The 60,948-nt window shown below is 44.1% G+C and overlaps 3 protein-coding genes and 1 long non-coding RNA gene across 9 annotated transcripts; all 4 read left to right on the top strand.

Annotated features, from left to right (window-relative positions):
• The first annotated feature begins 1,097 nt into the window (after positions 1 to 1,097).
• On the top strand, positions 1,098 to 4,319 carry LOC114841798 (uncharacterized). 2 transcript variants are annotated; one of them, XM_029126943.3, is made up of 5 exons: positions 1,098 to 2,249; positions 2,543 to 2,875; positions 2,942 to 3,010; positions 3,895 to 4,007; positions 4,179 to 4,319. In XM_029126943.3, exons 1-5 carry the CDS (start codon positions 2,189 to 2,191, stop codon positions 4,290 to 4,292), a joined length of 690 nt encoding a protein of 229 aa, XP_028982776.1. In that variant the 5' UTR covers positions 1,098 to 2,188; the 3' UTR covers positions 4,293 to 4,319. The 2 variants fall into 2 exon arrangements, with proteins under 2 accessions (XP_028982776.1, XP_028982775.1); XM_029126942.3 differs by having other exon boundaries at positions 1,099 to 2,249; positions 3,877 to 4,007.
• A 6,190-nt stretch (positions 4,320 to 10,509) lies between these two features.
• Positions 10,510 to 14,104, top strand: LOC114842236 (uncharacterized). The gene is made up of 4 exons (XR_003783285.3): positions 10,510 to 11,300; positions 11,733 to 11,821; positions 11,909 to 12,030; positions 12,133 to 14,104. It is a non-coding gene; the product is annotated as an uncharacterized LOC114842236 (long non-coding RNA).
• Positions 14,105 to 14,868: 764 nt separating this feature from the next.
• On the top strand, positions 14,869 to 20,596 carry LOC114870706 (delta-1-pyrroline-5-carboxylate synthase-like). The gene is made up of 17 exons (XM_029175700.3): positions 14,869 to 15,028; positions 15,506 to 15,629; positions 15,732 to 15,883; positions 16,043 to 16,192; positions 16,300 to 16,404; positions 16,493 to 16,651; positions 16,900 to 16,990; positions 17,162 to 17,286; positions 17,377 to 17,521; positions 17,600 to 17,673; positions 17,757 to 17,856; positions 17,988 to 18,208; positions 18,331 to 18,468; positions 18,573 to 18,768; positions 18,918 to 19,039; positions 19,133 to 19,415; positions 19,987 to 20,596. Exons 2-17 carry the CDS (start codon positions 15,533 to 15,535, stop codon positions 20,166 to 20,168), a joined length of 2,340 nt encoding a protein of 779 aa, XP_029031533.1. The 5' UTR covers positions 14,869 to 15,028; positions 15,506 to 15,532; the 3' UTR covers positions 20,169 to 20,596.
• A 232-nt stretch (positions 20,597 to 20,828) lies between these two features.
• Positions 20,829 to 56,412, top strand: LOC114870707 (arginyl-tRNA--protein transferase 1). 5 transcript variants are annotated; one of them, XM_029175706.3, is made up of 12 exons: positions 20,829 to 21,017; positions 23,970 to 24,033; positions 24,137 to 24,199; positions 24,329 to 24,432; positions 24,569 to 24,799; positions 26,085 to 26,290; positions 29,838 to 29,966; positions 34,457 to 34,489; positions 38,010 to 38,191; positions 41,102 to 41,201; positions 51,639 to 51,759; positions 55,666 to 56,412. In XM_029175706.3, the coding sequence occupies exons 1-12, from the start codon at positions 20,909 to 20,911 to the stop codon at positions 55,842 to 55,844; spliced, it is 1,521 nt and encodes a 506-aa protein (XP_029031539.1). In that variant the 5' UTR covers positions 20,829 to 20,908; the 3' UTR covers positions 55,845 to 56,412. The 5 variants fall into 5 exon arrangements, with proteins under 5 accessions (XP_029031539.1, XP_029031537.1, XP_055358435.1 ...); XM_029175704.3 differs by lacking the exon at positions 29,838 to 29,966 and adding an exon at positions 28,472 to 28,600; XM_055502460.1 differs by having other exon boundaries at positions 20,862 to 20,944.
• Positions 56,413 to 60,948: the final 4,536 nt, after the last annotated feature.

The raw sequence follows: 60,948 nt of genomic DNA, 5'->3' as shown, positions 1-60,948 counted from the left end.
TTTTAAGGGACTCAACCTAATAAGTGTATTCTGCCAGGTCAATGCGTGCTGCTGTGAAGGCATTATTCACCTGATACTTTAGCCTTGGCTTTGCTTTAGGTGAAATGGTGAAAGAAATGCAGGAACCGTGATGAGTTGGTGCGTACGCGGAGTGTCTTATTAGCGCCTTGTATTGACAGCTCATGGGCAGCAGTGGGCAGCAGCATAGTCCTTTCTGATCCATCATCCAGTACAGCATAAGTATCTAGAGTCCTGCAGTTATAGTGAAAATGACTGGGACAACCTTTAATAAGACACAGCCACTGTCCGTTGGTCGATCAAGGTACAGGACACCAGTAGGACTCTCGCCCTCTCCCTGTGGGACACTGGCCAGTAGGTGCACCTTTGGAGTCTTGTTGTTCACTTCATGAAGGACTTTGAGGTGGCAGCCTTCAAGTTACACTGAGCTGCTTGGTGGGAGCGCCGCGCCAGCACCTCTTATGGCTTTGTTGAGCTTGGTGATGCCTGGGCACTGCTACAGGTGATGAGCTCGATTGTCACAGAATACACAGTACGGCTGCTGCTTTGCTTTGGTCAGGGACCTACTCTGGAATTTAGGTGCAATCTCTGCTCTGTGAAGGACTGTGGTGGAATGCCTGCTAGGTCTTGCTTCAGGCCTCTCCCTCACCCCTCAATCCACTAGCAGGCAGAAGGCCACTGAAAACTTGACACCAGGACTCCTACTTCAACCAGTTGGCTGGATCCTCTAAAGTGTACGTCTTAAAGGGATGATTGTACATGCACCTGCAAAACTCAACTCGCTGTTCTGGATTGAGTTTAGTCTATAGTCGAGCCACATGGGAACCACACTGCAGTTCAGCTTCTCCATCTTGTCCTAAAGTCTTTAACATTCCCACTAGTGACTGGACCTGAAGGGCAAACTTATCAAATGCAGCTACTGTATGTCTCCTCTCCGGATGTCAGGTGAGTCCATCACTGTGGCAATTCACTTGAGGGCAAGCTGATGTGGCTGGCCAAGCTTCTCATTCATGGTGTCTGTGAACACAGTGGAGGAACAGAGGAATGCATTCGCTATCAGTCTGGCTTCCTCTAGGTGCAGGTGGTCTAATAGAACTTGGTATCCGAATGACTCAGTTCTGTCTGCGGTCTCTAAGGCAATTCTGAGGTGAGCAAACTCACAACGTGTTTGGTTCGGAATGCTTGGAGGCCAATCCTCCTAGGTAGGAGGTAGTGGCAGGCTCCCAGCACGTATCATGTCCTCACGAAGAGCCTGCAGGTCTGCCAATCCTTCTACCACCTGCTGTTGAGACTGTTGAAGCAGAAATCTCTCACGCTGGATGTCCTTTAACTCAGCTCTCAGTGTTGTGACATTATCTATATGGTGTTGCGAGCTGTGACCTGTGGTGCCATAGTCTTGCGTCCACTCGTCGCCTCTATAGGAGCGATGATGAGGAGAAGTGTGCGAATTTCTCCATATCTTCGTCGCATGCACGCACGCACACCCTCGGTACCTTGAGACTGTTAACTGGTCGGCGTCAGCTGGCGAAATCCTCTCTCTGCTTCCGCGCCTGTCCCGCGACTCGAGATCCCTTCACGGAACGTGGGAATTCCCGCTGTCAACCGCGCCGTCTCACAGAGCCGTTTAGACACAGGCGCTACCTATCCTACTGTCCCCCACCACCCCCCATCAAGAAACAGGTAAGCCAGACCCAGGGGCCACGGTAGTACTACCAAAGAAAATTACTACTTTTTCTTCTTCACCCACTCCTTTTCCCCTTCAGAGTATGACAAACTTTGCCCCTGTTGTACCTGCTGCACCCTTACTTTCACTTTCACTTTTACTAACTTTTTCAGGACTTCACATTTTTACACTTTGGTACAATAATTTTAACACTTTGGTACGACTCTCAAAGCACATTTCCCACAATCCTGCTACCCTTCACACCGTACACACCTCTTCCTGCTTCTTCTTACAAGCAATAGCCCCGTGACCAAATTTCTGCCATGTTCGTGAACATGCCGTGTGCTTGCTGTGTAGCTTATGACGCACTTGATTCGGTCAGCCAATCCCAAGTGCCCAAGGGACGGCAATCCCAAGGAGGAAGAGTAACGCAGGCCAATGAGTGGGTGAGAGGACGGAGGAGAGAGTCTACATTCTCCAAACGTGTTGCTGTCTAGTTCATGTCGCATGATGAAGACTGTATTAATGTTGTTAGTGGTGATCTGGGTACCGGCTACAGTGATGCCAGGTAAGCGACCAGACATAACCACCGACAATGTGAAAGGCAGATTTGAACATACTTGAAGTCAGATTTCAACATACTTGAAATCTGCATGTTTGTTAAAAAAAGGTGGTTAAAAGTCTTTTTTAACAAGTGTAACCAGTTAGCACACACTCATTCAGTGAATTTCAAAAATGAAAAAAAGACTGTACTAATGTACAGTTCATGTGTCCCCCACCACTGCTGGGAATTGCTCAAAGCTAATTGATGAGGTGGTGCTGTACATTTCAATGTGCACTAAAAATGTTTTTTTTTTGCAGGAATGTGTCATTTCACCCCCCAAGTTACAGCACAAGTGGGACAAAATGTCACTTTGCAGTGCTGTTTTGATGCTTCATTGAATTTAAGAACTCGGACAGTTGACTGGAAAAAAGATGACAAGCAGGTGGTCCACGTCTACCGCGATAGAAAGGACTGTCCTGATCTACAGGAAACGCAGTTCAGACACAGGACAGCTCTAAGGCATGAAGACCTGAGCAGAGGAGTCATGACACTGCAGATCTTGGCTCAGCTCAGTGACACTGGCAACTTCTCCTGTAATGTGCCAAAAGGCCGGGGTTCAGAAATGCTCTCCCAGCGAGTCATGCTCATTGGTAACGGCATGGATTTCCTAGAATCACTTTAACATTTAAAAGGTGCTTAACTGTTTTTTTTAACAGTGATGAACACAAGAGAAGTCCATGCCAACACAACAAGGTCTCCGAAGGAAGACGAGATGACCACATCTGGTAAACTGTTTAAATGTTCTCTCATCATGACAAACAAGTTCATAGTGTGGATTAATCATTGGCCTGGTCATTGTCTGTGTTCTAGAGCTGCTCCACGTTTATTTGTCAGTTATCCTGTGGAAGGGGAATTACCTACTGATAACTTAGTATGCTGATTCATAGCTTCGGCTTCAGAAAGCTTCTCCCTTCTTTACTACACCAGCTGTTAGGGCCGCGATTATTTTGTTTTCACCAGATGATTAAAAACAGAAAGCTGACAGTGGTGTAACTTGTTCTAAATCTGAAAGAGTGAAAGCAGCCTTGGATTATATTATATATTGTAAAATGATTTACTGCTACAAAGAAGAGGTAGTAACGCGGGAGTTACTGTAGCTGTATTGTGACGTGAGTTAAATAGTTTGTTTATGTCTGAACTGTTTAGGCGGAACTAACGTTCCATGGTAATGTACATTTAAAGGGAACACTCAGATTCCTCCATATTTTCTATGCAGAGAAATTATCATTTAAAGCACTAGTTGTAGTCTGTGAGCCCAAGGCAAAAAGGCCTCTGACCTGATTCAGAAGATTTTTGCAGAAGAATAAATGATGATTTCTCTGCATAGAAAAATATGGAGGAATCTGAGTGTCCCTTCATTCTTAAATACTACCCAAGACCGTTTAGGTCAACCCCCATTAAAATCGGTGAGGTTTTCCTTCAATTATCTAATTAAGCGACTGCTGATTTCGCATCACACTGATACACAAGTATCGTTTAATTTACGTTATGTTTGTTGTTTATTGTAACACTCGTCGTGTATATGTTTCCTTTGCTTAGTTCTCACAGCATGACATGATAAGACACTATTTTCCTTTTTCCTTTTTCTCAGACTTTCTTGTTTCTTCAGAAGGGAAGAACACCGGTGTCATTGCCTTTGCCTGGGTTTGTCTTGGCCTCTTTGGAGCTGGTCTTTTTGGGGCTGGTCTTGGAGTCCTGGTTGAATGGAGAAAGATCCGTACAGTAGGTTATTTTATTTGAGTGGTTACATCTAACTTTTAATACAGCTTTTAATACTTTTAACTTCTTCATATATATTTTAGTGTAGCAATATGTAATGGTGTGTTTTGAACCGCAGTATTACTTACATGTTTATTTCTGAAACTACTTCACAAACTCTGTTCATGTTTCCAGAGATCTTTCGGAGAAAGCTCCGAGACTCCAGCGTTGGAGGATGCAAACATCTGTCAAATGGAGACTCTGATGAACCCAAATGACCTGGGACACACTGAGCAACAAGTGACTTGATGGTCTCTTTCCATCCCCTCCTCTGAAACTTATTCTGTATGTTTCTTCTCCTCTCTGCTTTACACTGCTCCAACACGTTTGGTCTTAGCGTTTGGTTGCTGGTTTAGGTACATTTACGATTATTAAGACTAAATGTCTTGATACTGAAGCACTAATCAAAAATATAAATAAGTAAGCATTTAATTGTCCCACAGTGGAGAAACAGCCATGGACACTTTGGCACATGTTCACAAAGTGAAATAATCATCATCCATGTTTCCACATTTACACTTTTCACCAATGTCACTCATTTATTTGTGACATGCTTGTACTGTGTACACCTGCATCTACAGTTGTAATGTACACGCTGTTGTGGAAAAAAAATACCACGAGAGCTTCTGACGACTCAATGAAGAGAATAATTCAAAAAGTTGTCTTTGTGAATTTATTTCTGCATATGCATATAGAAAAATTGAAAAAGAAAGGAAAAGAATAGGTAAAAGAAAGTCACCCGGGTGGAGAGAACAAGTTGATGCTCACACAAAGTGCACACCAAGGTTCTCTGACAACTTCTCCTCCTGTCCCGAGTTTTAAAGCCTACAGATAACGCAAAACCTCCACACATGAGCTCAAACTTCAGGACAATTTGCCAAGTCTACATGAGCAAAGATGAGAAAAGAGGGAGGCCTCACTCAGGGAGCATTCTGTAGTCAAACACTACTGTACGTCACAGAGTCATCAGTGAGACAGTCAGACACTGTCTCACAGTGTCTGACTGATCTCTGATCAAATCAGAACTATGCTTCCTGCTCAAATGATAACTGAGGACCCCTCTTGCTCAGATGCTTGCAGCAATATACTTGAACAATGCATAGAATATTTAAGGTTGTGTATGATCAACACTTAAGAATATAAACATGAATCAGAAACAATCAGATGATTATTAAGACATTAATAATGCAAATGATCAGCATTAAGGGGTGATATAAAATGTCCATCACAATTCCCCCCTTTTGGTCATTCATTGACCAACCATTAACAATGAAAATTTTATATGGTAGACTTCTAACATAATACATCATGTATATGAATTCACTGGGTTTCTTCTTTTGTTGAGTCTCCTTCCAACCTAGACATATCATCCTCCTCACGGTCTGAGAGGAGAGACAAGTCTGTTTCTTCATACTCGTTAGGTGTCTCGTTGTGGATTTGCATTGCTGTAATAACATTGCTCAAATAATTTGTGAGCTTGTGTAGAACCATTCTATTTTGCAGAACTGGTCTAGAAGCTGGTCTAGCCTGTGAGCAAGCAATGTCAATTTTACCTGCAATCACAGGTTTTGGTTCTATTCAGTTGGCACAAGTCTGAGTCTTTTCAGGGTTGTGATCAGCTGACAACAGAGACACTTGGGATTTGTTATCACCGCCAGGTTTCCCTCCCAATGTCGCCTGAGTCCCTGTCACTCCTGTGATGTGATGATGCGAAGAGTCTACACGTCGTCCAACGTGGGCAACTCATGGCTGCTCGTGTATGTGTTTTCTCAGGATCGTGTATATGGTTTAAAGTGTGATTCAACGGTGCAGCTTCAGGCGGCGCTTGGCTCACACCTCAGCTGGACGTTCAACGCTGCCTCTTGTTTACAAGAGTGTTACTGTTGGTCTCCACTCTGGTGGAAAATGTGGAAAGAAATGTTTAGGGAGACCTGGTTTGCCATCCGGGCCTAGCCAAATATCATCTTCCTTTGTGGCACCTGCTCGTGCCCAAACGGCGTGTTCCTGAGGAGTTGCAAAAGTTTGCATGTCCGGCAAGGAAGAAAGTGATGGAGCAGGCGACACAGGAAATGAATCAGACAGGCACGTGTGATCGGCGGCAGGCGACCTGCAGCTTTGGCAGCAGCATCTGCCCTGGCATTTCCTCCATTCAGCCGGCTGTCCCTTATTCCAAATTTTCTTTACCGGAAAAAGCGGCGTACGAACAGATCAGTTCTCAAAGAAGACAATGACACCTGCTGTGAGAAGAGAGTTAAAAACAGGAGTGATGCCTTCAATTGCCTCTGATTTTAGTGGATACTGTGGTTTGCATGGGCAATAGTCAGATTTTGGTGTGATGAACACTGGTTCAAAATCTGCTATTAACCCAACATCATACTTGTGTGCGGCCCATAGAGCAGAAGGCACTCGGGATGTTGCTGGAGTGCATCTGTGGAAAGAAGAGTTGCAAGCGCAGTGAAGACGTCATCTACCAAATGCACAGTGCGCTGTTCAGGACAAACTGACTGAAAGTGTTTGCAATAAATGTGATGCTTCGAATTGTACAACACTTTTGTAGTTTTTTAGTGAGTACACAGTTTTGTGAGTACACAGTTTTGTACTCACACGTTATCATAAATGTGGATAAGTCTCCCTATGTGTCTTTCTCGTGTTTACAGAGTGGCACATATGGGACTGTTCTTGTTTTAGAGTCAAATAATTCCTGTTCAGAGGAAAGAATAACACGCAGAACAGCTTTATATTTGTTCCAGTACAATGTGCTGAAAGCCAGCTTCTCGTATGGAACACGAAACCATGGTTTCTCATACTCAGGATTTGGGCCATAGGACTCATAAGAGATACAATGCAAATCTGCTGCTTGCATAAATGTAGTTTCAGCTGATGGATGCTATTCATTACAGACTCTGAAAAATCTTGGACCTGCAGCTGCCACTGATATGCATACAAGGCAGTCCTGGGAGAGTACTGAACTCATGTGAATGTGGGTAGTTTGTCTACAGTGGTTAATTGTAGACCTGTGGGAGTGGAGATCAAACAAATAGTCAACTTTCCCCTAAGGTCCCTCCTCATTATGTTTAATAGACAGACCTCTGACCAGGCAAAAGAATGCTTAAAGCCTTCAGGGGACTCACATGGCAAAGGGACAGTTAGTTTCTCTACTATTTGAAGGCCATGTTACTCCTACTCTACAGATTGAACGTTCTCTAACTGAACGTTCATTCCTAATACTCAGCTTTAGTAAGGTGCAATTTCCTTTCTCTGGGACTAATGAAGGTGTTCTTACTCTTATTATGTTAATTCTACGCTTTCATACATGTGTTCAAATCATATGTATTTTATAGCCTCCATGGTTTCATTCAATCTCTTATCACAATCATTTATTATTGCTACAGTAGACTTTCAGCGTGCTGCTGATTCTTTTGTATCTTTGTTATGGCCTTTGATGAACTTTTTTTAAGTTTGTGCATAGAGTGACTCCAAGTCCTTTATGGCATGTTCTGCTTCATTTCTTTTCTCTAACAACTGGTTCATAGCAGATTCTAGCGCATACAGAAAATAAATATTCTGACTAAACTAAAAAATTACTTGTTGCGGTAAAACTGATGTCATTGCTTCTCTTGTCCAGGAGGAGGCGGTGTTGTACCAACAAACAGCGAAGGTTTTCCTGAAAAGGAGAAGATATTAACACAGAAAAGAAACAGTTGTATAATGATCAAACATCAGCTGTAGTGCGTTTCGTCCCAGCTGTTAGTGGATCAGTGTAAATGGTGTAAAAAGACTGGGTCCCGCTGTATTACTCAGGCTGCACTACAGCGTCTATTCACAGGCGCGATCCCACTACTGAGCGGCACGGGGGCTTTGACCTGCTCCGTTACCGACCTGGGCCGATGCACCCCTCCTTAGGCGACCTGGTGGTCCCGGGCTCCCCCAGAAGCACCATATCGATACCGAACTTAGTGCGGACACCCGATCGACATAGTCCGCTGCAGCTCAGAGCTCCTGAGCTCAAACGATCCGCCAGCCTCAGCCTCCCGGTAGCTTGGATTACAGGCACGCGCCACCGCACCCGGCGAAGGAGCGGGTAATTCATGGCGAGTTTGGTTTTACGGGCGTGACGCCATCAAAGGGCGGTTGGCTCGGGATTTTCTTTTATCAATTTATGACTTTTATTCAGTAGATTCTGTAAAACGACATGAAAATCGTTGTGGGAATGCTGCTTTTTTGAAATTTGTCCTCTTAATGTTTGACAGTGGAATGTGAAAAATAAGTTTTATGACTATAATTCCTCATCTTTTATTTATTGTCATAATTGTAAACATCTGCACAAGCCTAAGTTAATGAAGCTATGCTTTCTCTGTGTATAAGTGTCTGTAAGTCTTCAGTCCTTTTCAGAATAGAAGAAGTCAGATTTCTCAAACGATCCGCCAGCCTCAGCCTCCCGGTAGCTTGGATTACAGGCACGCGCCACCGCACCCGGCGAAGGAGCGCGTCATTAATGGCAGGTTTGGGTTATACTGGCGTGACGTCATCAAAAGGCGGTTGCATCGGGATTTTCTTTTTATTCAGAATATTGTCTAAAAGACGTGAACACTGTCGTAAATACAGTGGGATGAGAATTGCATTTTTTCTGGTGTTTTAAAAATGTTACCGGTGTTTAGTCTTAAGTATGTAAAAACACATGTTTGATTTCAATAAATGAACTAAAACGACTAATGTGATGAGGGAGACAGTTGATATTTAGAGGGTAAAATGACAAAATTACACAACAAGAGCGTTCTGCTCGTTTTGTGGTTGAAGTGATGTCATTGCTCCTCTTGTCCAGGAGGAGGCAGTGTTGTACCAACAAACAGCGAAGGATTTAATAGAAACGAGCCGATACGAACCCAGAAAAGAAGTAGTTCTTTAATGATCAAACATCAACTGTAGCGTGTGACGTCACAGCTGTTCAGCTGATCAGTGTAAATGGTGTAAAAAGACTGGGTCCCGCTGTTTTACTTAGGCTGCACTACAGCGTCTATTCACAGGCGCGATCCCACTACTGAGCGGCACGGGGGCTTTGACCTGCTCCGTTACCGACCTGGGCCGATGCACCCCTCCTTAGGCGACCTGGTGGTCCCGGGCTCCCCCAGAAGCACCATATCGATACCGAACTTAGGGCGGACACCCGATCGACATAGTCCACTGCAGCTCAGAACTCCTGAGCTCAAACGATCCGCCAGCCTCAGCCTCCCGGTAGCTTGGATTACAGGCACGCGCCACCGCACCCGGCGAAGGAGCGGGTAATTCATGGCGGGTTTGGGTTTTACGGGCGTGACGTCATCAAAGGGCGGTTCGCTCAGGATTTTCTTTTATCAATTTATGACTTTTATTCAGTAGATTCTGTAAAACGACATCAACATCGTTGTGGGAATGCTGCTTTTTTGAAATTTGTCCTTTATATGTTTGACAGTGTAATGTAAAAAACAAGTTTTCTGACTATAATTCCTCATCTTTTAATTATTGTCATAGTTGTAAACATCTCCACAAGCCTAAATTGATGGAGCTGTGCTTTCTCTGTGTATAAATGTCTGTAAGTCTTCAATCCTTTTCAGAATAGAAGAAGTCAGATTTCAATTTAAAAAATGAATTTACATGACTGATGTGATAACAGACACAGCTATGAGTTAAAATATTGGTATTTGTAGGGTAAAATGACAAAATGATTACAGTTACACAAACACCTTGTATAGTTGCAGCATCTTAAATAAAGAAGATTAATTTCATCTCAGACATTCTGCAGAAATTCAAACATTCATCAATGGGAATTTGATCGACACTGAATAACACTGACCTGGTCAGTTTTAACTATCTAGTGTAGTGATTCTTGTTGTGCTCCAAAACATTATTATAGAAATAATGATTTAATCTTAACAGGACATGTGGCTGTAAAATACTTTGTTGGCTGCTGCTGGCTTTGTAGGAAGACAATTCATTGTCATTCATGCTCTCGGGTTTTTTTCAGGTGCTTTATAACTTTCTTCACCAACAACCATGGTGAGGATTTTTTTAAGCTTGGTGATTGACAGTCTTAGAGGTTTACAGTGATACGACAGAGGAGAAAGTGTTGTGCCTGTCCTGACAGACTGAGAGTCTCCCTGACTTAATATATAGACTATGAACCTGCTGAATCAGCATAATATGCCTATTGTTATTCACAACCCCAAACCAGTAATTATTGATAAATAAATCAAACACACTGGATAATAACATTATCCTCTGTATTTGACTGTAGTGGAACTGATGTCATTGCTCCTCTTGTCCAGGAGGAGGCGGTGTAGCACCAACAAACAGAGAAGGTTTTCGTAGAAATGAGTTGATATGAACCCAAAAAAGAAGCGGTTGTATAATGATCAGCCATTAGCTGGAGGGTGCGTTTCGTCACAACTGTTCAGCGGATCAGTGTAAATAGTGTAAAAAGACTGGGTCCCGCTGTATTACTCAGGCTGCACTACAGCGTCTATTCACAGGCGCGAGCCCACTACTGAGCGGCACGGGGGCTTTGACCTGCTCCGTTACCGACCTGGGCCGGTGCACCCCTCCTTAGGCGACCTGGTGGTCCCGGGCTCCCCCAGAAGCACCATATCGATACCGAACTTAGTGCGGACACCCGATCGACATAGTCCGCTGCAGCTCAGAGCTCCTGAGCGCAAACGATCCGCCAGCCTCAGCCTCCCAGTAGCTTGGATTACAGGCACGCGCCACCGCACCCGGCGAAGGAGCGGGTCATTCATGGCGGGTTTGGGTTTTACGGGAGTGACGTCATCAAAGGGCGGTTGGATCACGATTTTCTTTTAGCAATCTATGGCGTTTATTCAGTAGATTCTGTGAACGACGTGAACACCGTTGTGGGAATGTTGCTTAACAATACTCAACTCTGACATGAACTCAAATTTAAAAAATTGCAATTTGTCAGCTTTTCATTTGAGGCTGTAAGGTACATGTTGTCTGCCTGCCTGTCTGTCTGTCTGTCTACCAAACAGTGTGTGATATGACACAATCAGTTCTAAGGTCTGATCTCAGAACTGTATCTATACTTCACCTTGATTATACAGCACAATTTTTGATCAAAGCTCCACCTTTTGGTTTTACCCTGGAATTGCGTCATTTGTGCTTAAAATGGGGATGGCCACATTAGCATGTTTAACATGCCGACAGCACAAGAAGGGGGGCTGCTGGTAACCGGCTGGAAAGGCACTGGTATGAGGAGTGTCAGCGCCTGTAAGTCGCCTGTAATCAGCAAAAATGAACCGCTGCATCTGTAGATTAATAGTTGAATAGTTGAAGATAGTTTTGTAGTTCAAATAAAGTATGCTGAAGTAGTTAAGGCTAAAAGTAGACAAAGCTGAAGAATATTTGAAAAGTTGTTTCCATTAATTGCAATGGGGAAAAAAGTTGAATAAAGGTTAATAATTTGAAAATATAAAAGATATGAATGTGAAACATAATAGTGCACTTCTCTGGAAAAGGTGCATTTTTGATATTTGAATGGTTTTTGTAGCTGAAAGTAAGCGGGACTAGACGCAGAGAAAAACAATACAGTAAATACAGTAATTATTATAAGATAATTTAGGTTAAGTTAGGTTATGATGAGATGAGATGATGAGTTTTACTTTCTCACACTAAATTCTAATGCTTGCCACTGCTGACTAGAGACAACTAAGATCCTGCATTCCAAGCAGCCCACACCCAAGCTGGAGATGACACCCACCGGACAAACCATCGCTGCACATTCACTTTCAGTAAGAATGACATGTTATAGCTTGTTTATAGTCTGTTCTTCACTTCATGTTTTAATGAAGCTAATGTTTCAATTTTGGTGGTGACAGGTGCAGCTGTGGAGGCTGGAGAACTTCATCCAGAGTTTCCTTGACAACAGAGACGAGATCAGACGGGGACCATAGGACCACATGGAGAAATGTTGTCACCTGCGTTTTTGGCGGCTCAATAAGTAAGTCAACACCTGAGTACTAGTAGTGACATAAAGTGGTGATAAGCTTAAGGTAGCAATGTGGAGACATATGTTAACAATATATAATGATGCTTCTTCTAGCACCCTGCACTTACAACCTCCAGTCCAGACAAAGAGGAGCCTCCGGATTCCAACCACATAGAGGAAGTGACTTTATCACCGCTTCTTTTGTGCTGCTGGGTTTGGAAGCTCTTCAACTCATTGTTGGCCTCACTTTGAGCAGAAGACGGTCAAGACAAGACATCAAGTACCAGTTTCATAGATAATCTAGAAACATCTCTCAGAAGCTTCAATGAACCAATTTAATGTTAACCATATATTTTTATATTTTATTTCATGTTTATGTTCCACTGTAAGATTGTGACCAAGTTGGTAAAATGCTAAAATTCTTCTCCTTAGGATTTAACACCTGTATAAACTGGTAATTACACGCTGAGATCAGTGTTGTAAAACTAATCAGGATGTTTATTTGTTCATTTCAACATCTTCTTACTTCACTTTACTCCATACATCAATTTACCAAATATACGTGTAATAATTGACTATTTGCCTTAAAATTCTGTAGAAATTGCAACAACGATTGTGTCTTTTACAAGGAAACAGGTTCACTGAGACAGGATGTGATAAGTGGTCACAGAGGACAAATGTCCAAATACAGATTAAAGCAGAGATGTTCACAACAACAGCTTTAAGATTAACAGTGACATATTTTATTCGCTGGTCCTGGTAATGCGGAAAAGACTGAGGGAGAACTACTAGTAGTAGAATCACTGACTTTAGTGAATGAAATATTACAGTGTCATATATGTCGTATCAACAGTAGAAGCTCATTGGACATATCTGAGTCTGATGTTTACTTTTGAGATTTACGCTGAAGTATAGCACAGTGTCTTTAACATTATGAACACACACTACTGCACTGCCAGTTTAAGCTGCATGTTGTTAGCCCACACTGGGTCACAACATCTATCTTCAGATCCTGGGTTCAACTTTCGGAAAGGAGCCACGCTGATCTGGGATCAGTGGTACGTCAACACAAGTCAGAATTTTTTCTGGACACCAGGATATTAGAAAATACACAACAGGCTTAGACAGAAAATATATATAGGATTACAGGAATAATCAGTTTCATCTGAACCTGAGACGGAATCAGTTTTTCAGTTTAGCTGTTATCCAGTTGGAAAACACAGCAGCAAGTCCAGAGTATAAGATTGCTCTGGAACAATGCTGACATTTCTGACAAAGGCTTTCACAGGTGAGATGATCTGATGTCTTTAGAACCCAGTGTCAGATTTTAACAATGTGTATGTTACAATCTACACTACACTGCCACCAACCTGGTATTCACTGACAGCGTCATCAAAGAAAAGATAAAGGATTCTCACCAACATGGTGTGAAATTATGACGTCGTCCTGAAAAGAGAACCACAACACACACAATCACGATGAGCAGCTCCTCTGTAACACAGGCACATGATGCATGACAGAAATGTCACGACCAGTTGTGCACTACCAACAATGCTCATACCTACGTAAGTCTCTGTGACTTACGTAGGTATGAGTGTGTGTGGTCTCGCTGCCCCTTGTGACAGACTGAGCAGCCCATTTGCTGGATGCCCAAGTTGCTGCTGTGTCTCAGCCAGAAAATTCTGCTGGTCCACTCTGTGGAAAAACCATGAAAATTTAACCAAAACGTAAAGGCCAATGAAGTGGTTTTGGATGTAAGCAGTGAGACCGTGTTTGGCTAATTTATCATATTTTCTCATACAACTCTTTATTTAAATCTCCAATCTCCTTTCCTTTTTTAATGCTCAAGATTTCTAAATCTACAACAGGAATCTCCATCCTCTATAGTGGAGTTTTTGGCCAAAATACAGTTGGACAATGCCTGAGAATATGAGCAAAAAACGAAATATATTCAATCTGTGAAACCAATAAACCATCTGAAAATTGTTTTGAAAAAAAATTGTTTTTTTTGAAGATGTTTACCCAGCTTTAAATTTAGTGGAGAAATCTACCTGTTAAATATGTGCATATATGTGCAATAATAGAAAAATAATATAATTATTTCATCATAATGATAATTATTCCATCATAATGATAATTATTCCATCATAATGATAATTATTCCATCATATTGATAATTATTATTTTTCAATTATTGATGATTATTATTTCATCTTAAGAACGTACTTAAGTTGTTATATGGTTGTTATACAACTGACATACTGTTCAAGTGTCCTGCTTTGAACTGGGGGATAAATAAAGTTTCTTTGATTTGATTCTGTAAAATTAAAATTTTCATCAATAAGGATTGAACGACACTGATGTGGTCAATTATAAATAACTAGTATGTATATTGCATTACTGCAGTGATAAAATATCTCGTAGTGCTTCACAATGTAGATATTTTTCGTCTGCTGAAGCATTGGAATCATTTAGTTTTTATTTAACTGCATTTATGTGTTTAACGCAAAATGTTTTATGTGTTTTTACAAAACACAGCCATGTGACAAACCTAAAATGAAATCTTATTCATAGCACGTCACATTTTCATGATTAACTTTATGGCCATTCCAGGCTTCCGTATATATATAATTTGCCGTTTTTTGTGCTTCTGTTTTTTTTTTTGTTAAGGCAGTAAATAAAAGTTACGTTTGCGTTTAAAAATGAAACCAAAGCTCAGAGTAAATGTTACATCTGGAATGTCAGTTTTGCGTGTTCTCCATCCCTATTGTTTTACTTCCGCGTAGATACGCGTGTGCCTGCCGAATACTATTTTACGTACGTAAAAAAACCTATATGAACGTGGATATCGTGTGTAGCCAGTGTTCGTGAATAGCGTATTTATCGCAATTCATAACCAACGTGGGCTGTTGATGTGGCAGCAAGGACTGTCATAACGACTTATTGCGTGTGTGCTGTACATTCCAGTATCACTGTGTTTGTTTTGGTTTCAACATTATCGCATTGTCTGGTAAGGAGTTTGTAAAATTAAACATATGTTGTTTTCATGTTTAGGAAACAGCGCCTAAGTTAGTGAATGAGAACAGCTAGCTGAAAATAGCTTCGGCTCGCTAACTTTAGCTTGTTCCAGGTGTGTTTTCAGTTGTAACATTAGCCACGTAGATAAACTCTGTTATTTACCAAATGAATAACTTCAACAATTTGCTTTCTGTTTCGAGCTTGACGCGTTGATCCCGAATGTTTTAACTAAACGATGTTTCGAGGTTAATTTAAACAATGTCATCTTTATTGGGTCAGTGTGTCATATACAAGTTCGAACATAATGCTGAAAACATTAAAGAGGCCGTTAATGCAAAACATTTCAGTAAGATTGAAATAATGTCAGTTTTGTTCATTGATCTTATTCCACCGTGTTTACATTTACCCTGGTGGTATAGATTGTCAGCATTGATTGTAAACTACAGTATGCTTTGTTTGTTCCTGATAGCTGTCCTGAAGTACTAGTACCAGTGCCATGTTTGCCAGGCTGGCCTTGTGCGCCCACCTTCCACCCAGAATTAGTCACTCAAATGTCTATCCAGTCTCCATCAGAGCCTTTTCCCAACAGAAATGTAAGTAACCTGCAGAGTAAATGGTGTCTTTATAGTATGAATTGTTTTACGTGTTAAAAGTAAGTAACTGTGATTCAAATCCAACATTGTTATTCTCTGCAGTTAACCTCCCACGTTCCCATGGGAAGTCGTTTGCTCATCGCAGTGAGTTAAAGCAGGCCAGACGTATTGTAGTTAAGCTGGGAAGCGCTGTGGTGACACGTGGAGATGAGTGTGGTTTGGCACTTGGACGACTGGCTTCAATAGTAGAGCAGGTAATGCCACATTAGTACTTATGGCTTAGACAACAGCAGACATTCTGTCAAGTGAAGTTCATATTACTGTGAATAGTATTACATTAGGTTCATCACACAAATAAAGGATGATTCCCTGAAGAAGAGATTTTATATTATTGCATTACTGTGTGTCCTCAGGTAGCCATGCTGCAAAATCAAGGCAGAGAGATGATGATTGTAACCAGCGGGGCTGTTGCATTTGGGAAGCAGAGACTGAGACATGAGATACTTCTTTCTCAAAGTGTCAGACAAGCCTTGCATTCTGGACAGAACCAACTAAAAGAGATGGTAAATAAAACTGTAAATTGTAGCTCACCATGGATAAGCATTTAAAATGTTGGATAAACCGCTCCTGCAGTTTGTTCAAAGGTGTCTTTTGTATGTTTGTGTTTCAGTCGGTTCCAGTTTTAGAGGCGAGGGCATGTGCGGCTGCTGGACAGAGTGGTCTGATGGCTTTGTATGAAGCTATGTTTACCCAGTACAGCATCTGTACTGCACAAGTATGTATTTCACTTGTCTCACAACGTACAATTCTGAAAGTCGGTGACACAAACGTCACCTAATTCTTGAAATGCATCACTTCCACAGATTCTAGTTACCAACCTGGATTTTCATGACGAGCAGAAGCGTCGGAATCTTAACAGCACACTTCATGAGTTGCTACGGATGAACATAGTTCCTATCATCAACACCAATGATGCAGTTGTTCCACCCCCTGTTCCCAGCAGTGACCTACAGGGAGTAAATGTGGGTATTGTGTAAAGGACCTCCCAGCTGGGATGATGTATTTACAGGATGTACCTTGCTTCTAATTCTAGCTCCACCAACAATTCAAGTTTTTAACACAAGGTTTAATTTAACAACTGCTTTAATTGTTCTCTGTTAATTGTAAACAGCTTCTATGTTCTGATGTGAGATTTTAGTTGCCTGTTAGAAAGTGAAACATTACAAATACAAATTTCCTTTTAGCTTAGTGACGTTTGCTTGTTTTTTAGGTAATAAGCATCAAGGATAACGACAGCCTGGCTGCACGGTTGGCTGTTGAAATGAAAGCAGACCTTCTTATTGCCCTGTCTGATGTTCAAGGTACAGAAATGACCACTGATTTTCTTGTAAGGTTTTCCAAAATATGCATGTGATCTTTCTCATTAGTCATCTTAAGGTGTGAAATATGATATAGGTGATCAGATTTTGTTGTGAGATTCTCCTTTTGGATAGTGTTAATAACCAAAAATTTGTATTCCTTGTATTCTACAGGTTTGTACGACAATCCCCCAGGATCGGATGATGCCAAGCTCATTGACATATTCTATCCAGGAGACCAGCAGTTGATCACTTATGGGACCAAGTCCAGAGTAGGCATTGGTGGCATGGAAGCCAAGGTTAGCATCGTAGACAGCACCTTTTATCTTTTAGTAGAAACTTGGGTGATGAATCATTATTAATATACTAAATGATACTGTCTAAATCAGGTGAAAGCAGCGCTGTGGGCCCTACAGGGTGGTACGTCTGTTGTCATTGCAAATGGCACAGACCCTAAAGTCACAGGTCATGTCATCACAGATATTGTAGATGGGAAGAAAATTGGCACGTTCTTCTCTGAAGTCAAACCTGCAGGTACTTGATAACTATATACAGAGAATATCAGATTTGCTTCTTGACGTTTCATTTATTATGCTTTTTTATTGCCGCCAGGTCCAACTGTGGAGCAACAGACGGAGATGGCTCGACATGCAGGCAGGGCTTTGGCCTCTCTGCTTCCTGAACAGGTGACATGCTTCTTCCTGGCCCTTCCCTCCCCCAAACTGAAGTGCTACCTGTATTAATTAGTGATTTGTGTGTGTTGTTTCAGAGAGGAGAGATTATCTGCTCTCTTGCTGAGCTGCTTACAGAGAAGAAAGATGAGATTCTAAGTGCCAACAAGAGAGACATGGAGTTGGCAACAGCATCAGGTACAAAGCCACACTGACCCACAGCTATGGTTCAAAAGGAAACTGATTTTATAATATTATATCACTGTTTACAAAAAACTTCATTTTTATTATATTACTTGTATTACTTATATTACTTTGTTTCCTTGAAGGACTTTTCTCCCAGGCATTAATCAGCCGCCTGAGTCTGTCAACTGCTAAACTAAACAGCCTTGCCATTGGCCTGCGTCAGCTTGCTGTGTCCTCCAAGGACAGTGTGGGTCGGGTGCTGAGGAGGACCCGGGTTGCCAACAACCTAGAGCTGGAGCAGATTACTGTCCCCATTGGTGTCCTCCTGGTCATCTTTGAGTCACGCCCTGACTGTCTCCCACAGGTCAGTCAAAGCCAACAGTCACTCTCTGAATTAACCTCCATCACCGGCTGACGTGGAAACCATTTTACTGGTTTTCATTGAAAGTTAAAATCACAGTATTGTATATTTCATATGTGGTTTAGGTGTCCGCTCTAGCTATTGCCAGTGGGAACGCTTTGCTACTAAAGGGCGGTAAAGAAGCTTCCAACACAAATAGAATCCTTCATCAACTCACTCAGGAAGCTCTTTCCATTCATGGTGTGACAGATGCCATTCAGCTGGTAAGACTGAAAGCGCTACATTGTTTAAACACTGTGTTGCAGATTGTTACTTTATAAATCTATTGACTCACGTGTTCTGGCAAAATGTACCTTCTGTAATATAGGTGAGCACACGGGAAGAAGTAGAAGACCTGTGCAGATTAGATAAGATGATTGACCTGATCATTCCAAGGGGCTCGTCTGAGCTGGTCCGTGACATCCAAAGGGCAGCTAAGGGTATTCCTGTACTGGGCCACAGTGAGGGAGTCTGTCATGTCTACGTAGACAATGATGCCAGCATAGACAAAGTTATTGATGTCGGTATGTGGTTTCTTTTTGTATTTAAGTACATTTTAATAATGGCTCCTGCCTTATGTTTTACAGCTTATAGAAGCTTCATAGCAGGTATAAGGTGTTGAAGCTAATTCAGACTTTGTGAATGAATATTCTAACAAGAGGTTTTGTTCCAGTGAGAGACTCCAAATGTGACTATCCTGCAGCCTGCAATGCCATGGAGACCCTCCTTATCCATAGAGATTTGCTTCGCACTCCTGTATTTGACCAGATCATTGACATGCTAAGAACAGAAAATGTAAGAAACATACCCATACAGTAGATACAGAAATGAAGTTTCATCACTAGCCTCAGGCTCTATCTCAATCTTGGTGTTCTTTCTGCCCCTCAGGTGAAGATCCATGCTGGCCCCCGCTTTGCCTCCTATTTAACTTTCAGCCCATCTGAGGTGAAGTCCCTGAGGACAGAGTATGGGGACCTAGAGTGCTGCATTGAGGTGGTAGACAGCATGCAGGATGCTGTGGACCACATCCACAAATATGGCAGCTCCCACACTGAAGTCATTGTTACAGAAAATGAAGACACCGCTGAGCAGTTTTTGCAGTTGGTAGACAGTGCCTGTGTGTTTTCGAACTGCAGTTCCCGGTTTGCTGATGGATACCGCTTTGGCCTTGGTATGTGTATACCTGATAAGGAATTCTGTTGCTTTTTATATATAGATATCACAGTAGCTTTCAATCATCTCTAGTTGATAAACATAATAAAATGTTTACTACACTGTGAGGAATTGCTCCAAAATATAGAGATCTTGTTTCATTCAAAAAATGCACTTCAGAGTTCAGATGATGCCCACAGAGAACATGAACAGTTCCATTATTAAGCAAAATTGTCAGCAATAAATCTAAATCTATAAATATGGCCGATATAATATTCTTACATTGGATGCTGCCATGTTATCGGGAGAACAGTCTGATGAAAATTCACTGGAAACCAGCCAATGCACTATAACCTATTATGTACAGATTCATAGTAAACCTTAGGTGAACTTTGGAGTGCACTTTTGCATGAATAAAGGCTGTTGACTTTGGCTCTGATTGCTTGCAGTCTAATAGCATTCTGACATTAACAAAAAGAAGCACTTGTAGCGACAGCCGATGAACAAAGACGTTAACATTGCAATAAGGCATCTTGTTCATGTGTCTGACTTTCTGCCGGCCTAAATAAATTTTACCTTTTCCTCTCCAGGTGCTGAAGTTGGTATCAGTACAGCAAGGATACATGCTAGAGGTCCCGTGGGTTTGGAGGGACTTCTGACCACTAAATGGGTCCTTCGAGGTGAAGGACACACAGTTGCTGACTTTTCTGAGCATGGCTCTATGAAATATCTTCATGAAAACATCCCTGTCTCCCACGGCAGTTTTAATTAGAGGTCAACAAAGAGCATCATTGTCAACATAACTGCTGTCTACTCCTTTTTGTTTAAAGGCTTGTGTCATAGTAGCCCTTCAACTTTTTAGCTGATGCCTAATCACATGTATAAACCTACTATGTTGGGACAGCAGCTTGTGTGCAGGACAGAGGCTACTTTTATTGGACAACAATGTCTTTATATTTGTCAACCTGTGCATAAGCCTGCAAATCTGTTGTTTAGGTAAAACCTAATGATGGTTGTTGAAGCTAAAAAAAACAAACTTTTATAATATGCAAAAAAGAGAACATGGTTCAGCTGTGATTTACAAGCACTCCCCAGGTTTTTTTTATTTGCTGTCAGTTGTGCAGCATCTTCATGAAGATTTATTTTGCTGTCTTTCCTCTTTGCATAGATGATTTAATAAATATTCTGTATAGTTCCTTATATTTGTGGTACATTATGTCCCAAATGTGATGTTCAGACCTTTGCACCATAACTAGCCTTGTACATTTGGTAGAGAGCTGGACTACTGACCGTCATTGTCAGTAGTGTATGAACAAATCAAGTAATTAAATCTAGTTATTAGCTCATTTAATCACACCGATTGGATTGTAATGTCATGACACCAGGCAATGTACATGTTAAACATCTCAAACGTACGTGAACGTACCAGTGATTGCGTATGTTTTGTGGGCGGGGCTCGATGGCTAACGGCACCACACCGGACACCGGGCGAATTCAGCTGCTACGTCTTGAATGTTGAAGATGGCCGGAAGCAAGTCTTACACTATAGTTGAGTATTTCGGAGGGGGTGATGGATATCGCTGTGGATATTGTAAAAATGATAAGGGAAACCTTTCTCACGGTAAGTGTCTAATAAAGTAACGCAGCTGGACGCTATAGCTGTGTCTGTTATGCTAACGATGTAGCTCCCTGTAACATTAACCGGGTTTGGAAGACGGATAACTGTCTAACGTACTGTCACCGAAATGTCTAGCTTGCTGTCAATGAAGTTGAATACTGTTGTTGTGATACTACGGGGACGATACATCATGTCCAAAGCAGACTTATGCTAACCTTAAATCGTTTTACTTAGGTCGTTGTTTGACCCGTTAGCTCAATTACTAGCCGTTAGCATCACTGTTTCCTTCTGCCAAATCAGCTGGACTGTCTTTGAATACTTCTAGTTAGGCTGATCAGGTAGCTGAGTGCTGGTGGTGCCGAGTGGGTATTTTTTGACTAACGCTGTTTTACGTAAAATGTCAGTAAAATGTAGAGCAGCGTTACAGAAAAGCAAGTGTCTCTTTCGTGTCACCTATACGAGTTTTAACACCGCAACACACATGTCCTTTGATAAAACGCGCGATGTAGCTGTACATTTGCTTACTGACAGTGAGGCAATGCAAGAACCTGTAAGTCGCATAATGTGACAGTAAGACCACTGTCTAGTAGTTGCCCACGAGTCACAGAATTGAATTGGACGGAAGTTTTTCAGATGTGACAGGTAACGTGGCTTATAGTGTAGGCTGGGAAAAGTACATGTACTGCAGCAACATAAACATAAGACTAAATATAACGCAGCTCTCACCACATGCTGAAACAGGAGAACAGGAACCCCGGAAAAGGCAACTGTTACTGTGCCAGCATGGCCTGACACACTACACACTGCTAGTGGCTCATTCAATTGAGAATGTAAACTGAATGAAAAATCCCACAACAAATTAAATTGCCATGTTTTTTCACACACTTCTACGCCCATAATTGCTAAATTTGTGTATCTTGCATGTCCTGTGTGAATGTTCGTAGATCAGATGACACTGAGCTTGCAGGCGCATTCCATTTGATACTGTACCACTTTTGTTTCCTTGCACTGGAATTCATGTTACATCCCAATTCAGATTTCTGCAAGGTGACGCAGTCATTCAAGACTGTAGACTACTGTTTTAAGGAAAACCTCTGCTAATGCAGTGTTACGTGCTTAAATATTTGACTGTGAAATTGGTGTGACAGAAGAACACAATGGGGGGGGGGCAATCAGCTACAGTGAAATCTGTTTACTATAATTAAGGTTCAGGTAGTGCCTAATGCAGTCAGTGATTGATTGGGCGTAGTGCCTGCAGACGAGGGCTACTGTCTAATCTAAGAGTGGTAATCTGGATATGTTACATCATGTGATCTTGGCAGGATGTAAGGAAGCAGGAAGACTGCTTTTCCTGTTTAATTCTTGTAAGAGGTCATATAGGGCATGGAGGCAGACATAATTCTTGTGGATGCAAATCAAATCAGGCTTGCAGCTACACATGCTCATTATGAAGTTAGGTTGTACTGTATGGTGTGTGCATTTGCTATTGTTACTGTTTCTTGGACCTTTCTGAGCATGTGGTCAGATTACTGTCATGGAAATTGTCTAATATAGAAGCTCATGAAAGAGTTGTCGTTTGTGCAATTTATTGTAATGCAAAGAAAAATAAAATATAATGAGGAAAGAAAATTTAAAAAAACAGCTGGGAAGACCAGAACATGCATCACAAAGGCATACTGCAGAGACCACACAAATCCTGAAGATCCTTCTGCCTTTTGTCAGTTTCTCTGGGCAGGGTGAAATGTCTCTCCCGTTCAATCAAATTGCATATTACCATCTCATCTCAGAAGTCATAGCAGAATATGTTTCCCACTTCCATCTGTACCACTGGAGACTCGTTATCTGAGCAGAAGGAGCAATAAACGTCAAGAGACAAAGACACAGCTCCTCTGGCCTTGGTTTTGGGAGGGCCAGGCAGAGACAACCGTAGAGCAGCCTAAGAGAAAGGTGAAATATATATAAACGGATCTATGGCAAGACATGAAATATTATTTTCCTACATAGGAATATTCAATCTAATCCTAGCGAAGCACAAACCATAGATAACAGTGTAGAATAAGAAAGGAACATTTTTTCATTACAGTTACGTTTGCCTTGATGTTATCACGGCTGTTGTTACATGTAAATGCAAAGCAAATGTACAACACCTGCCCTCTCCTGTGTGTGTCTGTCATGCCTGAGTGAATGGAAAACTACATCAGATGTGCACCAGATGCACCTGCTGTGCTACAAGCAAATGTACATCCACATTTAATTCAATAGCTGTGATTTACTTGAACTCTGACCTTTTTAAACTTGTGACTTGTTGTCTAACGAATAACTTGTTTATATTTTCTAATATCTGTTGACCCTCTTTTTGCCCAGATTTATTGCTGTTAGTAGTTTTTCAAGTTGAGTCACTTGATATTAGCCCATCTTGTATTTGTATGCTTTACTCAGCTTCATGTGAGGAACTCTTGAAATCTCTAATGCGTCATTTACCGGATATAACTTTGGGAATTATATTAAGATTACACTCTGTCACAAACCCAGTGTGTGTTGTGTGAACTGGAACACACTCAGTTTCCTTTGTTGTTTTACATCTACACCGATGGTGGTCCTGCTTCTCAGAGTTAGTTTTTGGTATGTGTGCACATGTAAACTGTGTATATGGTTTCAGAAGGAAGGGTCAGCAGTTTAAGTTCAAGTTTTCTGTTACTACAAATAATTTAGATTCGGGGGGGGGTTATTGTGGGAATGGACTCTGAGGGACACTGGGAGATTTCCCATAAGACCAACATAGAGACTCTGAGTTAAAACTTTGTAGTTTATATCCTTATGAGAATATATTTTAAAATGTTTTAAGAAGTGTATAAGGAAAAAGAAAAGATTTTTTGTAGCTTATAGTACAGCGTAAATGAAATAAAAACTGTTAGGCTACACATATTGAAGAATCTTTATTTCTTGTATTTACAGGGATGTGGTCTCACACCATGACAGTCCAAGACTATCAAGACCTCATAGACAGAGGATGGAGGAGGTGGGTCACTTAAATCCTGCCTACCTATATGAATGACGAGAATTTCCTAATTTGCTTTTATTAAACCATTTATAATATAAAACACCTTTATTTTCTTCCTTAGAAGTGGAAAATATGTCTACAAACCAATTATGAACAAGACGTGCTGTCCACAGTATACCATCAGGTGAGAATGTTCTCATACACTATTCTGAAAGCCCAAAAAACATGGTAGTGGCAGGTAGTTTGACAAATGTATCACGTAATAAACCAGAAACTCTGTTTTAATCACATTTCTGCCTTTTATGTTCTTAAGATGTCATGCACTGAAATTCCAGCCTTCCAAATCACACAAAAAAATCCTTAAGAAGATGAGCAAATTTATTTCTAAAGGGGAATTACCGAAAGGACAGAGTGATGGTAAGTTGCTTGTCTCCCTGTATGGACTTACTGTGCATCCACAGAGTCAAAATATAACAACTACTGTTTGACTTAGTATGTGGGCTCTGTATCACACATAAACCCCTGTGAGCTATATTGATTTTGTCTTTTCCAGGGGAGCCGATGGACTCTGTGGGTGGAGAAACAGGCCCACAGGAGCCCACTGAAGTCTGTCTCTTAAAAGTGCAGAGTGCTGTCATCACAGACATTCAGAAGGAGGTGGCAGAGTGTCCTGCTGTCACAGAAGTTCAGGAGAGCGTAGCCGGGGGCATGCCTGCTGGGTCAGAAACATCACAGAAGAATTCTCCATCTGTCTCAGGTGGGAGAATACCAGCCCCCAAGCACGGTAAGAGGTGCTGTTTATGTTTTGTGCTTTAGTTTGAGTCATAATATTCTCTGAACACATTTAACCATAATGGACAGTGCCTTAAAAATATTAGAGCAGCCACTGTGGAGCTTTCCAGTATTTAAAGCTTGCCACAAGGTGTCACTGTTCACTTTGTCTAGAATCTGCATCTGCATCTGCTCAGCGAGAAGGGCTTCAGCTGTGTTCCCGCTCCATGCTTTTCTGTCATGTTGTCATCTTTGCTGTCCAGTACAGGACATCTTACAAAGTAATAGTAATAATTATACTAGTACTAATTATAAACTTCAACGATATTGGACAGAAATAGGAATACTAGCTCGGTTTGGCCTGCTACAGACATAAACAGAGAAAACGTTCATCAGTGCCAGGGTTCCTCTACTATTACACCTGTGTCACATTGACAGGTTCCAGTTCTAGCCTGCTAAGAAGCCTAAACTAGTATATTGTATGTATAAAGCAGTGTGTTTGTTTTACATAGGCAGGTTGACAGGAATGGTTCACAGGAATGGTTCAATAACAACGTTCCCATGATGCATTAAATACCTTTTCTGTCTTTACAAGCAAAAAAGCAGCATGTGTTATCTCTAGGCACTTTACTTTGCTTTTGAGAGAAGTGTGTGTGCTGGTGAAAAGCAGTGACAACTTTTATGAAATTCTAACTGCTGGAGCATGAGCATCGGCCTTAACAGGAATTGATCTTCACCATGTTTTTAGCAGTACCTGTGTGTGAGTTTGAGACAGTGTGTGTGTGTCTTGGCTAGAGCCAGAGTTAGCACCTCTCTCTGTCAGGACCGGGCATCCCTCTCTGGAGTCAGAAGAAAAAATTAGCAAGCGAGCTGATGGTAGCGTCTGGCAGCAGGACAAAGAGGAAATGGCTCTAGTTTTTTTTATTGCTCCAAACAGGATGTGGGCGTGTAAACTGTTGACACGGGATGCCCAGAGAGCTGGAGGGCTTGGCGGGACACCAGGAGGAGGAGGTGGAAGTGGAGGAGGATCAGCGGTAGTACAAGGATAAGGAAGGGATGGAGAGAGGCAAATGGGGAGAAATTGATTGTCCCACTCAAAAAACCCAAAATGTGCAAAGGGAGAACTACTGATTCATGCAGCCATGCCTGCAAACCTACATCTGTTACCAGATCTGTGTCACTGTCTGTAGTGAAATTCAGACCGTCATCTGCTACACCATGAAAATGAAATGCCACTCAGGAAAAAGCTTAAAATGTCTCATTCCTTTACTAACAGCCTTTCTTTTTCTGGGGTCCAGGGATGGGAGCTGATCCCAGCCGAGCACCGTGTCGAAAGGCCAAAGACTTGAGGAAGGAGCGGCGCCTACAGAAAGAGCAGATGAGACAACACGCTGAAGGGGTGTCCTCCATAGTCTCTCCCACTCCCCCGCAGATGACCCAACCCAAAGGCCTGGAAGATTTCATCAACCAGTCACTGCCTGAAAACGCTGCTCATTCCCTTGAGGTGGGCAGAAAAACAGACTTTTTTACTTTCTTGATTTGCCTTAATTGGCACAAACATCAGCCTATTGTGACTCCAGCTGTCATTAAGAAGCAATGTTCTTGGTTTAGCTTTCTGTATACGTATTGCTTGAACGTTGCTTACAGAGCCCTGTTCCCTTCACCATGTGTTTATGTGTGCGTAAAGGACAGCTGCCCACAGTTGAATGGAAAAACCACCTCTTTCCACTTTGAATTTGACCAAATGACAGGCTCACCACACAAACTGGGTTGCCTTACCCCACTGATGACATGAAAACCACAGCTCCCAGCTCAGCTGGTATGAGGGGACATGGAAATGAACTTTTGGCAGAACAGTCTAGAAAGATGCCTGGTAAATCTGCCTTAAGCTGAGGCACTGCCATTAATGGTCTTTACGAAGATTTGAGCCAGATGCAAGGATAAACTCAGCAGTGCCTGTCTTCTTTCTCAGTACCTACTGATGAAGGCCGAGAAGGCGGCCACCACCCACTCAGATCTGTTTTTATTGGATTAATTTTGTTGACTGCAGTTATGGTTCAATTTAACTAAGTGAGCCATAACACAAGATTATTCTCTGGAAATGAAGGTTAATTATATGTTTTACCAGCCAAACAATGGCGATATCTCCTTAATTGACACAGTTAGTTTATCAAAGACGAAAGCCAGGCAGCGTTGTGTTCGTAGTTAAAGGACAAACAACTTAGCAAATCTGTTTCATGATGAGTTTGGGCATCTTTTATAAATTAGATGAAGGCTTAATAAGATTTTTGAAGCAGTACCAGAAGACTGAGGTTTACATTAGAGCGATTAAATACAGTCAAGCTCCGCTGAATCACGAGCACGACCGTAAAAGACGCTACTGCGAACGTCTACCACCAGGGGTCAGTGTGAGAATGTGATCAGAGCCACTGGCACCTCAGGAGAGCGTGGGACTGAGCACTTGCTGGTAGCTTCAAAAGGGCTGCCTGTCTCCACGTGTTTTCATTATTTCAGAGCATTCTCTTTAATCTGACAGTGAGTTGCCTTTTATAATATTAACTGATGTAGAAATTGACGTGAGGACCTTGCTTCAGAGCAGTGCATTAAGTTAAAGCTTGACAAAGCACGATCTTTCATTTTAATTAAAACTAAACAAAAGCCAGTGGTGTTGTGTGGCTTCATCTTGACCTTCTCGACGTGGATGAGTATCCGACTGCTGGTGTTAAATTTCAAGACTGTTATGAGACTTGTTAAAATTTCATTTCCACGCTGTCCACATTCGGCTGCAGTGTTGGTTCACTGAGGAGATTTCAGCCTGTGAAAATATATCTCTAGATTTAGAACAAAATGAACAAGGGCTGAACTGGAGTGTTGTTCTTTTGTGTGAGGCCCTGTCTCCGTTGAGTAAAGGACGTAGATGCCAAGTGGTCATATGAGAGAGACCCACATATGTCCAACTCAAACAAACCCCAGGTTCAGTTCCCTTCTTCTGTCCGTCCCGATGATTCATATGGCAAAGTCTCTGAAGCCAAGAAAAGCTTCCAAATGAAGAGACGGTTAATTAAATGGAGCAAAGGACGAGAAAGGAGAATTTTTCCTCAGTTTGTGTGACTTGTACTGAATAGTGCAGGAGGCCTTTATTCAAAATGAACGCGTAGGTGAGAAAAACAGAATCCGGCTGTCTGTGTTTACAAGAACCCATCAAAGAAAACTTAGTTTAGTACATAGTTAGTTAGTACATAGTTTATTTTTTGCCACAAATAATCTGCATCAACAAGCAAACGACCGAAGCAGCCTACAATGTGATGGTGAACCACTGGAAACAGGCTAATTTATGCGTTATGGTGCTTGTGTCTACAACTTGTTATGACAGTGATGTTGTTTTACAGTCTTTGCTCCAGACTTTATTGTGTCTTAACGCTGGTGGACAGAACACACCCTGTTTATCACCCTCTTATTCTTTTCTCCTCCCATCAAAAGCAAAAAGGCAAAAAAATGTTTCAAATATTGGTTCTTGCTTGCTGGGCTGCAACAGGGTGTGTTCTGTCACCATCTCTCCCCTCTTTCACACCTTCACTCTCCTTGAATTGGGGTTCATGGATCTCGTTCACTGCTTTTGTTGTTCTGTTATTCTATTTCTCTTCATTTTGATGTTAACCTTTGTCTGCCCGTATTCTTTTTGAAGGTGAGGCTAGTGCGCTCCAGCCCCCCTAGCCCGCAGTTCAAAGCTTCTTTTGACGCCTCCTACCAGGTGTACAAACTCTACCAGATGGCCATTCACAAGGACCCTCCTGACAAACCTTCCGAAAGCCAGGTCAGAGCGCGTGGGGGCATAGGTCAGCCTGCTCAAGGGGTCCCCAGGGAGGGGGTCGGCAGGTTTTGATATCTCCAAGGGCATTAAAACCATTTCATTGTTCCTTAATGTTGATGATTATTTTTGTGGTCATTTATTTTTATTTCTGTAATAGTTTGTTGGGGAATTTCTTTTTTTTTTTTGTAAAAGTAGTTATTAGTAAAATTATTAATTCATGTACAAATGCATATTTTACTATTTTTGTTTTACTTTTATTCTGAATGTTAGAGGTTTAAACTTATAATGATGAAAAAACAAGTAGAGCTCTACTACTTATACCAAAAAATGCACAGTGAAATTGGAATGAGTGGATATTTGGACAGAACAGGACAAGTGACAGGATGAGTTTGATTGAATAGAAATGACATATCGTGGAAGTATTATAGGGAGAGTATGAGTCAGGGAGGGGAAGTGTTTCCATACGCTATGGGGTGAGAGCAGTGTTTCTCCAGGTGTCTGACTTGGCCCACAGTTGGCAATGCTGCTCGTTAGTCCTGAGCTCTTTTTACAGTGGGGGTGGTTTGTTGGTTGAACCTCGCTGACCTTCACACATTTACTTATACATCATCTGCCCCTCCGTCACTTTACCGTCACGATAGCTCCGTGTGCCTTTGTATCCGAGAGTTTCACTTCCTCACGGGCAGTGGTAATGAGATTTTAATTTTCTTTGTGCGTGCGGTGGGCTCAGCCTTGTTTGCCTTCTTGAAAGCAGTCTGTATATGTCTGGCTGTGATGAGCCGTTCAGACTTGGTTTTGGATCTGCTGCCCTGGACCTTAGATGCACTGACGCAGGTCTGAATCATGAATTCCTGTACCGTTCTGTCTGCGTGCTGTGGTAAAAGCTGTGAAGTGCACTAGCCTCATCATCAAGTTGCCCCACATCCTATTATCCTTGGATCCCATTGTTTTTTTGCATTCATGTGTATGACAGTCTGATGAAAACTCTAAATTGTGTCTCAAACTCAAAACAGGCCTGTTTCTTACCAGCCTCCCTTAAGGACTAGGAGACTGATGAAGATGCCAAAACACTTGTATAACTGTTTCATGAAAGCTCCATTGTTGATTCCTGCACTGTCCAATTCAGCAAAGCATCCTTACGCTCTTCTACTAATTATCAAACCACTTGCACTAATTTATTGTGATCCTTTTTCATTATTACCATTATTTCCCTGCACCCCTCCACACCCCGCACTTGAAGGTGAGGCTAGTGCCGGTCGACTTTGAGGACCCTCAGTTCACAGCGTCCTATCAGCAGTCGGTGGAACTGTACGCCCGCTACCAGATGGCCATTCATGGCGATGACCCCAGCGAATGTAGTGAGAGTGAGGTACTGCATGGTTATTATTCCACACTTAATGTACCGTGGGGCACATGCTTGTCCCGGTTACTTTCCCCGGTTTACTTTACATTGTAGTAAAACAAGATTTCACTGTGGATTAGAAGAGACTATAGTAGAGTATTGGCATTCTATAGCCATTGTATCTTAATGATGAATAATGTTGGTATATTCTGCAAAAAGGTAATTCCTACATGGGAGACTTAATGTCTGAAAGCAGTTGCCAGGCTTTTCAGTGTGTAAGTGTTTTCATTATACATTATACTTAATGAATAGAAAAAGGTAGCCAACATAGGAACTGAGCATAGATTTCCAAGTTTTATAAACACATACTGTAATTAATAACATGTAAATTATGAGAGCAAAAAAGAGAATTGAGGCAATCCTACTAACCTGAGAGGGCCTTTTGTCCCTCAGGGCTGGAAAAGTACCCTCCTCCTTCACCTCCTGCCAGCAGGCCTTGGTAAATTACTGAAATCTCCAGCTTGTAAAAGTAAGGTAATTAATAAATAATAAAAGCTGTCGGATTAGGCAGACTGTGGCAGATTCTTTCCTGGTGCCATAACACTACCTCTATTAATAGGGAGGGGGTGTTTGTGTGCACAACTGTAGGTTTATAACTACACTGGGATCAGATGGGTTCAACGACTCTAGGAATAAAACCTTGGAAAAATACGAGCTGCAAAGGCGCGGAGCTGAGTAAACAACTCAGCTGTCTGTTGGATACGCAAAAATAAATTGTTTTATTGTAGGACTTTCCAGGTTGAACAATCGGTTATGGTTTATTACTCTTGACACTGAGCACATTTTTTATAATAGCATGTACCTATAAGCTTCAGGTAATGGTGTGATAAAATGCTTTTTTAAGGGTAATTAAAATTGCAAATCAAACATTTGCCTGATGTCCATTCTGCCAGTATCAGGCGCTAGACACAGCTTGTTGTTCTGTCAGCACTAGAGAAAGCCATTTTGCCTTGCTTGCCATGCTTTGTCTCATCCCACTGCAATTAATTTATCCAAGACCGGTCCAAACTGATCTCAAAAAAATAAAATAAAACCCAACTCCCCACGTTTAGGCTCATTACTGTAACAACCACTCCTGAGCCCACAGTGTGCAGCATTGCTCATTATATTCACTTGCCCGACCAGCTCCCATTAACGTGCCTGTTCCCTTCCCAGAACTGGACAGACTTATGGAGTTCATACAGAAATGGTAAACACACTGTTGATGTCGTGAAGGTTTAGTTTGGTGCCGTGCCTGCTGCTCCTACCTACTGTAGGAGGTTGGGTCATTTAGTGTTTGTTATTACTATAAAGTATTACCAGAATCAGAATCGGGAATAATGTCAGTTTGGCTTTGAGCCAGGTAATTGTAGAGATTATGTACAAGCTGAATTTACCCTGCCAAGATTATAGTATCATTAGACAGTATGGTGCTCTTGAGGGGAATAACTTTGCTTGTTTAAAGATGTATGCATTTCCTGTCATACATGACTGGACAGGAGCCAGACATTATCCCTTCCACATCCACTCACGGCTTCCTGACCAAGTTAAAGACCCTACTCTCAATTAGACAGACAGACACACACACACACACACACACACACACACACACACACACACACACACACACACACACACACACACACACACACATGCACTCTCACACACACACTCATTCAGTCACACTTACTGGACTTAACTGTTGTGCTGAGCCGTGACTTTGAGTCCCTCCACATGTGGCATTAATTTTCAGGAAAACAAATTCAGTTAAATCTCTATTTACTCTTGTTCATTCCTGGGATGTTAACCAAGACACAAAAAGTGTATGGAAAAGGCTGAGAAATGGAAATAGAATGTATCTGTAAATATGGACAATATGAGTGAAAGGGGAAAGAAGCATTTGCAACATATTTACTGACAAAAGAGGAATGCACACACAGCTCCGCTTCTCCTGAAATCAGAGCTGAAAGCTGCTTCTTCTAACCCAGTGATCACTGCAGTTCAGTTCCTGGTGCTCATATGTGCACTTTGAAATGCACAACAATTGTTGTGAGCAGAAGTTTAGCAGAAGAAAAAAAAAACAGCACTTGGAGAACGAATGGAGGCAACTTGTCGCTTAAATAAGTACAGCAATTTGAGCAAGATAAGACCACAATGATGAGAGGTCTAAGTACCAATTAGCCTTAAGCAGATGTGTGTCTAAACGAACTGTACTCTGTGTGTGTGTTTTTTGCGTTTGAGACGGCTGCTTGCTCTCCTAATTATACACAGATGGGTGTTTACTATAGGAAAGGGAGAGTTGGAGAGGAAGTGATGGGCTCCATGTGTTGGTGGAGAGCCCTCCAGAAGGTACTGTGGACATGGCTCTGGTTACGTAGCATATGTGTTGTTGTATTAGCGACAGGGAGAGCGTCAGGGACCGCGATCCCAAGTCAGTTAATGTGTTTGTGTCTCCTCCTCAGTCTGTCTCTCTCAGGGAGGCTGCGTGAGTACATCTGTCAGGGTGTGTTGTTTGTCGGGACCAGAGAGCCAGGCTCCAGGAGAGCAGCCAGGTCCAAGGTCGACACGATAGTGGAAGGCTGCAGCATCCCTCACACTAGGATTTCCCAGCAGGCCTCTGATGAGCACTTGATTAGTTTAAGCACCTCCTTGTCATGTCACTACTCCTTCAACGTTACCAAGTGTGTGTTTGCATACATTATCAGCATCTAAAGCGTAAAGTGTTCACACACACACACACACACACAAAGGCTACTTGTCTAATGAAATAATAAACTATTTTACAACAAGGTCAATTGGAGATACATACACACACACACACACACACACACACACATAGGGCAGCCAGTATTGTAGCATGGCCTCTCTAAATGATGTCATCTAATAACTGCAGCTGTTGTTCTGTTGGAAAACAGTTTTTATGAGTTTTAAACAAGTTTCGTTTATGCCCGTGAGCAATATCAGACATTGGGAGGCTTCGCTGTTGGTAATGTGTTCACTGGCAGAGCAGTAGTCACTGCAGAGTTAGGAATGGGTAATTAGGTTTTACTGGGATGGTTACGCAGGTGGGGGACTCGATGAGCAGTTTTTCGCATGAGCACACATCATGGTCTTTTACGTAGATGTCACTGTAAATGCACAGTTGTGGAACTTGCTGCTGCTAAACTACTCTTCCTTGTCGTAGATGTTGTCTTGGAGCCCAGCACAGACTAGCTGCAATGTTCCATGGTTGGCTCAGAGCCATGACAGCATCAGGAACTCGGTTCTGTCCGTTTCCTCTTGCTGGTCGCTCCTCTCCACTTTGGGGTGAGGTTGAGAGGAGGCCAGAGGCAGCATGCCGTTTCTAGTTGCAGTGTTCAGCACCGCAGGGAGCCTGTTTTGTGGGGCTCTTAAACATCTCGGCAAGAACTGTTTGCCCAGTTTTCAGATATTTTTTCCTCGTTCCTAATACTTTATAGATTTGTTTACTCTTTCTTTTTCACTGTGGCTTAAGTAATATTTTGTGGAATTTTATTTTTGTTTTATAGAAAGAATCCAAACTAAAGTGAGTCTTAGAGCTGGTTGGATGTTTGCTATAGGCGAAGGTAACATGTGGAGGTATCTTATTCTTTATATCCCAAAACAGCGCTAACAACACCAGAGTTAGTGTCACCAGCAGACACATCAACTGAGGCGGACAAACGGAGAAAGACTCTTTTGGATGACTTCAGTCCACTGGCAAAGGACTCAGTAGTTCGCAGGCCAGGAATGCTCCACCCAGCAAACTGTGTGTTCAGCAGTCATACTTGTTACCAGCTGTACTGCGCACACACACACACACACACGCACACGCAAGCACACACATTTATGTGCACATAAGCAGGATGATGTTTGGGTGTTTGAGTTTTCACCCTACTCATGGAGCAACTTGGACTGAATTGGAAGAATAGCCAGACATGAGCAGCACAAGCCAACTGTAGGTTTTCCTTGTGAAATATGACCTTTAAACTGTGCTGTGCGTTCATGAGGGCAATGCAGACGTCAATCACAGTTTCACCGTGGGCTGGCTGGTTTTCATTATAGCGCAGTGTTGGCCCCAAACATAGAGGCCCGCTGCGTTTGTCCTCCAGGTCAGCTTGTCTGTAAACACACTGCTCTCAGCTCTGGGGATGCAAAAGAAGCAGCACGGGAAACCAAAGAGAGAAAGGGACAGAGGCATAAGGCATCCTCCACCTAGCAACTTTCAAAATAAAAGTCTTCTTTTAAAATAAAATCATTAAATTGCAAAATAATTGCTAAAATTGATGCTACAATGAAAATAGTTCTTCTGCTTGTTCAAGTAATGCTGTTAAAGTTTCGGAAAATATTAGGAAAAAAAGATGAAAAATTCTTTTAGCACAAATAGAACAAAATAGGAAAATAGAGCTGGAATGAAGGCATATGTGGTTTTCATTTATGTTGCTGGTGAACTAACCGTTTCTCTCTGTTCCCCTTCACAGTTCCGGAGGTTTCTCTGCGATTCACCACTAGAGGTATGTGTTTCCTTTGGCCTGTTGACAGTTTAATAAAGTCTATGTACATCGCTGGTGAGATTATGTTCACAGATGTGACGATGGTTGGTTTTTGGTTCAGGATTTATCTGCTAATCAGACACTCAAGAATCATAATACGCTCGGTTCCCCTCATTCAGTTCCTACCTATGGTGCACTCTCAACCTGGGTTTCTCTCTTCAAGAGCCCTCCAGCTGGATTGAGGGGGATTCGGGAAGGGGTTTAGTTTCATATTGAAGGGGTTTTAATTTAGCCCCGTCTGAGGGAAAGGGGGTTCTCATGAGAAATCCAGCAGAATGTGGCGTCCAGATTGCACCACCGTTTGTTTCTGTAGCCTAGACTGAGTGGGACATACTCTGTATCAGCCTAGGAGTCAACAGGTTACTGTTTGCCTAGTGACTGATTATATAGGCTATGGAAATTATGATGTCAGTCTCTGGAGCATTTAGTGATACAATCCTACTGATGATGATATTTTGATTTAAAACTGTAGCTGGTTATGACTTACCGGTGAAGGCCATAGACAGCATCTGGAAGAGGGTTACGCTGCAGTCTTCTCTGTGGTCAAGCAGTGAGATGTAGGTTCAGCGAGGCTTCACCGAGCACTTCGAGAGCCTGACGAGCCGCAGCCTTCACAAACACAAGTGGACCTTTTGGGTCACGACAATTACACCAGTAATTAGACCCAGGATGGGCATTAATAGCAGCCACTTTAATAGGATTGAGGTCCAGGAGCACACACACACAAACTGACTGACACACGGACACAAACACAGTCCCTCTGACTCTGTGCTGCCTCATGGCCCCCTTCACTAATAACCTCTTTCCACTAATGAACATCATTAGTGTTTATAGGAAACAAGCTTTTATCACCTCGTCAATGCTGGCGGCCAGGCACACTGAATTAGACAGGTCAACTCACACATGCTGCGGTGTGCTGCCTCATGCCTTCTCTGTCCCTCGTTTTCAGACCCATTAAGCCTCGGCCTGTCCTCGCTCAGTTGCCCTCCTCTTCCCCGACTTCTCACTGTGTTTTTGTCTGATCTTTCTCTCTGTCTTTCCCTGTCTCTCTCCATCACAGCGTTATTGTGCATGACTTTCTGAGCTACCTTTGCATGTTAGTCTCCATCTGTCTCCAATCAGAGGACGATTAAAACACACACACACACACACACACACAGAACACATTTATACAAATATATGCAAACAGCACACTTAAATTTTCAGCTGCAGCTAATTAGGGCCCAGGTTGTCTGACCTGTTTGCCATTGCTCTGTTCCATTTTAGCAGCATTGCAGAGAATTCATTCTGAAGCTCCAAAGTAATTAACGTCAGCTGTTGCTAATACATTTAAGCAGACAAGCGTACAAAAACACATTTTTGCAGCATATTGGTGCACGTGAACAAGGTGAGGCGCAGTCCTGCAGACTATTAATGCAAGCTAGACAAACTGTAGATATTATTGTAGATATATATATGGATTATTTTACTGGAGTCACAGCAGCATCCTTACTAACAAACCAGGGGCTGCAGATTTACACAGAATCACAAACACGATGATGAGTTCTTCTGATGCTGCAGAGTGTGTCTTAAGTAGGTTGAAACAAAGCCGTACAGAACCTTCCCGCCCTGTCAAGATAAGCGTGCTGCTCACATGCTTCTGTATTTAGGCCATATGAGAGCGATTTGGGGCGGCAGGGGAAGCTGATGGGTGGTTTGAAGTGTTCCGGAGAACGTTTAGATTGTTGTCACAGGAGCAAGGACGCGACCATTAAGCTGTCGTCTGAGGTGACACACAGGTCAGTCGGACAAGACTGGCTTTGAACATTGAACTTGTAAACAAACATACAAACTCGGGGAGCTTTTGGTTCTATGGCGGTGGGATTTCTACACACATGGTTCACTGTGCACCTTTCCTCTTTACTTACAACTCCTAAATGATGCAGAGGGGTCTTTCACAAAGCCTCCAGTGTTTCTAGAGTAGCCGCTGCCAGGAAAAACTGGCTGCCTGCTTACACAAACGGACAGTTCCCCAAAACTCAAGACACACGCATACTCAAAGCCACAAATAGTACAGTGGTTGCTCCAGCTGTGGTACCTGTCACCCTTTAACACTCCCCACTAAAAACACCTCGTTTTGATTCTTGCTGCTTCCCTGCTTTTTGTGTCATTCAAGCTAATGAGTAGTAAACCTACACCACGTGAGCATTCGATGATTTAATTGTCCCTTCACACACAACTACCTGCCCTCATACACAACTGAATGGATGTCAGAATGAATAGGCCTTATGTAAGAACACTTTGTAATGTAAATGTCCTCTGTTAGGTTTGTGCTTGGAGTGTCAAGTTGGTTTGCTGAACTTTCCTAAACGGCCGAACCTCATTCAGCATTGAATTTAAATTTAAAATGACGACGATGGCGTAAGGTTTAGGGTATGAGAGGTTAGACTCTATAAAATAATGAGACACCAGTGTTCACTGTGGACAGTATTCTAGCCTCAGGTTGAAATGTTACACTGACAGGTTTATAATAGAGACTAATACAGAACAGTGGTCTAAGCAAAGAGGGTGAATTGACTGAAGAAGGGAACACTCAGACTACGTACGAGAAATAGTGTGACAACGCGACAAGGGTGTGTGCGTGTGCGTGTGCGTGTGCGCGCGCGTGTGTGTGTGTGTGTGTGTGTGTGCGCGCGCGCGTGTGTGTGCGCGCGTAAACTCGGATTTGCTGGATTACTGACCTAGCTCTCGGTGTTGTGATAACTAGCAATGTCTGCACTATTTAACTGGGTCCAGATGAGTGTTTGTGCAGGAGAGGGCTCATGTTACTCGCACTCTGAATAAAGACACACACGCACAAGCCCAACTTAATAAGGGTTTAAACTGACCATGAGCCTCCCGTCTTAACCCTGTGTGATAAAACGCACTTAAGTGACTTGATTAAACAACCCAGCATGTGGATCCATATGAAAGACGCGGGGTGTGTGAAACTCTCAACTGTTTTATTGATGGGCTAAAGCCAAGCATGCGGGTGCACACCTACACCCACATTCCTTTGTGCCACATAGCGAGAGCAGACAGACGTATAGGAGAGGGCTTGGCAGGACTCCAGCACCACCTGGTGAAATGGATTTTGCTCATGTAGGGTCTTTTATTAAAAAGGCCTCTTGCAGAGTGTTTCTGTGGCCAGCTCCCAGCCCCTCCGCCCACCCCCGCTCTGCTCCTGCTCTGGCTCCACATTTGGGAGCCATTAGCAGGCTGAATGCGAGGCTACTGTACACCCTAGTCATGATGCGTGAGGCCTGGCAGGGAAAAGCCTGCGTTTAAATACACCATCATACAGGTGTGTGGACAGAAAAAGTTCTGAAGAGTTCTATTAAAAGCTGCTCTACTTTTCCACTGTGTTTTATATCGTACATGCCAACCTTAATGCAGACAGTATTTTCTGTTGTTTTGACTAGTGTCCTCCTCTTACAGTCTTTCTCCTTCTGCCTCTCGTCAGGCGGAATCTTCTCCAGATGGGCCTGAGATGGGCTACGGTTCATTCCACCAGCAGTACTGGCTCGACGGCCGCATCGTGGCGGTGGGGGTGATCGATGTCCTGCCTAACTGTGTGTCCTCTGTCTACTTGTACTACCATCCAGACTTTGCCTCGCTTTCTTTGGGCTCCTACTCTGCTCTCAGGTTCGTTGTGACCATTGAAATGGGCCACACCGGCCATTTGTTGTTGCTTTGAAAGCCCTAAGAACTGATTTTTTTACAAATGGTACCAGCAGCTTAGATAATTCTCTGAATTTTGTGAAGATTTGTAAAATGCATCTTTGAACTTTTTCAAATCTCCTCATATTTGCCCTTCTCTTAACCTTCCTTGTCTTGATGCTTTTGCCTCCTCCCAAGCTTAATCTTTCCTTTGAACTATATACTGTAAGCTTCATATTAGCGTAGGTCAGGAAAAAATCCCTTTTCTTCACACTAGATTGGTTTAGTCAGTGTTCTGGGTTGTGGTTCAGCTGACGACAGTCCCCTCTGCCAAGAAGAAATAAGAGAACATATACTACAGGCGCTCATATCTGGCGTTTCCTGTAAAATGTAACCCAGTAATGTGAGAAAAGCTTTTTAAAATATTTCTGCCCAGATGTGGGACACTGGGTGGTGTTCTCCTGGTTTCTAAGCCCATGCGTGCAGGTACAGTATCAGTACGTGCACTGTGAGTACTGTATGTATCCACGTTTATATGTGGCTCATGCTCTAAATCACCCAGGCAGTTAGAACAGAGGTGCTCTTCTCTTACGGAGGGAACACCCTGGTCATCTGAAGCATCATTTCCTACTACTTGTTATTTTAAGAGACTGACTGCGCAGAGTAACACAGAGCGCGCTCAGAGTGTGGAGGAGGCCTCGGAGAAGGGAGCCAGCAGGACTGAAATCCCCCCGCTTGTTTACATACGCCAGAGCCCCGGCCTTTGATCGAGTCTGGACACTCCCTAGGCTGCGTGGCCTGGCCCACCCTATCCAAAACGTACTGTACGGAATGCATGCGCGCATACACACTCACTTTAAAGTTTGTGCAGTGCATTAAATGATGCTTCACGTCCACAGCAAGCCCAACTGAAGGAAAGTTTGAGCTGTTACAACCACGTACAAATGACTGTGAAGATTCAACAGAAAACAGGAAACAGGACAAAGCTAACACAGGGTTCAGCTTAAGCCAACGTTTCCATAAGCTTTGGCTCATGGAAACGTGTAAAGTTTAGGTTATGTTGCAGTGCAGGCTATAGCTGTGATTTGTCAGTAGAAGCAGCAGGGGGAGTCGTTGAGAGGTTTGTTATGAAGTTCCTCACTGTTGGGCCCCAAAGGCAGAGGGATGAAGAAAAAAGGCAGACTGTGTCGCAAACACAGCTGATTTCACCTGATTATATCCTGTAAAATACAAATCTGTCTTGTAAAATTGTGTTTGTCCTGTAAATGGTGTGCTGATTAAATCTGTAAACAATGAAACAAAGTTTATGAAGCAAGTAATTTTTCTTTAATAGCCCCAGCTCCTAGTGGAGCTTGGTGATACTCATTGCATTGAAGCAAACTGAAGAGGAATCAGGTCCTGACATCCTTTTCATATTACCTGTGTGTATTAACAACTCTTATTAAAATATGTCTGTGTGCTTACTGCCACGAGCATCTCCCTCTGTAGTCTGTATCCAGCCAATCAACACTGTTGTTTCAGCGTTGGGTAATGAAATGTTTCCGCATGGATGTGAGGCACTGTAAGCACCTCACGGTATGCGCTGTTATTGGCCCTTTGTGCCCGTGTGTGTGTGTGTGTGTGTGAGTGTGTGCACATCCGTATGAGGGAAGCTGTGTAGGAGCAGAGGGCTTGATAATTGGCTTGTGCTGGAGTGTCAGATGGCTGAAGAGGGGATAATGGCGGACTCAAGCTGCTGCCATGGGGTGGCGGTGGGGGTGTGAAGGCCTTAAGTGAAAGGGGGGGTACGAGGCTTTTTGTGAATGGGCCCCTCGCCTCTCTTGACCCACCCCCCTCCTTTCAATTCAGGCCTGCCGGGGCCTTTTGTGGCGAGGGGATGGGAACCCAGGAACCTGGCAGCAAGTGGGTGACCTTCTAGCACCTCGCTCTAGCCGCCTCTCTTCTCTCTCCTTTTCTCTTCCTTGACCCTCCTCTTTTATATTCTCCTCCTGCTCTCCTTCTCTCCCCTGCCTCCCCCCCCTGCCATCCCTCCCCAGCCTGGACCGCTTTGTCCCATGTCTTATTTTTCAGTGCATCTATTTTATTTTAAGGCCTCTTTCTCTCATTTGCTTAAGTATCGTAAGAAAGGCAGCTCTCCCCCTTCATTTAGGCGGGAGAAACACAGAGGGGTGGAAGGAAGAGCGAAACAAAAAGGGAGAAGAAAGAAGAGCTGGAATTTAGTTATGGAAAAGTGAAGGAAGTGGCAAGGAAAGGGGCAAATAGGCTCTTAGTAAAAGGATGCAATTAAGGAAGAAACTATTGGGGAAAAATAAAGCAGGCAGGACATTTACTGTATTTGAAGAAGCTGTATAAATCTTCCAAGTTCTAAATCTTAATTTTACACGCTCTCGTCCTCTGTTTTCTCCACCTTTTCTGCCCGAGGGCTCAATACCGATAGAGAGAAGCCAGTTGTTTTTGTGTAATGAAACGGGACCGAGGAAAGCTGCCCTTTTTTCGTGTGGGTGTTTACTTCCTCAGCTCGGGCACTGGTTTAATCAGAGCTGCTGGTACCAATTTTATTTCTTAATGCCCTTATTTATGCTCAGCTGTAACTCTAACCTGCAATAAAAGCATCTTAAACTACGTGGTGCACACAGAAATGCCAAATTTATTATTATTTGTATCTTATGTGTCCTGCTGGTTGTTAGCAATAATGAAGATGCTAAACTGATTCACATTGGCCTCATTATTTAGCCCAGGGGTCATTTTTATCACAATGCTTTTAATCTTTCCTTTCAAAATAAACTTTAGACTAAAGGATGTGGTTCATCCAGTTGAAGAGCTTATGTAGCATTTAAAATGTAAGGATTACAAGGCAGTGCGTAATGATTGTATATGATGTCTTTGCCACCACAGGGAGATCGCATTCACCAGGCAGCTGCAGAAACAGTCCCCCAAGCTGTGTTACTACTACCTGGGCTTTTATATTCACTCCTGTCCCAAGATGCGTTATAAGGTATGCGTTTACTGTATTTCCACGCCTCTCGTGTCCTTTCATGTCGAGCCACTTTCTGCACTTTCCTCTCGTTTGTTTTTGGCCCGTAAATGATGTGGCGGCGCCACTGCTAAATTTGTTTGTGCCCTAAAAAGATTTTAATTGAACCACTTTCAATTTATATATAGCACAAAACTTAATCACGTTGTTTTCCCAGCTTCTGTTTATAATTTCTTACTGAAAGCTTGAGGTTCTGTGTGGCCCCACAAAATGTCATTGCTGTCTGACAGTAACATGCAAACCTTTTCTTTCATGAGGCCTGTTGGTGTTTAAATGTGTTTGCTTCGAGCTCTCTGAACAGGGGACATGATCAACATATCTGTATTACTGTCATGTGTGGTGGCAGGTGGTAAAATGCTAGAGTCCACCTGCTTCCAAGGGCACATAAAGATGGATGACGTGTCCCTTTCGCCAAACATTCTGATTCATCTCCAACACTTTTAACTTCTTCTACCCCCTGAGGCTGCTCACCAAAGTGGTTTAATCTGCTGATTACTCTACAGTATGAAGAGCCTATATTCCTGAGAGGCATTAAATGTCTGTCTGCCTGTAAAGGAAGGGGAAAAATGACACCCATGTTTTTTCTCTTCTACTTTTGTTATTATAGGTGCAAAGGCCTCAGCAGGGGCCCACCTACAGTCTGTGCATTCCTCTGTCCTTTCCACGTGAATCGTGGCACCTGCTGTAATTTTTCAAGTATTACAGTTTGGAATGTTGCCGTTGCTCAAAGTGTCCTTCTTGGTGACACGTGTTAAATATACCTTTGGGAGGGAATAGTAGTAGACACTTTATCTGGAGGATTAAATAGTTCCAGCGGCTCTGAGGTAGATTGGAGAAGATTTGTCTCTTATCAGTGTAACATGAGGAAGCACAGTCCGTCCCTGGAACAGGTCACGTTCACACTGAGTGGGGAGCTAAAATTTTAGGAGATTTGATGTGAAGTGAATGTCTGCACAGACTGTGAGGGAAGAAATGGATGGAGAGGACATTACTTTAATATTTTCAGAAGTCTGCTGATCAGCCGATTTATTTATTTATTTATTTATTTTATTCAGCTAGATTCACTACTTCAGTGTGTGTGTGTGTGTGTGTGTGTGTGTGTGTGTGTGTGTGTGTGTGTGTGTGTGTGTGTGTGTGTGTGTGTGTGTGTGTGTGTGTGTGTGTGTGCTCACAGGTACAGCAAACGTCACTTCTCTTATACCTATAGCTTCTTAAAGAAAGCATTCTAAGTCCATTCATCCAGTCTTTCTCTCATTCACCTTTCTCTGTCATTTTCATTCAGATGTTCCCAGAGCTTGTTTTTGCCCATGGGAGACTGATGTCTTATTGAGGATTATGGCAACGTGCCACAGCTCTCTCTTTTTTTCCTATTTACATCTTGTTGTTGAGGTTTGCATGCTTTGCCCAACTCCTCAGTCTGGGAGTGTATGGAATACATGTGAATGTGTTTGCTCTGTTTACTTGTCTGTGTTGAATGTTGATCACGCTGTTTGTCTGAGAACGCAGTTGCCATAGCACCTGGCACGGACCACCCCCCACCCCACACGTTGGCATTTTTACTCCCCATATCTGTTTTTGTGTGTAAGCTACCGCATCATATCTTCCTATTTTACCACAGGAGAGAAACGTAGAGCAAGGGTGAGAAGGTTGTCCAGTTCCCACCTTTAGGCTCCCACACTCCCACAGCAGCGCTCAAACCCACTCTGAACACATGCACAGTAGTTTCTTAATGCGCAGACATTCTATGGGCTCGTTTGTTGTTGCATTGGGAGCCTAATGTGCCGGAGGTTTTTGGGTTTCACGATCTCTGGCCTGCTGCTCGGCCCTCAAAGCTCCAAAACACCAGCCCTTGAACCCTGCAGGATGCCACTCAAACTCCTTCAACACCACTCCCACTCTCCATACTCCCTTTTTTCACTTGTCTGTTCTTCAGAGAACTTTGTGTAACCATCACTTTACAAGACTTTGTCCACAGAAATGTGGCTACATTTAACACACTTTGTTTTCTTATAAGAATTGGTGCATTTAAATACAAGTAACTACTTTAAAAATCTAGAGCTAATTGTAGAGTAGAGAAATGGGACGAAAAGCCATATAAAAAGAAGTGCTATTACACTTAAATGTAGTCTGTTCAGAGGAAAATTGGATATATAGTCCTGTGAATAAGTTTATATGGTTATAGTAAATATATTCCATAATAGCATAGGTAAAACCTTACTGTTTGACAAGGTCTTGGCAGAGGTGGAGGTTACAATAGCTCCTTCTAGAAGGCGGTTAAGGTGGATTTTTACCTATAGTAATAACTAAAACTAAGTGAGAAAAGCTCAACAGACGAACATAAACCTAAAATCGGTTTCCTCTTATTAGGATTAATATGTTAGCCTTTTATTGAAGACCACTATGACAGGCTCTTACAGTGATCTGTTGTGAACACTTTAATTACTAGGGGTGGTTGGAACTAATGGTAAAGTTGCAACTTTAAGCTGTTCTGTAGCGTTAAGTGTACTTTTGAGTTCTGAGTTGGCCCAAGGTCCGGTCTGTGAGGTCACATCGTCACATGTCCAAGGGAACGGGTCTGTGTGCGACAGGGTTGAAAACTGACTTGCAGTGCCAGAGCCTGGACAAGGTACAACAGAGTGGCCTTAAGTCTTAGAAGACTTGGAGTCCAGCCAGGAGCAGGGGGCGGCCGGGCCAGTGTCAGACCCTCCCCTTTGTTCTCGAAGCCGGGATGGAGCGTCCCACAGAGCCTTGCTGGTTTGGCTGGTTTGGCTGGTGGGTTCAGGGTTAGACGTGACATCCTGCCCCTGGCTCCTGTCCCTGCTCCTGCAGCCCACCCTGCCCCTCTGATGTTGAGCTGTAAAGAGCAGAATGTGAAGCTGCTGGAGAGTAAATGAGACCAAAGGTCTTGGCCCTTCTGCCACTCTCTCGTCCCCTCCACACTACGTACCTCTCATGTTTAGCCCTCTGACTTACTGACTACTATGGTGACTTTAAAGCGTCCCAGATAAAATAATCTTGTTGCTAAATCTGAATACAGTTGTAGTTCACTGCATTAGAGCATCTAAATTCGATTTTCACTCCATTGTGATTCTTTGCCTTAAGCTGATGTTTATCTCACCATATTTTATTATCTCATTCTTCACTAAATTCAGTTTTCTCAACAACTCACAAAACATACTTCAGGAAACATACTTTGCACTTGGGATTTTGGACAGTAACAAAGAGTTTAAGGTCTGTGCTACGTGGTAGTGGTTTTCCATTTCTTTGAAAATATGTGTGTACTGTCTGCGTGAGCCTTTGCCCGTGTCAGTTACTTCAAAGTACTGAATAAGCAGACTTTGATGCGAACAAACTAAGCGGTCACCCACTTGGCTTTACCAGTTTGCAGTACCCAGTGCTTACACACGAAGCCCTTTTCAAGTGAGGCATATGTGCATGTAAATAGACACACACTCAGGGAGCAGACACACAGACAGATTACCCAGCTATACCTGCTTCGCGAGGGACCGAGAGCACCACAAGTGGCTCTTAGTGCTGTTACCAGCGTTCAAAGTGAAAGAATGTCTCACTCCGAGCCCAGGAAACCATTAAATTTTCCACAGAGAGGAAGAAAGGAGCAGAGAGCAAAACGAGTGAAAGGAGGACAGATGGAGAGAAAAAAGGAGGTACAACGTGTGTGCCAAATGAGAAAAGGAGGCAGGATGAAAAGAATTATTTGTTTCCCAGCAGTACTTCACTGTCTTTTAAAGGGCCTTTTTTGCGGCAGCTGCACCTCCATTCTTTTTTGAAACACATGGACACCGAGCCGTTCAGTCCTCCAGGTTGTTTTTCATTGTAGCATCCCTGAAATGAATCCATCAAGGTGTTAGTTTAGGTGTCGTGCGCGTTTTTCGAAAGGGAAACGCAGCATCTTCGAATTCTGCTGATGGAGGTGTTTGATGTAGGTTTCAGTCAGTTGCTGCTGTGCTGTTTGTCTCAATTAGTGCGGGCCTGCAGGCTGTTCTGTCACCTGCTCAAGGAGTTTAGTTCTCATGACATCAATTAGACATGACAAAGTGCCTCCCAGCTCAGGCATGTGCGTTGGACTCGCAAACACACACCTGCATGTTCAGTTGGACGGCGAAGCTTCCTCGCCTGCTGCCGTTGATCAGCTGGTTCGAGAACAACATTATTGTTCCAAGTAAATTGTGGTGCCGTCGATGAGCAGCCGACCACATTAATTTATTGAGCCTCTCCCTCAGACAGTCCGTCTCCTCTGCAGGTACTCGGCGGCGAGTTGCGGCATGCCACAACGCCCCTGAGCCGCAGCTATCGGGACTCATGCATGCATGTTATTTTCACTGCAGGGGCCCTTTCGGGCGCTGTGTTACTGTATGTGTACGTGTGCGACCTCGCATTCTGCGAGTCCCTCGTGCGTCTGGGCAGATTAAGAGTGACAGTGAGTGAGTTTGAGGCATCTGGATGCGCTTCATCCCTGTGTGCTACAGTAGAGTACACATTTTTGGATTTTGTGCGTGGTTGGGCTCTTGGCGTCGATGTTTTTAACCATTTGATAGATTGCAGTGAAATGTTTGCAGTGAGAGCAGTATTCGTATGGGACTGTGGGCTTAAGGATCTCAGGTCCTACAGGTCCAGACAAAGCTCAACCACCCTCCTTTCCTCATTTTTTTCCCCCTTTTCTGTTTTTCTGTCAGCAAGTGTTCATGAAACTAGCCAGCATGCCGGTTTGGATGAAAGATTGATAGAGAGAGGAGAAACGTTCAAACGCTTTGACTCCCAGATAGAACGTGGCTACACATTGCGTTCATTTATCCTCACGTTATTAACTCACTAGCAGAAGGGTCTGGTCTTGTTTCTTGTGACATGTCTAAATGCTCGCTTGCGCTAAATTGCACTGAGATGTTCCATATTAAAGCTTATTGCCTTCTATGTGTGTTGACAGCCTCCTTCGTTTTCCCCAGATGAAGAACTCCTCAGTTTTCACTCTTCGGTTTTCAGGAGGCTTTTTTTCTGTTATGACAGTGTTATGACGATCCAACAATCCTCATGTTAGAAAACCTGTGGCGTCAAAGTGAGTCCAAACCAAACCAGGCACATTCTCACTCCGTCTGTGAAATTTATAAGTTGAGACAAACCCCCATCCACTGCCTCCCTCCCCTCCCCCTGTCCCAAATCTGACAAGCAGCGTTGTTTGATTTAGCTCAACGGGAGACCACCAACAGTGCACCTCTCAGCAGAAACATTTGTTTAAAATTTTTGATAATTTCTTTTCACTTTTATGCCTCATCATCTGTTTTTTTTTTCCTCCATCCTGCCAGGCTTGTGTTTTTAACAAATCATTAACAGGTTACATTTCAGTCGGGGGCTAGAAACTGCTTGGCACCCCCTAGGAGGAGTGCTGACAGGGTGAGGTTACGAGGGAGGAGAGGTCAAAAGGTCGGGTCAGACGTTTGAGTCTGACTGCTGGTAGGATGACGGAGTTGCTTGGTAAAAGGATGGCAGGAGGGCAAGAGCGAGGGGGAGGTGCGAAGGTCAAAAGGGTGAAAACGAGAGTTTAGCGATGGTGTCATGCTGAGCAGATCCAGGGCCATCTAGCTGCCAGCTCGAGGTGTTTGTCTTGCCATTAACTTCACCGCTATTTATTTTCAAATCTGCTGCAGCTGCGCCCCTGTGTCTGAAGTGCTTTGTTTCTTTTTTTGGCAACAGAAGGCTTTCAGATCTTTAAGTCCTACTGGACAGAAAAGTCTCATAAATGCAGTTATTCAGAGTGTGGGTGGAGGGCTGGCATTTGGTCTTTGGTTAGAGGTTTAAGGTGGAGCTTTGAGACCAAGATCAGGTCTTGTGGCTCTGACTGTAAGTCAGTAAGCTGTGGTCTGTGTCAGCTTGCCTACTCATAAAGACCAGAGGAGATAAAGAGATAAAAGTGCCCGGTCTGTGAGCTGATGCCCATAAAAGCGCTGCCATTGCTTCTCATTGCTCCGTCGCAATGCGATCCTGTAAAATATTTTCTCCTCATTAACCTGTCATCCGTGGAGCCGTGACGCATAGCCAGAGGAGGGAGTGCTGGGATAGAGCGAGGTGGTTGGAGGGGATTGTGGGGGCTGTCTGGGGGCCCCGACAGGGAAACCTACCAGCCTGAATGCTTTATTTGAAGGTCGTCTTGTGGTAATGTGTTGAGCGGGGTGAAAAGGCCTTGGCAGGCCCCGAGTGTTTAAACAGCAGTTAGCGTAAATCTCGGCAAATGCGGACCCCCGACGTGCTCCGAAAGCTCCCACGCAGACGTCAACACACCCCCTCCGTCGCATACGTACATATGGTGAAAGTGCACCTGTGTGGGCCACCGTGTCGAGGCGCGCCTTGTTTGGACGCGTCTTTCGTCGACACCGTCCTCCTGTTCTGCCCGCCTGCTTTTAACGTTGTTTGCCTAGCTGGGTGTGTGTTGGCGTGCGCGCCGCTGTTTACGCGTGTCCGTCATCAGCCGGAGGCCTCCCGAGCACGCTCCCTCGTCCAGGCACAGACGCGAGTCCATAGAGTATTGTTGGAGCTGTATGTTTGGGAGAGGGTACGGATGTGGGGATGAGGGCCTCTGTTTATTGGCGGAGTGTGACCCTGGGTCAGAGGCCTGGCCTGGTCCAGGTTAGGCCTGCCAGGCTTGTCTCACTAGGCCTTTTTGTATAGTCCGACTCCCTGATAGTCCTGAGTGACAACTAAGTGAATAGCCACAAAATGACCGTGTTGGTCCATTTGGGCCAAGTGTCCATTTCTAAGAGGTCTTGACCAGCATGTGCCCCTTACATAAGACTCTAATCACGATTGTCTTCATGCTTGACCCACAGTGTTATAAAACAGGCCCCGTTTTTGTATTGCATGTTAGTGTTGGATAATTTATGTCGCACCAGAGCCGAACAGAGCAAGGCCTAACATTAGTGACCTCATCTATTATGCGACCAGCCTTACATCAGCCCCTGGAGCCGTTCTGTCTATAACTGAAGTAGGTGTTCAGCCGAGATTAGAGCTAAAAGCACTTTTCTGCAGAGATCGGACCTTTACTGATACTGTCGACAGACTTGTGCACGTGCGTGTGTACGCACGGGCGCATCAGGTAGTTGTAAGGCGAGTCAAAAACCCGAGCAGGAAATCAGCAGCAGATGTGGGTGCAGCGTAATGCACACGGACGCCGGGAAACCCTCGTAGTAGGACACAACCCCACCTCCCGCCTCTCGGTCTCTCCTCACAGCGCGACTGTTGAGCAACCAGTGAGCTCACCCAAAAAGTCTCAGTCTGATGCAAGATGTGATCTCATGTGCCCCTTATATTAGCCTATTGAGTCTCTTTGTAAAGTATGAAGTGAGGATATGATACTAATTGGGATCACAATGGATTCTTGGTGGAAAATGTAATTTCACGATATAGAGGAAAAAACATTACTACGTTTCCCAGATAGATGCCTTCAAATAAATGATGTTCTCCTTGAAATAAATGATTTGTTGGGAAGTGTTTAAGGATTGTTGTATTTTGTGATGGTATTTGATGTGCAGGCAGCCTGATGATCACAGAGCTGCAGACACTCAAACTCATATTCCTGCTTTCTAGTCGAGCGCGGAGGAAGAGGAGAAGCAGGAGGCAAAAGAGGTGTCGATTTTCATGAGGATTCCTTGGCTGCGGCGAAGCGCTCGATTTATGTGCGTGATTAATTGCTTTTCATATGAATCATGGCTACGGGCCCCTGGCACCACTGGCTCTCTGGAGGTGAGGCCGCGAGGTGACACTTACACGTCGACGTGATGGGTCGATGCTGAAGTTTACTCTGTGTCACCAGAGCAGGGTGAAAATAGCTCCTCACACTATTGTGTAACTACGTGGGGCAGGGTGATATTGAAATGAGGTCTCTCTTGGTAAAGTTCACTTGAGTGGGCAGACCTTCCCTTAAGCACTGACCACTGCACATTTACTGCTGTGCACACAGCAAAACAACAGGTTTAGTTGCATTTATAAGTACATGGAGGCTCTCAGGCAAAGTTACTTCCTGTTTTTGACCACCTGGGATTGTAGAATTGTATTTTTTCACTTTTCTTCGCACTTCACCCCCCTCACCCCTTCCATACCCTCTCCTCCACTCCTCCCATCCTCACTCAGTGCTGGGCCTTCTTCTGCTTCTATCACTTCCATCAGCTCGCATCGGCCGGTATCTCTGCGCCGTTAACTACCGTCCTCCTGCCCACCTGTACCTCGTCTCCTCTCATCCCTTCCTGTCAGGAGCAGCCGAGCCTGTCCGCCGGAGTTCGAGCATGTTTCTCCCTCTCCCCACTGACGTTTTCCATCCTTTCGTCTTAACCTTTTCAGAGGCCGCCAGTGATCTGCATCACCTTCATATCCGTCCGAACACGCAAACCCAGAGTGGAATGAGAGAGAGCGAGGGATGGGTGGGTGGGAGCGGGAGGCATCGAACATTTAGTATGTGAAACCGAGCTGAACTGTACCAAAAAGACTTTGTGTCTGCCTCATTCCTCCCATCTGCTGCAATTAAGTGAACACTCTCAGAAACACGCGCACACAGTTATCACCCGACTTTCTGTTCTTCACTATCGCTTCCCGTGACACTTGCTGAGCTAGCAGCCCCTTAGGAACACGGGTTTGTGATAATAGGCTGTTTTATTGCCAGCTATTAGACTGGTTACACTCTGCACATCAGTCTTCTCTCTCAAGGCTCCAAGTTTCAGGAAGCCATTAGTGTCCTCTCTGTTGGTGTAAGTAACTGCTAGATAAAGAGATGGATTTTGTGTGCGAGCTGACGTAAAGGCAGAAAACACTGGGCTGGAGAAGCTGCTGGCGCCGCTGTGAATTAAACAGCCTTCAAGCAGACGCAGGGTGAAAATGAAGGAAGATAAAGAAAGTCAGTGCTGAGCTTAGTCTTCACTTTCAGTCCAATAAGAAGACATAGGTGGTGGCAAGTCCTCCTATACCTCTTAGTGTTTTTATGATATCTTTAAACAACATAGATTAGAGCTACACTGACAAATGTTTCTGAGAATCTGAGCTGCTGATAATTCAGAATAAATCCATGGTTGCTGTTTGAGTCAGTGTGGGAATGGGCTTCAACTAAAGCGACTCTTCTCCATCCACAGGTTTGGTTTTGCTCTGTTTCTCATTCCCACACGTCCACTTTGGCAGGTGTGTGTGTGTGTGTGTGTGTGTGCGTGCGTGTGTGTGTGTCTTGAATGTAGAGGTGTGTCCCACCAGGTGTTGACTGAGCGTACAAACGTGAGGCCGAGTGTGAGAGTGTCGAGCTGACTGCGCTGACAGTTGCGGAAGGCTGGCGTCGTTGGGACGCAGCGAGTCGATGTGTGTGTCCGTTGCAGCTCCAGATGTGTAGCATTCCACCACCGTCCATCTGTTAGCAGAAGCACTTAAAGCGCGCTGGTGTCTTCTCCTTCACCCTGAGATGCTTCTCCTGATGCATTCTGGTTAAAATGCATCACCATGGTCACCGTGTCGAGTTCAGACTCTGCCATAAAGGGGAAAAGGCTGAAAGCCAGTGTTTTTCTCTTCAGGGCTGACGTTCCATAGCAAGTAAACCAGGGTTGTTTGCACTCGGGGCATGTTGTCCTACATGAAAAGACAGGCAGCGTATTTCTCAAATATGCCCAGTGACAGATGGGTCAGGGTCAGCGTGTCCTTCCAGCAGCAGCATTTCGTTTCCAGTATCTTGCTTATTTTGACTTAATTGCGCGAAGACGTGTGTTCATTAAGTGCTGGAGGATTTGTCCCACAGTTCAATGCCTCGTAATGTGTTGAGACGTCGCACCAGACCTGTTGCAGGCGTCTGCTTGTTTACATGGCTGCAGCTTGTATATTGTTTGGCGTGATGTGACGGAACACAGAGCCGTGATAATGGACTCTCCTTCTCCTCTTTCCTCTGTTCATTCAACCCCTCGCTCCTTTTTTTTCCTCCCTCTCCTCTTGCCCCACAGCTGTTTTTGTTCAGCTTGACTAACTTTCCATGCAGAATCTTTGGTCGAATACAGACTTGTACCCGTTCCACCAGCGCACACTACAGTGCGCTGGTGTTTACATTTCATGCTCAACACAGGAGGCTACATAACTTTCCAGGCACCAAGTAACAGAGCTCAAACAGAGAACTTAAACAGAGCAAAGCTTGATTCATCAGCCTTCCTTCTGACCCTGAGGTCAGTTTACAGCTTGTCAAACATTTAACCCTGAAGGGTCACTGTTGTAATGTGAACACTGTGTCACCAAGGTTGCAACAAATGATTGTTTCATTTACTGATTCATTATTCAGCGTATTATTGCAGAATTATGCTAGAAATATAACCGAACAATAAAGACTATACTTGGGGTGAGCTTTAACCCCCTCTGTGCTCCTTTTTTATCTTTCAGGGGCAGTACCGGCCTTCAGACCTCCTCTGCCCAGAAACCTACATGTGGGTACCAATAGAGCGTTGCATACCCCAGCTGGAGGACTCTCGCTATGCTCGTTTGAACCAGGATCCTGATGCAGGTACAAGCTTCGCTCTTTTTGTCATCATCAGCCAATGCTACATGCAGTTCAATACATTTGTTTTCCATGTAGGAGTTCCTTTTATGAACAGGCGCAGGTGGTCTGGGTATTGTACCACAAGTGCTTGTAGTTTTAGTGACTGCATTTATAAGAGACAGACATGCACTGTTTACTCATTAATCTGCATCACCGCACAGGGAAAAGTAATAAGAGAAGTGAGAGGACAAGAATTTGATTGTCAGCTACACTGGACCTGACAGATGGAAGTAAGAGCAGAAGCAATAGGAGATTGGATGGGAGCAGGACGGGTGGCTGGCGATGAAAATGATTTTAATAGAGATGAGAAGTGAAAGGAAGGTGGAGCGGGTGGCTGTGTGCTGGCAGTAGAAGAGAGAGGAGTACAGTCAAAGGAGAAATACGCTGGCAGGGAAGAGAAGGAGGTAGACGGAAGGAAGATTTATGAACGTGGAGACAAACCTTTCTTTGTTGTAGTGAGGTCATCCTTGGACTCGGTGCCACGCACAAGCAAAAAGCCGATGCGAATGATGAACTTCAGAGACGCCAAGCATCTTCTGGCACGCATGCCGCTTTTGCCTGTCCCTCGATTCAGGGGTCGCGCTGTGGGATGAGGTAAAGTTTGTGGGCACCGAGTGCAGCATCTGCAAAGAATCTGCGTGTCCTGAGGAAATGAAGATTCGGCAGCTTTTTTGGATTCTAAGAACCAGATTTGTTGTTGGATCTAATTGTGGTTAAAGCAGCAGTGTCCACCCCGGGGAAACAAGGGCATTTACAGCATTAACAGCTTAGCCTGTGGTAGGGCTGACCTCTTCCTGTCCATCATACCGCTAATCCCTGAGTAGGCACAAAGTGGCATTCTCAGCGTTGGCGATTTTCACTGTGGCCAGACTCGCTATGTTTGACTGCGGCTCTTGTGGTGCCTCCGTTGCTGCTCAAACTGCAGACCTTGGACGCAGATGGACATTATTCCGGGCGGCGCTGTCCAAACGCAGTGTCATTATATTTCGTGGCTAAACGTTTGCTCTCAGGCCCGATTCCAAACTGTAGGGTTGAGCCGCGGCTACAGATGCTCCCTGCTAGACTAGTTATGCTGTAAAGGTTTATGTCTTTTCCACTGTAAGATGAGGGTCGATGGAGATTCTCAGTCCTCCAGGTGAAGAGCTCACACATAGTCACTACTCCCAGCCCTTCATTCATGGGCATGAGCCCACTGTTTACAGGTGGGAGGAGAAACCTCAGTATAGGTATGACCTATCGGTGACCTATGTCTATAGGTATAGATAAATGTATGACCTTCAGCCACCATCCCTCAGACTGAAGAAGCTACCTGGATTGGTGGTGAAACGTTTCTACTGAAAAGAAGAAATCCAGTTGACATGACTCAACCTCAGGCACTTTAAGATACAGCAATTACTGTAGACTTTTAAGCAGTTAAGGGGTGAGAATCTATAATAAATAAATAAATAACTAGAAAGAACATGATGAATTTCAGTCAACAAAACTACTGGAAAACTCCTATTGATTCCAGTTAGTACTTGTTGTCAGTCCCACACTGAGGGGTGTTGGGTGTGTGTTCAGATTGTGAGGGTTACAGAGCTGTCCTAATGAGGTGTGTAAAGACGGCTAATCTGAAGTTTACACAACTCTGTCCAAGGCTGGCTCACATTGATTACATGCTGCCTGCTGACACATCTCGGACCCTAGGGCCTCGTTGTGGCTGCTCACAAATGTACAGTATGTGAACACACACTCACACACACACACAATCAGTGTTTGCCTGACAGAGGAAGAAGAACAGGCATCGCTCATGCGGCGGGATAAACACTTGTAAAAATGTGACACAAGCAGCCACCCCCCAGACTGTAACGTGTCCAGCAGCCACACACTTACTAAAAAAATGAAATAGCAGCTGCTGTGGAAGAGCTCATTTCACAGGTAATATCCTCTAATTTAGAATGTTCTTTCTTCGCTGTGGAGGTCAGGGGTCATTGTCGGTACAGACATTTAGCGGATGTATGCTGACACAAGCGCTTGAACCCAAGTCTTTGGTATAAGAGGCTTTTCTAGTCACTGCATCGCAGTTTTGGCCTTTTCCTTTTCAAATGTGAGCCCTGTTTGTATCCTGCTACATCGGGTCATAGGAAGCGGTCCTAACCCGATGGCCTGCCTTTGACCGGTATCCTGTGTTAAGCAGGCGCTTTGAGCGCTGGCGATGAGGGAAGCGTGGCGAGGTGTCGAGGCCCCCCCCTCGTCCCTGACCCTCTCACTCCGCGATCGACCCGCGCCACTCCTCTTCCACCCGACCCTTGAACCTCGACCCGGAGGATCTGTGACCTCGGAGCGGCGTGTCATTGAACGTCCGGCGGGCTGACGCGGAACAGGCTCTGGAGCCGCTCAAAATGAAGCGGGGGCATTTATGGAGGAAGGAGTGAGTGCAGAAGAAAAGTTGTTTATGCGAGGAGCGGATGTTTGGATTGCCTGGACTAAGAGAGAGTGATAGGGCCTTCGCTCAGTATTACTGTTTAGGTTAATAGACCTTCCTGCTCACATCCATTTTAGTCAGTGAAGTGTTCACTACTTCAAACCTTCACAAGGGGACGGTGGTGCTTTGTGGAAGCGTTGCACGTTGGAGTAGACAAGTGCAACTTTGTGTAACTGTTGTGTAAGTGGGCTGTCACATTGACAGAGAACACGAGGAGGCAAAGTGCTTAGGGAGACAATGCTGAAGGCAGCTGAAGTTATTAAGAAAGCATCTATCTTTTAAATATTTCCCTTTTCACCCTAGCAGGATGCCGACTTTTCTGCATGGACCAAAATTATGACCACATGGACGTTTACGTCTTTTGAAACCCATTTTCCCACATGCTGCTGGTTTCCTTCATCTTAAAGTTTGCATCAAGCCTTCACCAGCTGTGTGACTCAGCAGTTTTTGGAGATGAGGGGGGCTGGGGGCTACAGTGGTTTAGGGTATAACCGAGTAGAGAAATGAGGCTAATAAATAAAAGATGAATCCGCAGCGTGGTTTAAAAATCTTAGCTGAAATATCAAAATATTTTTATGGAGCCTCTGGGTTTGATTATATCTAGCACTTTTCTTTCCTCCTGGCTTCCTGTAAAGATGGAGTGTCTGTTTTAGTGAGATGCCCCAGAGCCAAAGTTGGGCCTGGTCCCTGCATTAGTCACTAACCATGTTACTGGGTTCTCAACACTTCCAGTAGACCTGTACTTGGAGCCCTGTTAACATCTGGAAAAGGAGGAGAGACCTTTGTTTGTAGATGTGACACTCAGCCCCGTTTGCCCGTTCTGTAGAGGTTAAAGTAGAACTGGCAGCATCTCAGGAGCGTGTGTCTTACAGGCTTGTCATTCAGATGTCAGCCAAACCCCAGCAGAGGAGTGCAGGCTTATTAAGTGCAGTTTATCCGGGTCAGGTTGGGCTCGCTGGCTCAGCCCCTCTCTCCTGGAGGCAGTTTTAGTGCCGGAGCAAGGGTCCTCATGGTCTTCCAGCCTTATTTCCATCTGACTCATGCTTCGCTGGTTCACATTTTTGAGATTAGCTGTGTTTTCTGTGCTGCGGTGTGAGCTGGCAGCGCTATGACATAGGACATAATGAGATGCTGCGTTCAGCCTGCCAGCGGGGAGCAGGGCCCCGTAAACTCACCAGCCTCCTCAGGCTCCACTGTGACTCCAGGTTCGGTGAATAAGAGGAATTAGTGCTGCGGCGGGAGGGGAAAAAAAAATGCTTTCTGCTTCTCTAGCGGCTTCTCGGAATAATGGCGCATCCCTGCCAAGTCACTCAGACGTGAGCTCAAATGAGTGGAGGAAAATCAGGGGAATGTTTATTGTGCTTGATGCGTCTACAGTGGTCTTATTCTGTTCTCGTGTTCTCCAGGAGACTGTCGAGCGCTGAAGGAGGTGGGCAGAGCTCTGGTGCTACACAGACGGGCCGTTATGCCCTACGCGGCCTACGCCCGCAAACGCAGGGGCTCCAGCGACGAGACGGAGGTGCAGCAGTACGCCAGCTTGGTGGGCCAGGACTGTGCTGAAAGGATCCTGCTGTACCGGGCCTGAGACGTGCAGCATGACAGCACTACACCTTTGGTTCTACCTAATGTACTGTGTGTCCTCACTGTATGTGAAAGTGCTTTCTGCTGCCTCCCCTGTAGCTCACTGTCTGCTTTATTGCATTTACTCATCCAAACACTGGCCTCGTTATCAATGACATCTCATTAATTGTGTTATGTCTGCAGCATCCCTTCTCGGTTTAGCTTCTGTGGTTTTTTTTTTCCTTGGTCTGATCTGACGTCTGACGAGGCCCAGTCCCTTGAACTGCTCTGTTCAGTGCGGTGTTGAGTCCTGTTTCACCAGAGCTTTGAGCTGCACAGAGGCCACAGCTCAGCTTTGGATGGCGTTTGAAGAGCATGTGAATGTCCAGTGTCCTTGGAGAAGGGTTTTTGCCTACTTATCACATCACAGCCCCAAACTTGAGAATGACTCAGGTTTTTATTGATGGCTTTCTATGAAGCAAAGAGCTCACTGTTTTAATATTTTTTTCAGTGATTTTTCATCTTTATTTGATTTTGATTTAATAACAACACTTATTTGATTGAACCAAATAAAGGGGTGGTCTACTCCCTGATGAGACTTGGCTGCTTTTCTTTTTTGCTAATCATCCTGTCTGCATTGACAAGCTGATGTGTTATACGGCAGAGAAATGAATCCTTTAACTGACTGAAACTTTTTTTTCACATTGGCTACGCATGAGTTGCTGACAAATTATAAGTGTAAGACGATGTTGGAAAATGTTTGAGTACTGGGACATGACCGGCTGGCAGATTTTATTAACACTTTGCAGGTTATTTCGGTGACCACTGTGGGTGGAGCATTTCTGTCCACGTCTGTGGTATGAGCTGGTTGAACGCACACACACGCAGAGTTCAGTTGAGATTCCGTGGTGTCAGCATCCGATCTTCTTCATATCATATTTGCCTGAATCCACTCATAAATAGGTGCCGTTAATGGCACCTTCCACTTATATTCACCACCTGAAATAATTGATCTGTTCAGCCAAGCTGGTGTCTGGGGGATTCAGCAAAGTGGACAAACATCCTGCTCCTCGACATGCGGCCGCTGGTTAGAGTTACAGAAAAACCCAAAGTGCTGCGAGTGTCAACTTGACCTTGGACTGGACTTGTGTTTGTGCAGCAGCTCTGCTCTCCAGTGCAGCCTGACTTGTCAGACACTGAGGCCAGCCTCCCCGTCTGCACCCAATCCTGAGAACACAGTTGAGAGCGTCAGTCTCTCTAGTTTAAACTCAAGCTGGACTTAAGAGCAGCCTGTGTCCTTGGGAATTAGAAAGGATTGACAGGCTAATTCTCCAAGAAGGGAACACTGACGCTGGCTTGTGGCCACGTTGGATTCACCATTTCTCTCCCACATTAGGCATGCGTTCTCCTCCGACCTAATGCACACACACACACACACACACACTCTCCTGGCACTGTCATGAGTAGTTAGTCTTGGTGGATGCCACACATGAGAACATGTGCCAGTACTGTGGCGGACCTCGGTCTGTCAAAACAACTGGCCTGGGCCGGTCGGCTGTGGTACAATGACCCCATAATGCTGCAAGACCCAGCATGGCAGGGTTTGGACATTACTGTGAAATATAACTGGGCCACTGCTCATAACTCTTATGAAGTATGAGGGCTGTACTGACCCCACACTGCTGCTGAAATAGTGTGCAGCCAAAGGTCAGCACTGAAGGAAGGAGGCCTGGAAGGGGGGCTCAATTTTTATGTTAGGCCAGAGTCACAAAAGTGGCTTAAATACTCTTCATTGTTTATTTTAGCCTATGTTGGTGCCAGGTGGGAGGAGCTTGCCCTACTGGAACATTAGGAGACTTCCAAATAGCTGCGAAAGGAGAGAATGATGCTGAAGTCAGATAGCATTTATTACTGGAAAGAAGATTAGGTGAGTTCACTGCCACTGGAAATAGTCTGACTGTAAACAAGCTAGATGTCATACAATATGTGCATGTGAATATAAGACGTAAGTCATTTCCATGTTTTGCTCTGTGACAAAATCACCTTGCTCCTTCGTTTTGCATACAGTATGTGCTGATGTTTTTCGTAGCATCTCCACAGATGGATGTTGTGGCCAAATCAAAATGCCAGCAGAGCCCACAGAGGAAATGGGATGTGTCAGTGTGGAGAACTGTGGGAAAGAAAAGCATGTCTGTAAATCAGGATCCAGGCCTCAAGTATCCCTTTTTTTTTCCAAAAGTCTAATCCAGACTCGCGTATGGAGTCATGTCAGAGAAATATGAAATAATATCCCTCAGCTATTTACATGTATGTGTCCGAAGCATCAGCGAGTATTATTTGTTTTTGTGGGTAAGAAAATATGTGTTTAGGAAAAGATCCGTTTTGCATTTGATCTTGAATATTCATTATTCCTCAAGCCAGAGGATGGAGTTGAGACGTATTTGTCATCAGACCACATCTACTGTGCGTCTGGGTAAACCAGGACTCATGTAGCATCTCAGGACCATTACATGATGCGGCCTTCCTGTTTGTAAATATGAATCTGTCTGTGGGCAGCGAGCGGTTTGATCTTGTCCTCTCCTTGGGTCTCTTCCTGGTCTTCATTCAGATAGTCTACAGTACATGTGACCCGGGGGCAGAATGTAAACACTGCCCACGGAGTGGACCGCTGGTGTGTTTACGCTGTGCGTGGGCTGCTTGTTTTCATTGGCCGACCATATGCACAGTGCGAATTTACAAGTCTGCTTTGTTTTATTCTCCCATGCTCCCTCTTCGCTGCACCATCGCACGTCCGTGTTGGTCTATATGTCTCTTGTTTGTTCAGTCGTGAGGGGCAGGGGTGTATTATTGGTGCGTGTTTGTATTGGCACTCACACTGGGGCCCCCCCCCGGAGCAACGGAAGCTCCCAGGCCGCAGCGAGGCCCGGGCTGCTTTGTGAAGAAGGCCCCACTGGATTAAGCGTATCACACCCTAAATGCGGGTCCTTTCTCCTGGGGATTAGCTCAGGGACGGGGGGGGTGGCAACCGCTCCCACTAGGATCTTGTCACCCAAATTCAACACACTGTCACCAGGTCGCTCCGAACCCCCCGGTCTAGGATGCAGGACATGAGAGGAAGCATTGTGCCCCAGAGACAATACTAAAGTTATTAGCCTGAGTTATTAAGGAACCGTGGAAAATGCATTTTGACATGGGGATTCACGTGGATCCAACTCGCTGTCGGACTCGCTGGAAGTATTCATGCAAGCAATCGGGTTGTTGCGTACATGTTTAGGCGCAGCCGGACGGGAGTTGCTCGCTGTAAATCAGCTGTTTCCCAACATCTGCATATTCAGTGGTAGAATACAGCGCCTAGCAAATAAATGATGCAATACAATGTTTTGATGAAGGTGAACCACTGAACCGTTTGTAATGCAACACTGCCATTAATTGTACTGTACGTGGATGAGACAGAAGAGAAGCTCCTCTCCTGTGTAAACATGGGGACAATGCATGGAGATAAATGCTGTCACACCCCCCTCCTCTTAACCGCATTAATGTTTCCCTCTGTTTACTTCTCCCTCGCTCATCTTCATCTGTCTTTCCTCCTGCTCCTCTGGCACAGGGCATCTCTTTCTCTCCGAGCTGGTCATACATATTCCCACTGGCATTAGAATACTAATGTGTCTGTGTGAATGGTGTCGAGCCGTGGTGGGAGCTGACCCGCCTCTCAATATGTTCTCTGTCTCTTCTGAGGAGTCTAAATCTTCTTTTTCCTGTGTTCTTTCAGTCTCAGCCTAATGGAACTCCCCTCCTCTCCTCCTTCTGTTGGATGTGGGAAATGTATTACATACACAGAAATGTAGACCAGGTAGAGGTGGGAGTTACGGCCGACAGCGACCCCCCCCTCCCTTCTGAAAACCCTTTCCCTCCCAGTTCTGGCCCGTGAAAGCCAGGGCGGCCAGTTTTTGCAGAGCTCTAAATCTTTGCCTGTTCAATGCTGCTGTTATTGCTGAGGGGAGAGCTTGGCATCGTCACGGCAACCCGCTGGGTCAGAGGGGGAGCTGGCCTGTGGAAGAGAACAGAAAAATGTCCGCATAATTAAGATTATAAAAACAATAATATTTATGGCCTGTGCAGACTCCACAGGGTGAGAGAAGTCACCGCATGGAGCCCGAACCTGCTGACCCTTATTTTTTACTTCTTACTGTATTTCTAATGCTGTTATTCTTAATAGAAGTGTCATAGTAATTATTCATCCATTTTAGTCTTAAGTATTTCCATGTATTTTCCATTGAATTTAAATGTTATTCTCTATAAAATGACTATAATCACCCCCACTGTAAAGGAAAGTAGCCTGCAATTATTCACTCCTGTTCAATTTCCTTTGTCTGCACAAGATGCTCTTATCCCCAGCTCTGCTTTTTTGTCCTTTAATCACACCTCACTTCATGCTCTAAATGCAGTTGGCCCTCAAACACATCCAATAAAGAGAACAATCTCTCCCAAAGCCTATAATATCCTAATAGGACGTTTTTTCTACTGCAGACAATGCTATTTTGTGATGAGGTTTCACATAAATCGTTATAATGCATGGTCTAAATTGTTGAAATTGGCTGTAAAGCTTCACAAGAGAAGTAATACGAACAATATGTGGATTTATATACCTATTGCACTGTTGATCCATGCACCGAACTTACAAGTAAACAGCCTACAAACCTTTCTGAATATGTACATGCATCTAATTACCTCCCCCTTTTTCTCCCCTTCACTCCCAGAGACTCCTCTACACATGAGCAGCCATTCCTGATTAGCCACACATTTCAGATATGTCAGAAATGTTTTGTGAGCCTCGTCTCAGCTCAGCTGGTGAAGTCAGGCGTCCGATAAAGGCGGCGGCGCCGGGGACCGGTGGGTTTACACGTCCCCGGCGCCGCCGTCTGTTTTGGGAGATGAACGCCTCAGCCAGGTTCTGCTGCCCCGACCACCTGAACTCTAGTCACCCTCAGCCTGTGAAGCCATTTGCAAAAAAACCACACAACTGTAAATAAACAAATGTTTGTATTTTTGGCAAAGAGCGAGCGCAGACTGGCCTGGGACGACAGCGGGTGAGGGTGCGGCTGCTGGTGGAGCTGATTTGTGGATGCGTG

Source organism: Betta splendens, chromosome 15 (genome assembly GCF_900634795.4).
Source record: "Betta splendens chromosome 15, fBetSpl5.4, whole genome shotgun sequence".
Lineage (NCBI taxonomy): Eukaryota > Metazoa > Chordata > Actinopteri > Anabantiformes > Osphronemidae > Betta > Betta splendens.
The sequence above is the reverse complement of the archived record's forward strand: the minus strand, read 5'-3'. Positions and strand labels throughout refer to the sequence as shown.

Coding starts and splice junctions, on each gene's coding strand:
- LOC114870707 (XM_029175706.3), top strand. CDS start 20,909: ATGTTGAAGATGGCCGGAAGCAAGTCTTACACTATAGTTGAGTATTTC. Junction 24,034..24,136: donor ATAGACAGAGGATGGAGGAG/GTGGGTCACTTA, acceptor TTTCTTCCTTAG/AAGTGGAAAATATGTCTACA. Junction 41,202..51,638: donor GTCCCAAGATGCGTTATAAG/GTATGCGTTTAC, acceptor TTTATCTTTCAG/GGGCAGTACCGGCCTTCAGA.
- LOC114870706 (XM_029175700.3), top strand. CDS start 15,533: ATGTTTGCCAGGCTGGCCTTGTGCGCCCACCTTCCACCCAGAATTAGT. Junction 18,209..18,330: donor GCCCTGACTGTCTCCCACAG/GTCAGTCAAAGC, acceptor TATGTGGTTTAG/GTGTCCGCTCTAGCTATTGC. Junction 19,416..19,986: donor TGGATACCGCTTTGGCCTTG/GTATGTGTATAC, acceptor TTTCCTCTCCAG/GTGCTGAAGTTGGTATCAGT.
- LOC114841798 (XM_029126942.3), top strand. CDS start 2,189: ATGATGAAGACTGTATTAATGTTGTTAGTGGTGATCTGGGTACCGGCT. Junction 2,876..2,941: donor CCAGCGAGTCATGCTCATTG/GTAACGGCATGG, acceptor TTTTTTTAACAG/TGATGAACACAAGAGAAGTC. Junction 3,011..3,876: donor AGACGAGATGACCACATCTG/GTAAACTGTTTA, acceptor CCTTTTTCTCAG/ACTTTCTTGTTTCTTCAGAA.